Source organism: Hirundo rustica, chromosome 6 (assembly GCF_015227805.2).
Source record: "Hirundo rustica isolate bHirRus1 chromosome 6, bHirRus1.pri.v3, whole genome shotgun sequence".
In the NCBI taxonomy this organism is placed as follows: Eukaryota; Metazoa; Chordata; class Aves; order Passeriformes; family Hirundinidae; genus Hirundo; species Hirundo rustica.
Window position 1 is genome coordinate 61,169,260 of NC_053455.1, and position 70,224 is coordinate 61,239,483.

The 70,224-nt window shown below is 45.6% G+C and overlaps 3 protein-coding genes and 1 long non-coding RNA gene across 7 annotated transcripts in view; 3 read left to right on the forward strand and 1 right to left on the reverse strand.

Moving 5' to 3' along the window:
• The window catches only part of FGF19 (fibroblast growth factor 19), a 3,658-nt gene extending 1,716 nt beyond the window's left edge, over positions 1 to 1,942 (forward strand). Inside the window, exon 3 of the mRNA XM_040067615.2 lies at positions 1,597 to 1,942. Within this exon, the coding sequence (XP_039923549.1) occupies positions 1,597 to 1,929 (333 nt within the window). The 3' untranslated portion in view covers positions 1,930 to 1,942. The remainder of the gene's footprint in view (positions 1 to 1,596) is intronic.
• A 1,680-nt stretch (positions 1,943 to 3,622) lies between these two features.
• LTO1 (LTO1 maturation factor of ABCE1) lies at positions 3,623 to 9,566 on the forward strand. Its single transcript, XM_040067616.1, has 6 exons — positions 3,623 to 3,662; positions 5,825 to 5,981; positions 7,213 to 7,318; positions 8,175 to 8,245; positions 8,605 to 8,722; positions 9,082 to 9,566. Exons 1-6 carry the CDS (start codon positions 3,623 to 3,625, stop codon positions 9,148 to 9,150), a joined length of 561 nt encoding a protein of 186 aa, XP_039923550.1. The 3' UTR covers positions 9,151 to 9,566.
• Positions 9,567 to 11,252: 1,686 nt separating this feature from the next.
• On the reverse strand, positions 11,253 to 35,103 carry CCND1 (cyclin D1). Of its 3 annotated transcripts, none has more exons than XM_040067164.2 (5): positions 34,671 to 35,072; positions 32,634 to 32,849; positions 31,905 to 32,064; positions 26,588 to 26,736; positions 11,253 to 11,513 (listed from the first exon to the last, which is right to left on the reverse strand). In XM_040067164.2, exons 1-5 carry the CDS (start codon positions 34,866 to 34,868, stop codon positions 11,496 to 11,498), a joined length of 741 nt encoding a protein of 246 aa, XP_039923098.1. In that variant the 5' UTR covers positions 34,869 to 35,072; the 3' UTR covers positions 11,253 to 11,495. The 3 variants fall into 3 exon arrangements, with proteins under 3 accessions (XP_039923098.1, XP_039923097.1, XP_058276932.1); XM_040067163.2 differs by lacking the exon at positions 11,253 to 11,513 and adding an exon at positions 19,304 to 21,631 and having other exon boundaries at positions 34,671 to 35,103; XM_058420949.1 differs by lacking the exons at positions 11,253 to 11,513; positions 34,671 to 35,072 and adding exons at positions 19,304 to 21,631; positions 32,940 to 33,143.
• Positions 35,104 to 55,540: 20,437 nt separating this feature from the next.
• On the forward strand, positions 55,541 to 57,544 carry LOC120754661 (uncharacterized). Of its 2 annotated transcripts, none has more exons than XR_005701514.1 (3): positions 55,541 to 55,762; positions 56,702 to 57,269; positions 57,443 to 57,544. It is a non-coding gene; the product is annotated as an uncharacterized LOC120754661 (long non-coding RNA). The 2 variants fall into 2 exon arrangements; XR_005701515.1 differs by lacking the exon at positions 55,541 to 55,762 and adding an exon at positions 55,801 to 55,995.
• Positions 57,545 to 70,224: the final 12,680 nt, after the last annotated feature.

The following is a 70,224-nucleotide window of genomic DNA, read 5'->3' on the forward strand; positions in this document are numbered from 1 at the left end:
CAGGACTGGGAGAACAAAAGGGCAAACACGGTGTCTGAACCTGTGCTCCTGCAACACGGCCTGTTTTGACACGGGGAAACTGAGGACTGGGGTTGGGTTTTGAATGTGCCGTGTGCCGTAGTCAGTAGTTTAGGGGAAATGCTGAGCATGCTGACATACTGTGATTCCTCCTGTGGGGGAAAAAAAAAAAATAACCTGGAAATACTTAAAAAGTCTACTTGGTACTTGTTTATAGAAACAGACAAGAGACCATCCCAATGAAGTGTAAAGGAAAAAGTATAGCTGAGACATGGGGACTCAATCAATATCTGTTGTTTGTAGTGTGCACTTCTTGAGCAAGAATCTCTTTTATTTCATCATCCTTTTTGAAGAGGCTGAGCACTTATAAAGACAGCTAACAATCCAGCCCCCAAAAATATGACATGTTTTTTGTCATATACACATATTTTTCTGAGATATAAGGTGTGTGTGTGTGTGGAAGGAAAAATATTGCCCCATTTTACTTGGAGAGAACACATTTTTAAAAATTACTTTATTAATTCAAAACATGCTTTTAAAAGATAACCAAATGCATGCCCTTAATTTTACTCCATGTTACTGAAGGTATCTGAGAAAGGCCTGAAAGTATTAGATATGCTCTCTGTTCAGACAGGCAGAACATTCATGTAAGGACATTTCTGTCTCTGCAGACCGAGACATAATCAGCAATTCTCTTTTATTGACCAAAGGTTCATTCACCTGCAATGTCTGAGAGTTAAATAGCACCAGAGTTACAAGAAATGCAGGGCTGGTGTAAAGACCTGGAGAGGTCTGACCTGCTGATATGTGTCTAATACAAAAATACAATATATTATTTACATACATATATATTTATAACTTAAGATGCTACAGGTATACAATATCTGCACAGGCCACTGCAGATGTAATCCTACAAATTCTTACCTAAGAAAATACATTCTTCTGTACAAAATCCTAACTTCTGCTAGTATTAATTCAACAGTTCTCATGCTAACGTGAAAATGACATTTTTATAAGGGTCTTTGGCTATTTCAGTAAACTTTGAGCGGAAAAAGGCAAAAATTACCTTTTAGCATTGTTCTACTGATTGGCCACGTTGCCTTTCTACAGACCTGATCCTTGCACAGGCAAATCTCTAACAGAGCAGGAGTTCTATACTTGGATTAGGACTCATGACTGCAATTAAGGACAGTCCATCTAAATCAGCACTGGCATCTGAGACTCTTTTTTTCCCCAGTGCTCAGGACAGGGTAAGTGTGGTGGCTGTAGAGAAACACATCCCAGGCTTCAAAGCTTATTTAATGGGATGGGCATGGAAAGAACTTCAGGGGTTCTGGAAGAGAAATAGAAATAGAAATAGAAATAGAATAGAATAGAATAGAATAGAATAGAATAGAATAGAATAGAATAGAATAGAATAGAATAGAATAGAATAGAAATAGAGTAGGAGACTGGGACAAGCCAGAAGGACACCCCCATCAAGGGACAAGGACTTCTCCCATCCAAGGTTTGTTTTGTGGTTGAATACAACCAGCCTAGTGGGTGTAGTTGTAATTCTTGCTATTCCTTGCTGTTCAGCTCAGGTATTCCACTGAAGACTGTTCCTTTGAGGAGGAGATTCGCCCGGACGGCTACAATGTGTACAGATCCAAAAAACACGGAATATCAGTGTCTTTGAGCAGTGCCAAACAAAGACAGCAGTTCAAGGGGAAAGATTTCCTTCCCCTGTCTCACTTCTTGCCCATGATCAACACGGTGCCCATGGAGTCGGCGGACTTCGGTGAATACGGTGATTACAGCCAGGCCTTTGAGCCAGAGGTGTTCTCCTCGCCCCTGGAGACGGACAGCATGGACCCCTTTGGCATCGCCTCCAAACTGTCCCCAGTGAAGAGCCCCAGCTTCCAGAAGTGACTGTGTTCCCACACGCATTTGTACAGAAACATTGCAGAGTGTGGGGTTTTAGCTTTTTGTGTAGTGATATTTGGAAACTTTTTTGTGTATTTGAGTATGGAGCCAGCCTCGCTCTCGTTGTAGCTGTAAGAAATGAGCGCCAACAGGCTGTTCTATATTCTAAAGAATTGCCTATCTGTAGTTTTATTTGGAGAAGGAGGATTAAATGTGAAAAGCTTAGTAGCTTTATCAGAACTCCTCCATAGGTGATGATAAAATAACTACAATTTTTTTTACACCAACTTCACTTCCACATATATTCACCTGTTATATCTGCTCATAAGAGCAAATGCAGAAAGCCTTTTCCTCTTCAGAGACCTCAAACTCAAACATTTGGACCAAATCTAGATGAAGGAAAACATCCTACCAGATGTAACTTGAGTTAATGCTGCTTCTTAAAAGGCTGATAACAACTTTCTGGGGGAAACTTTCTATTGAAAGCATACTACTGGAAAAAAAAAAAAAAATCCGTTTGTATATTGTGCTTTTTCTTCCGTTAGAAGATGTGGAAAGAAAGGAAAAAAAATTTCTCCTTTCCCTTACTGCTAAAAAGTACTTTGGGAAACTTGATCATTGATTTCTTTTGTAGGTTAAATTATGTTCTCTGCAGCATCAGAATCATCTAGCAGAGAGTTCTCATCAAAATCAGTGAGAATTCAGTGTGTGTTTGGAAGAGTGCCCAGAGCTAGAATTGATGTTCATCAGGTAGGGAATGAGCAGCTCTAATGAATGTTTAAATGAAGATTCTTTTGTATATAAGCGTGTACATGTCATTAGCAAACAGAGAAAAACACTGAGAACGGATGTATAGGTCAAATCAGTTGTAAAATAGGTTTTTGTGTTTAACCTTTAACCACCAGGAATTTTTTCAAGTCACTTCCACTTGATTCAGCACCCATGGGAATCAGTGGAGAGATGGTTTAGTGAGTTAAAAAGCTGCAGAACTGGGTCAGGATTCTCCTTGCAGGAAGGGATTGCAAGTACCTCTGGCCAAGGCACCTGATGTTTTCAAGTTCTGTTCTCCCTTTGAAAAGATTCAGTGAAGTAATAACAAAAAAAAAAAAAAAAAAAAAAAAAAAAAAAAAAAAAAAAGGTGGTTTCAGGGATTCTACTTGTGTCCAAAGGTTCATTTATAGTAGAGATTTCTGTACCAGGAAAAAAAAAAAAAAAAAAGAAAGAGAAACCTCTTCTGGGAATACTGGAGTTCTTCTGACCTAGCACTTCACTGCTAATGCAATATTTATAATTAATTTATTGAATACATACATCTGTTTATTTTGTTACTCTTATTTATGCTCAAAATTCTATTTATATAGTCCTGAAGGTGGTTTTGTTGTTTTTTTTTTTTTTTAACTGTAACAAATCTTGTGAAGTTTTGTAATCAATGGAATTTTAGCCAATGATATCTTTTAAAATTTCTGTGCATTATCTTATCAGTAGTGTAATGTGTACATTTGCAATAAAAGAGAAAATCATCTTCAACACTGAAATCTGCTTGATTCTTTTGCCTCTCCCTAAGTGCCACATCCACACATCTTTTAAGTACCTCCAGAGATGGTGACTCAACTACTTCCCTGGGCATTTTCTGGACCAAAAAAAAAAAAAAAAAAAAAAAAAATTAATTCTGTGGGTAAAAGACTGCTCCCATTTAAAGATGGGAACCATTGTAGCTAGTGCTGCCAGGGAGAAAAGTGGTGAGTTTTGCCTGAAAAAGATGTCAGTTTCTGGCAGGAAAAGAGCCCGAATGTTTCCATTTGGAAATACTGTGAGTCACAGAAACAGCAGATTTCTTGGCTGGCAAACATCTCCCATGGTGTTTTCCCATTCTCTTTTGTGCTGAGCCACTGCCACACATCCGGAGGGTTCCCAGTCCTCGTGTGCTGGAAGAGGTAGTTCTGATTTTTGGGTTGTTTTATTCCAAAACTTTTCAGATTTCAGGGGGTCTCATTTCCAGTTTTCATCAGTCACTATATTTTCCTTGAACGCCTTTCAAGACCTTTCTTAAAAAACAAACAAACACAACAAAAAAACTGCACCCAACCCCAAACCAGCAAGCAAAATAAAATATGAATGAACTTTAAACGCGTGGTCAAAAAAAAAAGAAAAAGAAAAAAAGAAAAAAAAAAAAGGTCATCTTTACTTTTCTGCTAAAAAAATCGTACAGATTTGACAGGAAACATGGCAAATAATGGGGTGTGGAGGATACACAGTTTAATTTCACAGTGAGAGATATTTTTAATTGGGTGAAACATCGTGAATATTTCTCAAGGGCACAAAGACAGGCAACCTTACACTTCGGGAACAGCATCTTAAGCTCTCTACTGACCCTATTTGCTGACACCTTTGGATTACCGTCTTCCATCGGCAGCACAATGATTTTTCCTGCAACAGCATGGTTAGAGGTCGGCTCAATATTTATTCAGACAGAGGGAAGAATGCCACGAGCTAAATTAACCCACACCGCTTCCTGGAGCACTTCAGTTTTCACTGGAGTTTTCCCATCCCAGCCCTCACCAAACCTGGCTGTTTTGTTTATAAAATCTGACAAGATCTCGGCTTGAGGTGGGAGGATTGCTGGGAAATGCTTCCCCCTGCCCTGAGACACCTGACTCGGTCAGGAGCAGAACTCCAAGAAACACCTTGGGTTCTGTGGGAATGTAAACACCACCACCACCCCTCAGCACACACGTCCCCTTGTCCATCAGAGCCCCTCAAAGACACTGGGACAATGCCGGGCCTTTCATTTGCAACAGCACATTTTACAGCCCTAAAAGGTTTTTTAAAGCTCAAGTGTCAAATGTCTCCTTGTGAAGTCCCAGCTGGAAGCTGTGATGTGCAAATCCGAGTTGTTAGAGGAGCGGGGAGGCTGCTGAAGGAAAGGAGATACTGAGCGTCTTCATTTCCACTCGGAGGAAGTGTAAAAAACCTATAAATCAATTCAAAAGTCCACTTTACCTCTGCTCAAATCACTGAAAGCCTGCTGGTGGAAAATTTGGGGGCCACTCTTTCTACTCTGCCAGTGTGCTTTGTATATGAATGGTGAACAACATGATAAATTCAATAAAATTTCCCTTTTATCCCCCCAAAAATACACGGTGCCAACACCAGTGACCCAGAGCCACACTCTCATTAAGTATCTGGAAAGTAATAGAATAAGTTAACTTTAAAATACATGTTTATAAATTAGTATAAGTTTCCTTTGACCAGCGTTGATCTGTACCAACTCGTAGGTATTTTAACAGAGCAGCCTAGAACGGCACACTATAGTTTGGGGTGGTTATATACTCCAAAAATATTTATGTTTTAGAATCATAGACTTGTTTGGGTTGGAAGGGACTTTAAAGATAATTTCTTTCCAGGTTGCTCAGAGGCTCATCCAGCCTGGCCTTGGGACACTTTCCAGGGATGGGGCATCCACAGCTTCTCCGGGCAACCTGTGCCAGAGCCACGCCACCCTCACAGGGAAAAACTGTGGGCAAACGCACCAAAAATACACTTGTTGGAAGCCTCAGATAGCAATATTATGTGTGAGAGACGTCTTATCATTCCACGACCGGCGATAGGACCTGAGAGAATTGCCTGGTGTTGTGCCAGGGCAGGCTCGGGTTGGGTATCGGGAAAAGGTTCCTCACCCAGAGGGTGAGGGTCGGGCACTGCACCAGGCTCCGCGGGGCAGTGTAGCGCCGAGGCTGGCAGAGCTCAGGGAGCGTCTGGACAAGCCTTCGAGGAGCAGGTGGGGGTTTTTTAGGACGCGGGGTGGGATTTTTTAGGACGCGGGGTGGGATTTTTGAGACACCGACATTTCCCCACAGACGCCCCGGACCGGGCTCTGAGGCGGCCCTCGGGCGCCCCCTAGTGGCCGCACGCCGCCAGCTGGCGTGGGCGCGGTTTGCCCCGAGGGAGGCGTGGCTCCTGCTCCGAGGCCACGCCCCCTCCCGCTCGCCGTCCGCTCCCGGCGTGCCTGGCGCCGCCATGGCCGACCTGTTCGATGGGATCGTGATGGCCGAGCAGAGGTGAGGGGACAGAGGGAGCCTGGAGCGGCCCGAGGGGGGCTCCTCGGCAGCGCGGAGCTCCCCTGTGCCTGTGCTTCCCCCGTGCCTGTGCTTCCCTATGCCCGCGCTCCCCTGTGCCCGCGCTCCCCTGTGCCAGCTGCCAGGGGAGAGTCAGGGAAAGGAGAGCGAGCGCTCAGCCCGAGGAGGAGGGCCGGGAAAATTCGCCTCTCTGCGCGTTCTGGGGCTGAGCCGGGGGAGGTTTAGGTGGGATATCGGAGAAAGGTTCTTCATCCAGAGGGTGATCGGGCGCTGGAAGAGGCTGCCGAGGGAACTGGTGTCAGTACAGAGTGGGAGGCTGGATTGATGGGCCGAGACTAGCGGGGTGAGGGTCTGCAAGGCCAAGTGCCCGGTCCAGCCCTTGGATCACCTCAACCCCTGCAGCGCTCCAGGATAGCGGGAGAGTTCCTGGAAAACATCCCCGAGGGAACAGGCCCGAGGTGCTGGCCGGGAGCTGCTGGACACGAGCCCAGGTGTGCCCAGGTGGCCGAGAAGGACAATGGCATCCTGGCCTGTGTCAGCAATAGTGTGGCCAGCAGGACCAGGGCAGTGACAGTCCCCCTCTTCTGGGCACCGCTGAGGCCCCACCTCGAATCCTGGGGTCAGTTTTGGGCACCTTAATCCAAGACATTGAGTTGCTGGAGAGTGTCCAGAGAAGGGAATGGATCTGGAGCAGGATCTGGAGCACCAATCTGATGAGGAGCAGCTAAAGAGGAATGGGGGAGCTCAGCCTGGAGAAAAGGAGGCTCAGGAAGAACCTTCCCTCTCTCTACAGCTCCCTGACAGGAGCCATGACCCATGTGGGGTCAGGCTTTTCTCCCTGGTAACAAGTGACAGGACAAAAGGAAGCGGCCTCGAGCTCCACCAAAAGAAGTTTAAGTTGGACATAAGGAGGAATTTCTTCATGGAAAATGTTGCCAGGCCTTGGAAGGGGTCACCATTTCTGGGGGTGTCCAAGAAACAGCTGGATGTAGCACTCAGGGCTCTGGTCTGGCTGACACAGTGGTGACCATTCAAAGGTTGGACTGGATGATCTCAGAGGTCTTTCCCCACCAAAATGAGCCTGTGATTCTGGAGTTTAAACCCATTTTGCATGGCATTTCCAAGCTTGGGAGGCGACGCACGTTTGTGCTGCCCGGAGCGTGCGGCGTGAGCTGAACAGGAGATTCACAGAGCTGCGATTCTGCATTCCCAGGTTCCACGGGGAGGGCTTCCAGGAGGGGCTCGCCGAGGGCAGCCACGCCGGGATGGCTGAGGGCAGGAGGTACGGAGCGCTCCAGGGAGCCAGGGTTGGCTCGGAGGTAATGGGGAAACGCTTCGGCCGTGGAACCTTCTTGTCACCAAGAAATGACAGACACACAGAGACTTTCAGGCAAGGCCTGAGGTACAGGCAGGCTGTGTTTCACTGCCACGTCTGTGTGTGTCCAGGAGGACCCATAAAACTGCTTTAAAGGTGCTGTTTGCACCTGGAGAGTGCAGTAGGTGTGCTTATGTTTTTTGAGCTTATTTGCTGAATGGAGCATTGATAATCCTTTTTCCCAAATTTATGGCTAAAGGCCCTCCTCTGTCCCCTCAGTCTCCTGTGGCTCAGCATGTGGAAAAGCATGGAATTTTGAGACATAAAGAGGCAGTTCTGTGTGTCTCCCCGTGCACTCTTTGTTAATTCTGATGCTGGGAGGGTTTGTGGCAAGGTTCCTCTTCAGCAGATGGAGCCAGCTCTGTGTGCTGGCACAGCTGGATTGATGACCATCCCTAGGAATTCCGGGGCTGGGCAGTGGTGGGGAGGCACCTCAGCTTGTTCCGTATGTCCAGCTCACCAGTTTGTCACAGTTTCCAGGATGAGAATGCCAAAGAGCAGCCTCCCGAGCTGGATGGTTTTGTACAAAACGGTCCTGGACAGAGCATAAGAGAGACGTGCTCTAATCTCCTCATGCTGGGAGAGCTGCAGAGGGAGGCAGGATTAGAGACATCAAGTGAGAGGATGACTTGGGTAATCTTGCACTTGTCAGCCTTTCCAGCTTGGAAACATGTCTGTGCATCCAGAGTTTAGTTTCCTGAAGAGAGAAGTGGAGTGCAGTGCTTTGTTCAGCTGTCTATGCTGCGTGTTCTTTGGGGTTTTTTCTTTCCCTCGTGACACTCTTTTAAATTCACTTTTAGATTGGCTGCTACCTTGGGTTTGCACTGACGTGGCACTGTCTGCTCCAGAAATGCACAGATGAAAAGACCAGGTGAGGTTAAAAAGGCCAAAAGTCATTTTGCTGTGACTTCCATTCTTTTCTTCTTTTTTTCTCTCTCATTTTGATTAATCTGTCTGTCAGAACTGGCCTTTGGTTTTATCCAGTCATCTAATCAGTGTTTTTGTTGAGTCTTGAATATTTCTCAACTTTGGAGTGGTGAGCTGAAAGTGAAACCTTAAATCTAGTTGTGCTGAATTTGGAATAATTCCTGGTTTGGTTAATTTCTTAAACATGTATGGAACACACCTGACAATGGGCTAAATGGGAGAAGTTGAATTAAAGAAGCTTGGAGGGCTGGATTTTGTGCATTGGGTTTTGTTTTGATTTGATGATTTTTTTTTTTCCCCTAGCAAAAAAAGAAGGGCTCTGGATTCATTAATAGGGATGATTCAGAAATTCCCATATGGAGACCCCACTTACGAGAAGCTGCAAGAAGATCTGGAAAAAATCAGAGGAAAATTTAAACAGGTTTGTCGGATTAAGTTGTTATTTTAGCACATAAATTCATTTTTGATGATATTTAGTTCTTAAAGCCAGTCCAAAACACAGTATTTATGTGGAGCAGTTACTGCTCCCCTTCTGCAATCACAGCAGAATACTTGAAGTTAGATAAATTAAGCAAAAGTCCTTGATAGTTGAAAATTTCCCAACCAATAACAAATTCAAAATAAAGGAAAAAAATATTCTTTAAAAAGCAAGCTGGAAATAATCTTTGACAATTTGAATTGCAAGTGGGACCAGAAGAGAAATGGAGCAATTGGGAGTTTTGTTGAATATTCTTCTTGGAAAACAGACCCTTGGAAACACTTCTGTGTATTCTTTTTTAGGTTTGTTCGATGTTAAATATTCAGTCTGATTTTGGAGCTGATACTGAGAGATCTTCACTGACATTTTGAACGCAACAGATGAAGATAAACGTGGATGACAAAAGAAAAAACAACATTAAAAGAACAAAACTGGAAAAGTGTTTATCTACTTTTATATTAAAAGAAAATGAAAATAGTGAAGAGATGTTAAATGTTAAAAGGGAAAGGGAAAATCACTGGACTTGCAATGGTATTGAGCATTTATTATCTCTGCCAAGTTTTGTTTAGGATATTACACGCACTAGTGCGTAAATCTGTTAAACAGAAATACTTGTTTAAATTCCTTGCTAGTCTTTTACTGATAATTCCTCCAAAGGAAAACAAGCATTTGCACACTTTCCTCTTTTAAAGGATGTTTGTTACCTAAAAATCTGTGTATGCAGATCGTTCAGTTTACACAATGTGTAGATGCTGTGGGTGAAGGAAAATAAAACCAATTCCCTTCAGGCTTTGCAGCAGGAAACATTTTTTGTGGGCAGAGGGTGGAATGACAAAGGAGGTGAGAAAGCAAAGGAGAAAGATGAGAATTCCCGCTCAGAATATGGAATTTGCACCTGGGTTTTGCAGTAGTTTTGCAGACTGACGGGGGGAAGGGAGCAAACCCCATAAAATCTAAACCCAGCAAGTTACCGGTTTAAATGGTGGGTGAGATAAACACGACTGCCCGAAGAGTTGTGATTCTCATTGACTGTATTTGTTAGTACCTCTTACACACACCAGCTTTTCACGTGCCAGCCTTGAAAAGCAACCTCTTTAGTCTCGTTCCAAATCCATGGATGCTGCCAGCTGCCTGTATTTAACTCTGGTAGTTGAGAGAAATACCTGGAACAGGCTTTGGCTTGGGCTGCTGGATGTCTTTGCATTCCAGTTCTGTAAGGAATTCCAGAGCTCTTTTATCAGCTGTACCCTGTGTGTGTAGTGCAGCCTCACGAAGACAGATTCGAGGTTTTTGCTTTGTTTAATCGTCTTACACTTGGGTTTTGATGCACACAGGCAGTGCCAGAGCCATCTAGTGGATGTGTGGGATTGTAGGAGCTCACAAATAAATATCTGTGTAGGTGAAGTTGTTAAAATAGACAGGACAGAATGTACACACTCACAGTGATTTCAATTATGTGGAGAATTCCTTTGAAATGAAGTAACACCGAAGTAGGAACTCATTTGTGCTTGTTTCCTCATTTGCAAAAATGTCTGTAAAAGCAAGGGCAGGGTTGTGAGAGCTCCAGGTGCAGCATTTGTTTAATGAAAGTGTGTGATACGTGAGTGACAAGCCAAGGTGCTGTTCAGAGGTTGTATCAAACACAAATTATTTTTGTTCATCTCAGGAGACAAAGGGTCTTTGGCAGTCAGGTGGTGACTGTTACTTGGAAAATTTGTTTGATGGCATTTTTAATAAAATAATAATTATTATATAAGTACATATGTATATGCTGAACTATAGGTATTGTATCAACCAGGATTTCCAGCTGGGATGTACCAAGTTTAGGGTTTTCTATTAGGTCTTTAATTTTTTAATTAGTCTTTAGTTTCATTTGTGTGTATACACTGATAGTCTCTCTTTTTCCATGAATCTGTATTTTTCTGAATATCTGCTGTTTCACACCTTGTGTGGGCCTGATTTGGTTTATTAAATGAGGAACAGTTCAAAATTCTTTTGGATGTGTGTTTTCTTCAGTGCCAGATTTTTTATTTCCTGCAGTGAGTTGTGGGGGTTTGTGTGACGTTCAGGGCTGTGGCAGTGGAACATTCCCAGCGTTCTGTAGAGGTGTTTTTATGCCTGATTGACAGTTGAGGGTTTGGGTATGCCTGATTTAAAGCCCAGGTCACATCAAGAATATTCATTTGTCTTAGGGTCACAAAGATACAGAAGAACGTGCAGCATTATGATATTGGTTATGAATAAAGCAGGACATAGAGATTGCAACTTGGTTGTCCAAGAAGTTTGAAATTTTGCAGAAGCAGGACTTAAGGATATATCTCTGTACTCATTCACCACCCCTGCTCGTAGCTCAGCATTTAGGGAGGAATGTTTGAAACATTTCACTCACCAATTTCTGACTTGCCTGGACTGCGTTCTAGCTTGTTTTGTCTCTTCACGATCATCTCTCAGCTGAGCCTGTGGAATATGGAATTTTATTCAAAGGTGGGTGCACAGCCCATTACTTCTAGGCTGCTGAAGTCATTGCAGTCCAGAAGAGTTGTAATTTTCCTTCCTGCAACGTGTGATGAGTACAAGAAACAGTGAATTTTGAGGCATCAGCAGAGAGGTGAACCTCAAATACCATTTGGTGAAGTTCCCAGGAACAATTCTTGTTCTCTCTTCATTAAGCAACTTCCTTTCCGTTTCTTGTCAGCTGTACTAAAGGTGATCAGTTTCAGCTTTGAATGAGTATCTGTAATTGACAGAAATGGGTGAAATAAATCAGAAAAAAAAAATAAAAATCTGGGTGTGCAACTGTTTGCTTCAAAACCAGCCCTGTAGAGGTACTCTGGCTCATTTGAATCCTGATCTGTTTTTCTGAAACAAGGTTGTGATAATTTCCACATGAGATGAAATCTGGAATTTTTAATTTTCCAATATTTATATAGGTTTTGGTTTTTGAAGAGATGTGAGCCTGCCCTGTGTTTATGAATGCTTATTTACACTTTGGCTGGAAATACAACCTCCTGCATTGGAATAAAGGGAGATCCATCTGTCAAAAGTCTGCCTGCACCCTAATGTCCCACAGTGCTTTAGTGTAAGAACTTAATATTTCTGGTAATGTTTTAATTCCTTCTATTCTTAGTGCCTTTTGAATTGCCTGAAGAATTGCCTTTGCAATTTCTTACGACCACGGCTTCTGGTCTAATTGCAGCCTAAAACTTCAGCTTTCATAGTTTGGCAAGTAACCATGAAGATTCTCATTTTACAGTCTGCCAGAGTTGTTTTTTTAATGGATAAAGTTGTGACAGTACACATTCCCACTGAAGTGGATGTATCACCAGGGAAAATGGGGATTTGGGAGGTGTGAGGGGAGTTCAGCAGGTTCCCAGTTGCAAGTTGTGGTGTCTGGGACTGATGTGTAAAGGCCAGCTGGAGCAACGCACTGCTGAAGCACTTCAGTGTGTCCCAGGGTTTGGAATTGCAGGACCAGCCTAGCCTGGGGTGATAATAATTAAAAAAAACAACAACAACAACAACAAAAAAACTCTTGTGTGCTATTTTGAAAGCTTGCACAGTCAGTTCCTTTGTACCTGAGTATCTCTTTGACATCACACTGTGAATACTCTTACCTTAGTCACTGGAGTGTTTATTCCCTAAGTTTGGCAATTAATTTTTTTCCAGCATTTTTCATGCCAGAATTCTTTAGTACTACTTATCAAATGCTGCACTGTTGTGTGGAAGGAGACATGGTCACTAAGCTCATCTGAAATGTGGGAGACTTCCTAAATGCATGGAATATATGAAAGGTGGAAAAACCTCAGACATTGTGTCCCTTGATTCCAAAGCAGCTTTGCTGCACAATGTTTTAAATTACTTTATCCTATTCTTTAACCATAATTAATTGAGCACTGGTGCAGCATTCTGTGTATCTGGTTTGGGGGAAGATTTCTGAATAGGAATAAGAAATGGCATAGCACTTTTGTCTTGGAAAAATTTGAAAGCCGTGTTCTAGTTGTGCAGAATTTTTTGGGGTGACATCTGAAATAGTGGCCTCCTGTCTGAAAGAGATTAACTGATACTTGTTCCTAATAAAATCATGGAGTTTTATTTGAGCAAAATGTACAGCAGAAAGGAGGTTGATTATTCAGTTCCTGCATCCTGACTGTGCATCAGACAGAATCAACTCAGCATTTATCACTATCTTCCATTTCTTAGACCCCTAGGGCGCTGCTTTATCTCAACTCTTTTTAACTTCCAGCATCTTCAGGATTCTGGGGAATAACCCACACTGTGTGGAATCTTTCTTGATAGTAGGAACTGTGAGTCAGCAACCCTTTAATTTTTTTAGTTGCAGCCATTGTTCCAGCAGCAAGCTTTGCTGCTATTGTCCACTGTTTGTCCAGCTCACGTTTACTGGACTGTGGGAACGGATTAGGGTTTCATGGCCTTTTTTTTTTTTTTTTTTTTCTTCTTGCATAAACTCTTGATCAAAGACATTCCTTGGATGACAAAACACTGTATATACTGTGTCACACAGCCCTGACCAGACTGCACGAACAGTAGTTTAAAAACACATGCCTACATTGTTCTCCAAACCAGCCTGGTTTTTTTTTTTTTTTTTGCAATGTATGTGCAGACATTGAATTTTTGAGACCCCCGTTTACCTCTGTTCAAAACACACACACGTACAGAAGCTGCAGTTAATAAGCACTTGACAGTTTCTGAAATACAAGTGAAAAAGCAGATTACTCTGAGACTAAGAACAGACAGGACCAAATGTCATCTCTAAGCAGAGCTAGGAGATACACCTGCAGTGTATTTCCTTCCTGAGGAGACCTTGGCTGTGAGGCAGGTGGTCAAGTACACTGGAAACCTAAACCCACATGGATCAGTTGGTGTGTCATAGCCAGAGCACCTGATTAGGGCAGAGAATGACTGGACCACAATTTGGGAGTTCATTAACCTGCTTCACCATAAGGACATTGTTAGAACCACATCTGGGGAACCTGGCTTATGACAGTTTTACGTCTCAGTCTTCTTTTAAGTTCTCTTATGCAGTAGGGGGAGGACGAATCTCAGAAAATTCCAGTAGCATCATTATTCCTCAGACTAATGAGAAAGAAACAAATGGTGTTAGAGAAAAGTGTGGAGACACTTTTTCAAGGAGCCTTGCCTTGTGATTTGCCTGAAATACTCCTTCAGCAGAAACATGGGGGAAAGAGATTCCTGAACACACACTCTGCAGGTTCACAGAGGGATTTAAAAGCATGGGAGGGCTGAATTTTGGTGCTTGGAAAGCTGTTTGTGATGGAGAGAAACAATGTTCCCCGAACATGTGAGGCTTTGTGCTGTCTGACTCTGCAGCACCGTTGAGCACTGTCATGCAGAAGTGAAGGCAGATGAAACTTCTTTCACTGACATTGGAAAATCATATCCATAAGGGAAGAACCCTTCTGATCCTTTGCAGTCTCAGGGTCCCCATGGAAAGAGAAACCTAAAAAATATGTGGCTGATGGATGTGTTGTCTAAAAGGAATAAAATGGTCAGAGCGAGTGACTGAAATGGCTACAGAAATATTGAGTCAAACTCACAAAATAAATGTATTACACCTAGAAGAAATAATGCTTACTTATGAGTAAATAATTTATGATGTCTTCTGCAAATTTAACAGCGTACATTGACTGAAGCTTTGCTCTTCATATTTAATACAGCCAAAACGTAAAGAACTTTGGCCCGTGGGTGTCCAGGGAGGAAAGAAAGCTGTTCAGAAATAACACCCCGTATTTGAACAACCTGGAGTGATACAATCTAATAAAGGGGAGAAATGAAACATCAAAAAGCTCAATTGCCCGTTGCAGACAGTTTGCCATCAGAGCAGCGGCTCAGGACACCAGGTCACTGCCTCAGGCTGGCTCAGGGGTGTTGTCGTAATGCCCTGCTGCTGCTTTTTGGGCCTTGGCTGAGGATCTGCCCCTCAGCTCCTCGGAGACTGCTGCTAATGTCACAGGGCTGCTGCCAGGTGGGACGGACGGAACAAAACCGCTCGGCAACACAGCATCGGAAGTTTATTTACTCTGCAGGGAAGGGTGGGCGGGTGGCAATTTCCATCCTGCGATGCGCGTGCTACAAGCACGACTCAGAGCTCCAGACCTCTGCTCCCCGCACGGATCCAGAGGATGATTCCTTCTCTGGCCAGTCCACGTCTCAGGTCCTGGCTTGGAGCTTGGCCCCTGCACGTCACGCTTCTCCTCTGGTTCAGCGTTCCTGAGATCTGTACCTGGAGCTCTCTCCAGCCCTGAGGGACTGATTGCCCTCTCAGCCAGTCCTTGTTCCATGTGTCTGTCAGCACAAGCGCTCCCAGGCCATTCTCTTTTTCCACACCCGGTGGGGAGGAGGCTCCTCTCGCCCTCTCCTTCTCTAGCAGAAGTCCTGCACCAAGCAGGGCCCCTCAGAGGGAAGATGCTGCCCATAAGCCTTATTCCCAAACTGCCATGGAGACAGCCAGTAATTCCTTCTTCATGTGGGAGCCCTCAGGAAAATGCTGCCTGTGACTACTTGGTGAATTCCCTGAAATATGAGATGTTCTAATACCTGGCCTTCACACAGGCAGAAAGGAGGACAGGTCTGGGTGTGGCTCTGCAGGTGCTACAGCATCAGCAAAGAACTATTCCTGTTTTCACTCTTAAATGTTTATCAAATGAAAGAAGCCAAAGGGTAGCTTCTGCCTTCCTCCTACATTTGGCCCTGCCAGGCCATAAAGAACAAAATCAGAAGTCTGGCAAATGCCACATTATCAGCGCAATCCCACTGATGAATTTGCAATCCCTTTCTCATCATTTGATTGGAACACGGTGTGGAACTCAGTCAGAAGCCGCATGGGAATCTATGCTGGCTGTGCCAATGCAATTACTACCAGCAATTACATTTGTGGGATCATAAAAATACCTTGTTTGTCCGAAGAGATGCATTTCTCATTAAAAGATGCCGACAGGAATTCATTTAAATGCCGTAATTTATAGCTTCACTTCCATTGTCCCATTGTAGGAATCTCAGAGCATGTAGCCCACATGCATGGGTCATGAAAATCAACAGCTCCAACCTTCTACTTCTTCTGTTTCTTCTGTATCTTCTGGAGTTTTCTATCACTTAAAATGCCAGCTGTGCTTGAATGCAAGAGAATGACGAGTTTTTTTCATTTGCTAGTTCTTGTTTGTTCTGTAATAAAGAGCATTTGAATTTAAGTGTTCATAAAAGGTCCAAGATTGTCAAATGGCCTGAATTCAGCAATGGAACTGGGGAGGTTTTTGGGAGATCTGTTGGAGGTTTTTCTTTGTACATGTCTCAATTTGATACAAAAAAATACAGTAGTTTTCCCCTTAATAAGCCCAGCTGAATGTGCATTTTTTACAGCCTACAGTAAATTGTTTTTCTTGCTACATTCTTGTCTTTCTGCCCTTTGCAATGTGAGTAATACTGGCATAGTTCACCCAACATTCAAGTTTAGGAGTCTGCATTTAAGAGATGATGTTCAGGAGAAGGAAAATGTAAATAATAGAGCTGACTATGTGGGCTTAAACCTACGTAAGTCACAACACTTAGCTTAATAGCATTTATAGAAGAGATGGGAATGGCAAAAAAACTACTTAACACATTCAGCCAAACACAGGTTTACATTTCTCACTGAATCACTGTAATGTTTTTATCAGCAAAAGGTTTTTGTCAGAAGTCAAGATCCCCTAAGTGTGTCTTCACTTGGTTTTCAAGCACTTAAGATCAGAGGGTTGGGCCATCAGCCATACAAAAGTAAGCTATTTGTTCTTTCTGGGGTTTGGGGGTTTTTTTTAATATGCTGGGAAAAACTAATCATTTTTGGCCCGGACCAATTTAAGTTTTGGCTTGATGTGTTTCTGAAGTCCCTGTGAGTTTAGTTGAGGTCATCTCTCAGTGTTTTACACCTCCCAGCGTAACTCACAGCACAGGGGAGCTGCCCATTTCAAATGGAACAAACCAGACCCCGTTCGTACTGGTTTTACTTCGCTCACCTGACCTGGGATTTTACAGCAGGCCACACAGGCTTCAAGTTTCTGGCTGAAATGACTGGGAAACCACCGAGCTCATACAAGCTCATCTGGGATTCTTCTGATGCAGGTGGTTTCCCATCTAGTGGTAACTGCCCTGAAAGAAGCTTATTCTGCAGTAGACAACGATTAACATGTTAGAAGTTAGCTCTGGAGTTTCATTTTTCATTTCCTGTGCTGCTCTCGCTGCACAGAATCGGTTGTAACGTGAAGTTTAGTCAACGGGAAACTCAGGGCAGACACTGAATTTCTCATTTGTGACAGAGAGCACAGCACTTGGCCTTTTGCATAGATTTTTTAAAGGCAGAAATAATTTCACAGGTTAAATAATCAAATACATAGATTATAAGCTTGACCATCTCCACTGAAAATAAGCTGTTTCTGCTGTGTTCAGTTCTGAAATAAAAATAACAATGATAATAATAGGAAATGTGCATCCCCCATTTTCAGAGATACTTTGGAATGTGTAATTGAAAAGAGATTATAATTTTTTTTTTCTCATTTTACTTTGTAATAATATCTAATGCCTGTCCCATGTCCAGTTCTTTTTTTACACAGTTTTAGCAGGCTTTAATGTTTTTCAGGTTTGTCCCTTATTATCTTAGCTGTAAAAGCTGTGTCTGAGGGGAAGGCACAGAGAGGAAAGCAGCTGAACCAACTGGCTTTTCAAAGCACCTGTCTTCTGTAAACCTCTTCTAGGACACAAAACCTTCCCGTGATGAGAAAATACCAGCAAGCATTCTGTGCCATCCAACACCTACTTCGCTTCACCCTTTATTCACACAAATCACCAAGAGCATTCTACTCTGACTAATTTCCTTTGATGATAAAAAAATAAAGTCTTCAGGCAGGAAAAAAAAAAAAGTTTTGCTTCTTTGAAAGGACACGCTGGTGTGAGAGGCAGGCAGTTACCTACCCATGGGCTCGAAACACCCACAGCTTCCTAAAATAACAACAAAAGGTCTTCAGCTTTTAAAATGAGGAGAGTCAAACCTAAAAAATGTCATGTGCTTTACCCACAGCACTGGGGAGTTACGACCATTCAGCATTTTCAAGGCAATTCGAAAAAAAAAAAGTAAATTCAAAGATGACAACAGTTGGGTTTTACCAATTTTATTTCTAGACTTTAGATTTTTTTTTGCTGGAAACTTGTCTGTTACAGGTCTGTTGGTGAAAATGTGCATTTCAGACCAGTGATGCCAAATAAGTACAATATAAAAATGTACAAATCTGAATTGCTTTTGCTTACTACAGATTGTTATAACAACGTGACAAATAAAGCATCTCTGTTGGCACGTGAACCCACTTATCTGGATTTGGCCTTTTTCAGTACATACAATATTTTAAAGAAATTTGCAGTACACACTGCCACTCAGTGTAACACATAATAAAACCAACAAGCACTAAACTCAATAATCATGTTTGGTTCAGAGACACAGAGATGCCACGAACAGAAGTGTTTTATGAGGTAAGCAGTAAGAAATGTTCCTGAAATTTGGACAGAATGTATCCAGTCCTCCTGGGTCCTGCGACTGCTAGTAGCATTGCAATGCTTATTTATGCACTATGTAGGATCTTAACTGCATTTGCCTCAAAAAGAGTTCTAATTCTGTTTTGGTTTAGCAGCATACAGGCAACAGCTAGATTATTCTTCAGCATACAACTCTGTTAGCTGGCTTATTTATGAGATTTACAGGCTTTTTTTTTTTTTAAATTAGCATTATGCTATAATTAAAAAAAAAAAAAAAAAAAAAACCAAAACAAACAAAAAACCCCTAGTATATCATAACAGATTAAACACACAAAATACTTAGAGTTCCAGAAGATAACCTATCATACCAAATGATGTGTCTCATCTGAGGGAGAACCACATCAGGTGGCACATAAGAATTATATTATAATGCACCTTTCATATATCAATGTGGCTAATAACACAGCTTAAAACTACTATGATAATAAACCCCAGATCAGACAAAGAATCCAGCTTTATAAAATGCATAACAACAAAAAAAAAAACCAAAATAAAAAATAAAATTAAAAAAAAAAAAAAAAAACCAAACAAAAAACCAAACCCAAAAAAACAACCAACCCTTGACATTACTCGATCTTCTGAAATGTCTGCTGGTTTTTAAATTAATGCAGAGACCCATTCAGAGCAACGTTCGATGCATTTCCGTTTGCAGTAGAACTATGAGGCACTGTAAGAACATCAAAACCTGGTCTAGACACGGGTAACTGAAGTATGAGGTATTGTGAAACAGGAACCTTTTTTTGGAATAGAGCAGTAATCACATTAAGTAAAAATTGATCACATAAAAAAATCTACAAAAAAAAAAAGATGTCAATAATATAATTTTCTATGAGAAAATTAAAACTATTACATGGCAGTATATGACATTGTATAAAAAAAAAAAAAAAAAAAAAAAAAAAAAACGAAAAACAAAAAAAACCCAAAAAACTGATCCACAAAATAGCAGCAAAACACAATGACGAGGATACAGAAAAGCAATGTTAATTTTTTTTCAAACCATGCTGGGAATTTATCCATAGCAGCTCAATAAAACCGGAGTATCCACTCCTTTTCTTTTATCTTTTTCTTTTTTTTTTTTTTTATCTTTTGAATTTTTTATCTTTTTTCCTTTTTTTGTACTTTTTTTTTGTTGTCGTTGTTTTTTTTTTATTCTTTTTTACAATCAACACCTTAGCGGCAGTTTTCTCACATACATTTCACCATCACATTCTCCTCGAGCATCAACTTCAACAGCTATGTCCACGTCCCTTCAGCTACTTTCTAAAATAATAATAAAAAGATACATAGCCAAGATGTGCAAATTTTCTATTCGTAGCTAAATTAAAAAAAAAAAAAAAAAATTGGGGCATATACTGGAATAAAAACTTCTTTCAAGTACTCCAATTTTCATATCTATTAACTATGGCGTTTTTTTTCATGGTTAGACTGCTTTTGAAAATGTATAGGAAGGGGCCAAATAGACTGCTTGGTTTTGGGTTTGTTCTTTGAAGCGTGTCCTTTTTTTTTTTTCTTTTTTGCTTTAATAAGCTGGGTTAAAACTGCAACATCAAGGGTAGAAAGATTTTCTTTTTCAAAAGGGGCGATTGCATTAATTTAGAAATCATACTGGCCTTACGAACATCCTCTGCAATAAATATTCTTTTTAGCCTTAACTATAAATTATATATTTTAGTGTTTAAAAACCTTCAGTTGTAAAAACATCTAGCGATAATCCTTAAAACTATGTGTCCTATATGTGAACCTTTAAGGCCCCTAATTTATAAAGATGAGTTGGCACCAAAGGATTCTAAACTTCAAACTTCTCTATAGAAAAGAAAGATATCCTGGCAATTTGTGAATGCAATTTTCTCTCACTGGAACACAACCTTCGGAAAAAAAGAATCACCTCTCCTCTAACACCATAGTTAAATGCACTTGCCTTGCAATTCCAAGTTTGCCAACAAGCACTTAATATATTTCCAAACCATTCCATTAAAAAAACAAACAAACAAACAAAAAAAAAAATTTCCCACACAATAAAAGAATGTATTTCCTATATCTAATGGACTGAAAGTGCTTTGAATGGAATGGTTTTAGAATATTACAAACGAACAAGAAAAAACAAAATTTAAAAAAAAAAAAAAAAAAAGACTGAACTGTGGATTGAACCTGACCATAATTAGGCTGAATATCTGTGGGGTCAGACCAGCATTTTTTACACAGGTAACTACAAAAATAGGAAGATTACAAAAATATAATATATTACGTCACTATTTCAGTTTCTCTTTATAATAGGGTCCTGTATGAGTAGTACATTGGCCTTTCCCAACCATGCTAAGCTGGAACCCTACAAATGCCTCAATGCACAGGCAATCCACAGGCACCAAAAAAAAAAAAAAAAAAAAAAAAAAAAAAAAGATTAACATATAATAATGCTGCATACTAACATACACTAACTTATGGGTTACGTTAACCATTTATAAGGTGAAGAGGATAAAAAAAAAAGAACCTAAGGAAATAAACATTTACAGATGAATTATAAAGTGACTAAATGCATAAGCAAGCAAGATACAGAAAAGCCTAGAACTGCGTTAAAGCTATGCTTTTTAAAGAAAAAGAATATTTCATTTACTAGCTAAAAAAACAAAAACAAAAACAAAACAAAAACCTCTTCTACTTTAAAAATGGTTGGTTGGTTTGTTTTATATGTAAGAAATCAAATCTAATACCTCCCCTGGAGACATTTCGTGTGTTAATGCCTATTTTTACAACATACAGACAAGAACACTTTAATATAAAAACTAGTTGATTATTATTGTATAAAATCCTCTATTTTTGTAGCACAAACCCCTGGGGGTAATGCAAATACTATTTTTTTCATTTTTTTTTTTTAAGACAGTTTTTGGGGTTATTTTTTTTGTTTATTTGTTTGTTTGAAGTCACAGACGGAAGGGAGACAGAGCGAGGAAAAAAAAATATAACAAACTGGTTTTCCCTTCTGGTATAAAAACGTCCTGGAGAAAAGGGTTTCTGGGGGGGAGATCCTGATGCCGATTCCTTCTCAGATGCCCTTTCTTTGTCTGCTTTTCTTGCCAAGCAAATCCATTTAGGAAGGAGTCCTCTTTAAATGTTCACGTCTCGCACATCAGTAGGTGTGCAGGAGAGGTCCGCCTCGTCCTCTACAGTCTTTGTTTCTGAAGATACGTTGTGCTGCTGTGCCTGGCGTAGACTGGACTCCAGGAGGGACTCAATCTGTTCCTGGCAGGCTCGTAAACAATCCTGCAGGAGGGTGCAACGGAACGGGGGAGAGAGGGAGAGAGACCCAAGAGCGTCCTTTAGAAAGACCACAGGCTAAAGCACCGCTTTTCTTGACAAAGCAGGAGAAACGCTGTCAGGTTATCTGGGAGAGCAGCAGGCTGGAAGGGAGGGTGGGAAGAGCAACTCCAGGAATCCTTCAGCAGTGGAGCCCGCTAGAAGCAATGCTCGCTAACAGTGACTCTTTCCCCCCCCAGGCTAAATTCCAAGACAGGAAGTGCTTAGAAATGCCATATATATGTTGAGATGCCCTGCTGCTGCAATGTCCAGCTGTGGGCAGCTGATAAATTCCTAATTTAACCCTGAAAGCATCTCCAAAGATGGACTGGACTGGACTGGACTGGATTGGACTGGACAGCCCCAAAACGTAGACGTCTCTCACCACAAAGTGCCTCCCTAACCAGGCACTACCAAGTCCATCCAAGCTTTCTGTATGCCACCACATCCACCTGGAAATCTCAGTCAGGGTGAGACATTTTCCTCTCACTTTCTAAGTGTTTTCTCCAAGCTGGATGCGCACACAATCCTCCTGAGGGCTCAGGAGGGCGCACAGGCCTCGCTGGGAATTTAAAAAAAACCATAAAGAACTGAGAAAGATCCCGTCTGTGGTGGGGAAAGGCAACTTCCCCCAGGCATTATGCCATACCATGAGGAGATGTATCAGATTCCCAGCAACCAGAAAGGCTTTTTAGCTCAAACCTGCACCGCTTCCTGCAGGTTGCGGCGGCCTGGACACCCACTGCAGCGACGCAGCAATGGCGCCTTAAACAGGCCAAACAATCCCACAGCATTTTGCCAAAACTCATCCAGCACGCTGTTTACCCTTATCTTTATAACAAACACCGTAAGCTTTTCCCCCCAACATCTTTAACTCTGTGTATTAAGGACTTTGAAGTTTCCTTTCAGCATTGCCTTTTCTGATTTAACCTATGACATGTGTTAGCCCTTGCGGTGAACCCAGTCTTCCATGATAAATTGCCGTCAAAAGTGTTAGGATGTGCATGACTGAGAATGAATGTTGTTTTCCTGAGAGGGTGACCTGCCTGCTGTTTTCTTTATTTCCCAGTTTCAATTCTGCCTTCATTCAGAGGCTTCTTGTGTGATCTACCAGCTTTTCACCGATTCCACTACCACAAGAATCTCCTCTGCCACCAATAAGGGCACATGGCATTTGGGGTAAAATAAGATTAGAAACCCAAGCAAACAATTCTCTGCGAGTCCTTTCTGAGAGAGAGGGAGGTTAATCCTACCTCTAAGCAGATCAGACCATCAGTTACAGCTCACTGAAAACACATAACCTATGACCTTTCCTGGTTTAAACCCTAGTGTAATATTTCCTCTTGACAGAGACACACAGCGTTTTAAATGACAAAAAGAAACGCCTCATATCCTAAAGTCATCGCGCCTTTGGCTCCTGCATACCTCTGGCCTCCACAATAAGGCCTCTGTGAAGTCCCTGCTCCAGATATGACGGATCAATCCTGACTGTAAGGCTCCCCCTTGCACCACGAACCTCCCCGGCCCTTGGAGTCAGGCGCATCGAAGAGGAGCACACCACCAACACAGCTTGAGGTGTTCCTGGCTGTACAGAGCCACTTCTCAGGATAATTCTCTTTCAGCACATTCAGTGTTCCAAACTGAAGGCTTTTTTTTATTTTATTTTTCAGAGAGAAAACGAATCCTCCTGGGTTTTGTTTTGGGGGTTTTTTGGGTTTTTTTCTTTTCAGCTGGGAGTGGATTTTATGTTGAGCTTTGATGAGAACTTAGCGGGATTTTTTTTTTTTTTTTTTTTTTTAGTCCTCACCATTTGCATATAGTGCGTTTGAGCTGTGAAAACTAAAACCATTCAACAGAATTTCTATAAATACCTATTCTTCTGCCTCTGGAGTCCAGTTATGAATAATTACATAGGTCTGTGTAATTTAAAGGTACTTTTTGCCCACAGATTTTTTTTTTCTCATTTGGAATTCCCAGTGCAGCATGCTGTAACTGTTTTTTTTAAAAAAACAATCTTTACAATTTATTATGAACAGACTGTCTTAAGCTACAGTTGAATGAAAAGGGGTTTTTTTTATTCTTTAAGGCATTTTTTCCATGTCTTATTCACATGACTATTAGATAAATAGTTTGCCTGTAGGAATGCATTAGAGCTAGCAAAAACCAACAGCAAAACATAAAATTCACTGCAAACAACCTCACCAAAGCTGTCTTCATTCACAGTACTTCCCAACACTGAAAAGCAAGTACAAAACTTGTGCACTACTCTGATAACTTCTCCCAACAACTTTTCTGCTTCACTACCCAAATTTTCAATGCCCACGGTTTGTTCAAGGTCATAAACCTTTCCTGGATTAATTAAGCTCCTCGGTGAAAAAGATGGGGGGAAAAAAAAAAAAAAATACTAGCTAGCTTAACTGATGTGGTCAAATACCTTTAAGACACAGTGGACATGATCAGACTCCAGGGTCAGATAGGAAAGGAAACAAACAACAACAAAAAAGGAACTGCTTGGAAATCCTTTGTTCCTGCCTGACCTGTTCTGGATAACAAGCACATGTTTGAAGGTGCCTCTGAGAAGGGGCAGGCAGGAGGCGAATTCCAACGCACTAACAGACAGCATGGAGACCCAATCTAATCTGGTTTAGCAAATTTCTGGCCTGGAAATGAATGTCAGGTAAAATTCCATCTGTTTGGATGATGGGGTCAAGAATAGAATGATGGAAGACAGCCCAAGACTTCTAATTGTGATTATCTGACTTCTAATTACCCCTGATCAAAGGCAAAATGGGAAATTGGACTCCTACCAACATATAAACATGAACCATAAAGGAATTCCAATCAGGTGATATTCATTTTATTTTAGATTCAGCTTTCTTTGAGACTAAAGGTAAAAAAAAAGCATAATTATGTAACCTGAAATCCAACAGACCTGCTGCTCCAGCTAACAGATCATCAGGGGGAACACCAGCCCTGCTCTTAACATTCCAAGACAATCCAATATAAAACATGTTTCCCGACAAGGGGAACCATCCCTGGGGCATAACACACCTCATACAAACCCTAGTGAAACGGGATAGCAGGAATGGCATTTGATACCGTGGGTTGTACAGAGAGGCGTTTTGGGAAAGTCTCCCTGCAGGGGGAATCGCGCTCTGCAGGAAACCAAGCAGATTCCTCTCTCAGAACAACTGCAGTGGAAGTTGCTGTTCCCTTACTCCACTCCAAACACCACCACATACCTGTACACGCGCAGAACTTTGTGATGCTAATTTTCTGTAGCAATCAGTACAAAATCCTTATTTCTACCTAACACGTGAACGTATTTAGCACCGGAAGCTGGAGGGGAGTTACTCCCTTTTCAACCAAGCCCAGGTCAAACAGATCATGGCCTTGCAATGACTCAGAACAATTAAAATGAAATAATCAAAAATCCTCTTTCTTGACAAAGCAACTCTGTTTTCTTTTTCAAAAGCTCTGTCATCAACTAAGTCAAGTTACATAAGGACAGGGCGCTGCTCTGCACCATGTGAGAGAATCCACTTCAGTGCCCAGCACCAAGAATGGTTAAATCATCTTGTTTGAATCAAGATGCTGCCTGAACAGATAGCAAGTATCTTCCCTCAGCACCTGCTTAAAACATCTCACCCTGGACAGTGGCCAAGCCCACTCTGGAATTACCCGCATTGTTCACAAACTGACTAAAAGCATCACACGTGCGTACCGAACCGAGCAGCCCAACATTTCAGCATCTCTTAGAGCATTTAACACTTCCACGCCGTGTTACCTCAGCTGCAGTGACCTGAGTGTGAAAATAACGCGCCTGACACTGAGGCACCACTCAGGTGATCAATACAACACGCTGAGATACCGTGTTTTTCAGCAATTCTGTTTCATCCCGCCTATCAAAAGTAAAATATTCTTTTGCCAACAGTTAATTGCAATGAAATAGCTCAATCGCATCAACAAGGCCCAATCACATAAATCCAGTTCTGCACTGGCTGGGCCGGGACAGTTTTCTGTGCACTTAAATTATTAACATGTAAAATAATTTAACAGCGTCTCCAAGATTCTGCCCCTCACCACAGAGTTGTCTTTATTTGACTCATTGTCCAGCGCTTGGAGACCTCACAAGAACCTTTTTAAAGCATCTATTTATTGGTCTTCCACATTGTTACGAAACAAAGCTCAACTCTGCCCCAACTTCACACACCATTATGACATGGATCATTGACTTTAGGTCTTCCTTGTAGGCTCCCTTCCTGGCCCATTCACTCATGAAAGGTTTATTGCTCACTAGTTACTGATGTGCGTCTCCTGGAAGCTGCAGGGCAAAATGAAGAGTCCTGTGAGGACCATCTACCTTGTCAGAAAGTCATGGGACAAGCATTTGTTCCAAAAAGGAATTCAATACCAAGCTACTGTGCAGATCTAGCATGCAATAAACCAAATTAGATCATCAGAACTCTTTTAAGAAGAGCTTTTTCACACCACTTGCCACAACAAAAGGCCTCAAGAATGGTCAAAGATAAGGGCAGAGACACCACAAGGTCTCAGTAACTGTTTCCTGGTCTTATTCCCCAAGTTTTGCTTTACAGGGGCTCCCGGTTTAACCACGCCCAGCCAAACACAGCCTCTCTCCCATGTCCTAAGCCAGTGCAGGGCATCCTCCTCTCCCAAACACCGGAGCTGGATGTGCCATTCCCACCCGGGAACTGCAGCAGCATCACCACGGATTATCAGTGGGCATCATGACAGCCAAACGAGTGGGCTGGGCACCAGAGAACAACGCACTGAGAACCCCCACTCCGAGGCTTGACCTCTCCCGAGATTTACTGTCAGATTAGCTCCCGTGCAGCAAGCAGGCATTCATTCTTAAAAACCCTTAATGCAGGAGATCAACCGAGAGAAAGAGTCACTTACCGGATCACATTTGATAACTTGTGATAGGAAATGTGTGAGGCATTGATAGGAGAGGAAAGTGTTAGTGTTCCCCAGATGCAGGCCTTGCACAGCTGCTACCACGCTGCCAGCTGCGATCATGGAGGGTGGGTTTGAAATAAATTTAATATCTGTATGAAGAAAGGAGAGAAAAAAAAAAAAAAAAGAAAGAGAAAAAAAAAAAAAGACTGAAATGATTGCTTTAGGAGAAGCCTGTCCATACACATACACTCTTTGCACCAGCATGGCTTTCAGCTGCCAACTGTTGCATCCCAAAAGGGCAGGGGAAAATGGTGAGCAGAAAGGTGCCTCCTGCTCTGAAACTCTTACAGGTCTAAACCTGCAAACACTTATCCACGAGAGCAACTGCTCTGCAGAGAGTGGCCCTTCCTAGCACTGGGCCTGGGAGGCCATTCATCACTTCGAGGTACTTTCATCATAAGCAGGGCCCCCGTTCTTCCAGTGTTAAAATTCTCTGCTCCTGTGAATAATGCCACAGGGGTCAACGGCACTGCACATCTGAGAAACCCCGTTCACATCCTGCAGCGTTCTGCGTGGTCAGATCCAAGGTGCACCCTAACAATGAGTCCAGGGGCCCTTAAAAGCAGAAACCTCCGCTCTGACACTCGAAGGAATATTGCTTTAACGAACAACAACATCAACAAAAAGAAAGGAACGAGAAAGACTGCTTAACCCCGTCAGGAGGCAGATAATCCATATTTAAATGAAGGTTTCATCTTAAAAATGCTTTGTCTCAACCTAGTCTCTTGTCAGTGGCCGCCATCCATCCTGGCAACAGGGATTTAATGTAAATGTGGCATAACTAAGTGACGGGGGTCCCAAGAATTGGCGGACAATCAGTTACATTCTGATGTGACACCATGCTGACAAGAGGCTGGGCCCCCTTCCAGACTGCATTGCTGTAGGTCTCTCCACAAAGCCACTCCCAGGATCCCTTAAGGGGGCTATCTCTGCCATTTTAGTGTTGTTTTTCCTTTGGGTTTGTTTGGTTTGGTTTGGGTTTTTTTTTTTCTAATTTCTCTTAAAAATAACAATAGTCCACATATTAATGACAAGGCTCTGTTCTACCGAATGGGAATGCGTTTGATCCTTGGCAGTGAACACCTTGGAGGAGGATAAGGAACAAAGGAAGCAAGTGGCACATGTCAAGGTCCAATTTTGCGAGGGAGAGAGGGAAAGGCCACAATGTACACCAGAACCTGAGATACATTCCACCAGCTTTTATCAGAACACAACTTCCTCTAGGTTGGAAAAATATAAACCATCTGTCAAACCCCTGAATGAAATCAAAGGAATGGACAGCTTAGAGGGCTCAGTGGAACAGTTTAAGTATTAAATCATGCATCTCCTTTATTATGATAAAACAACCTTTGTGTAAATGTTTTACCAGTGGAACTGAAGCCTTCAGGACTCCGTGGAAGTCCTGGCTCTGAATCTGTTTATTCAGACACCTCTGACACTCCGCTGCTGCCCTGACCAATAATACCCACCTTTCAAAGGGGCACTTTGCCCAGCATCCCGCCAGCCTCCAAAATTAAACCGATACGCGGAACTCTGGCCAAGCTTTGAGGATGCGCGTCCAGCAAAAAGGAGAAATCTCCAGCAAAAGTTACCTCGTTTATGTTAAAATAAACGTATCGAAGTAAATTTGGGTTGCCCCCTTTCCCTAACCTGGCCGTTTCCGGGAGAATATAAACACACCCGCCTTCCGGCAAGCTGCTGTCATTCCCCTAAAAAAATAAAAGCAGCAGTGCAGACTGCTCGTTGGTGCTGCAGCCATTCCAAAACCAGTCCTGAACTGAAACACTGACAAGGCTGCAGGTGGACTTGGGGAAACGGGGGATTCCCAGCATGGATCCCACCAGGATGGGGTTGCTCAGTGGGGCAGGGTGGCAGCGCCTTCCCGACACTGTTTACGGAGCTCCACAAGCGGGACACGACCAAAATGTGTCACTTTAATGAGCCCGTCCTGACAGGATCACGTTTGGGATGAATATTTGCGCTCTTCTTTTAAATGGAGCAGTAAACAAGAACATGAATTCATAGTCACACCCTCATTCTTTCCAAGGTGGAAAAGTGATAATGAAGTTTAAATGACCAGTTTGTGTCTGTCCCTATAACCACTCCAGACAAGCAGCATGGACTGCCTTTTTGTTGCAACTCAACAAGGAATTATTTGTGGCAGAGGCCACTAATTTCAGCATATTAATCAGGGGGCCCCTCTCGCCTGTAATTGGATGCCCCCAAGTGAAGAGTGTGGCATCATTGTCAGCCTCCATCGCCTCATCTTGCGCTATTGAGCGCTCAGGAACAAGGGGGCTTCGGTGAGATGAATTAGACCTGACACAGCCACAATGGGGTAGGGGGCCCCATCAATTGAAGCACACATCCCCAGTAGCCTATCTGAGACTTCATCCAAAAAGAATAAACAACTTCAGCGTTGTTAAAAAGAGAGAGAGGGAGAGAGAGAGGAGGGGGAGGAGAGAGAAGAATGCCAGCCACCCTGAAGGGAGGACAAAGCAGGCATATAGGCGCTGCAGCGCTTTAAAAAAAATTCCTAACAAGGCGAGTCACCCCTTTTCCTTTTTAAATGGAGCAGCAATTCCATCCGTCTGGAGAGCTGGGGGCTATGAATGAAAATCTTTTCATTGAGGCAAATCAAAACTGTGAACATAAATCACTTGCTGCAAGATGCAACAGGTTCCAACTGGTCACATACCTTGAGACTTCCAATTTTATAAAGGCCGGAGAATGGGAGAATTGTAACACGCTCATTTCAAAGGGGGATCTTTCTTTCTCCTTCCAAGAGGACCAAAGCAACAACAATAATGACAGCCATAATAATAATAATAATAATAATAATAATAATAATAATAATAACAACAGATAATAAAAAGTAGCCTGGTATGTTTTGATAACCAGAGGAACGTAATGAAATGCTGAAGCTCCAATATTTGTTGCTATTCATTGTTATGCTTGTATAGAGCTGCAGTTCTCCCTCAACACCGGTCTTAACTCGGGCCAAAAGAGGCCTGCTTCCTTTTGAGCTCTCCCTGCCTTGCTCGGCCATGCCAAAGCCCCATTCATTAAGCTCAATTATGTGTTAACTTCAAACAACCCCTGGTAATTTTTTTCTTTCTTTCTTTCTTTTTTTTTTTCCTTTCTTTTTCGCTTCTTCTCCCGAACCTACCACAGCACAAAGGCATCCTTTGGTGAAAATGGATTTTTCAAAACCAAACCAAATCAAACAAACCCATTCCTACTTCTACTAGCCAGACAACTGGAGAGGGCACTTAGGAGGAATTCCCCTCAACTTCACCTTACAGCGTAACCTCCTTTTTCTGGAGCAAACGCATACACGCTCATCCACAAACACTTCCACAGCCTTCACCTTGGTAAGCCAACTGGCCAAGGGTTTGTTTTCTAAGCAAGCATTATTTCGCAGTCTCTTCTGAAGAGAACCTCCTTTACAGAAGAGGACATGGGCAAAGGAGAGACTGCACTTGCCCCTGAGGCCACTTAAGTGAGCTGTCAGTGTTTCCAGTGGACTTTGGATCAGGCCCCACAGCATCCAGGCAGCACAAGGCATTTGCAGTCCATCTAGGTTCATTTTGGCAAGGAGAAATGCAGCACAACCCAGCAACAGCAAAGCAAAGTCCAGAGGCTGCTCAAGCCACATGTGATCTTCACTAGCCAACAAAGAAGTCATGAGAAAAGCAAAAGGTAGGGAAAAACCCCTGACATCCAAAAATAACAATAAAAACACAGAGCCTAGTGGCAGCCTTTCTTTCTGAGCGCTCCTTCCCCAGGCAATATTCCCAGCTTCAGTAGGGAGCTGAAGAGGGCCCCAACTCTGGTGAGCTCAGCTCTGGGTTTTTTGTGGGTTTTTTTGTTTTTTTTTTAAAGCTAAGTAAAACTCCCAGAAATTTGGTTCTCATTTACTGATCCATTCTCCAGCTGCGGTGTGTAGCAGTGTTAAATAAAGGCTCTGGATGTGCTTCCTAAAAGAAACATAACAACACCGACAGTAGATCAAAGTACTGGACTTTTAGCAAGTCTCCAACCTTTGAACTACTCTTGTTTTCATCCCTGTCATTGCCAACACAACAACCTAGGTTAAACATCCCCACATCCAAAGGGGAGCCTGGGTGGCCATTCTTTTTAGCTTCAAACTTAGCAAATCACGCCTCCAGAGTCGCAGCAGCCTCACGTCTGGTAGAACCTGGCGTGGAGAGACAGCACCGGACTTTCCCAAAAATGTTGCTGCCGGCAGTTTGAAGGCTGTGGGTGCTTCCCAGCACGGAGCATTACTCCAGGCAACCTCACCTAGGAGCTGCCCCTCATGAGCTGATGTTAGGCCCAAGATGAAGAGCAGTGCCAGTGTTTATAAACTACTCTTTTATGGCTTGGTCGTTCTATCTTTAGGCCTCGCAGCGGGGGCCTGGTTCTGTGAAATAAAACTTTCTCTCTTTATTTTTTTTTTTTTCCCCCTCCTCCTGAGGGCCTGCCATCTTCCTTCCACTTTTTTTTTTTTTTTTTTAACACCCATCTGGAAAACACGCCATGCGGCGTCGACGGGCACCGCCAGCCGCGCATGTCCCACCGAGGCTTTTCAGAGCTTGGATAACCACGGCTCCTTGGCGTCTTTAGGAGGCCAGCCCTGCTCACGGCTCCAGCACAGCACGTGGTCACGGAGGGTGCAGATGGCAGCGGCTGGGTCCCGTGCCAGGAAAAGCCTCAGTGCCGCGTGGCCCTCCTCCAATCCACCAGCCACCGGGATGGCGGGGAGGGGGGGGGAAAAGAGGCAACTTGAAGAGGGGAAGGGTTTAAAAACCCCCCACGCGGCGCTATTCACAGGGGGAAAATCTCCCTCCGCTTCTAAAAACGCGTCCCTGAAGAATGAATCCACACGGGGAGGGATTCCCCCGAGCGGGCAGCGAGCCTTTTTGCAGCCCCCACATAACCCCGGCGTGGGGAGGCGAGGAAATCGTGCCACGCTGAGCTACGGAGAGCAAGGGGCCAGGAAGGGGGGGACCGGTCCCTCTCCCTCCTTGACAACCACACCAAAACTCCGACTCGGAAGAGAAATTATCTCCTGGAGAGAGAAACTTACCTCCGGCAAAGTAATCCACCTTCTGCAAACAAGGGGCAATAACCGGGGCTTAAACTACCTCCCCGCAGCTCTGCCCGAGACCAACAGCTACGGGAAGCTTTACAAGCCGGGGGGCGGGCGCGTGTCGGGGAGCAACGCGCTTTGCGCAACGTGCAGGGCTCATACCTGTAGCGCACAGAGCCACAAAAGTCTGAGCATGTTTACGGATGATCTGCTTGGTGTCCTCTGCCAGAGGCATTTTAGTAAGGAAATGTTCAATGAAATCGTGGGGGGTCATTGCAGCCAGATTCCATTTCAGCTTATTCACCAGCAGCAGCTCCATTTGCTGCAAAGAGAAGAGGGAGGGGACGGAGAGAAGGGGAAGAAGAGAGGGAAGGGGGGAGCGCGGTTAGAGCCGCGGTGCCGGGGGTGGGGTGCTCAGCGCTGACCCGGGGTCCGGGGAGGGGTGCGGGGACCCCCCCGCGCGGGGCAGAGCCCGCCGGGGCCGGCAGGGGGAGCCCGCGGGCCGCCCAGCGCCGCGGGCCGCCCAGCGCGGGGGGGCCGCTCCCCATCCCCAACCCATCCCCATCTTCATCCCGACCCCATCCCGAGCCTGATCCCGACCCCATCCCGGCCCTATCCCAGCCCGCCGCCGCATCCGCAGCTCCCGCCCGCCCCCAGCAGCCCCGCAGTCCCCGCAGTCGTGGCCGGCGCTTCCGAATGAGCGGGGTTGCCTCTCTTTTTTCCTTTTTTTTTTTTTTTTTGTTTTGTTTGTTTGTTTGTTTTTTTGTTTTTTCCTCTTCCTGTATTTTTGATATGTATGCATTTTTAATGTTTTTTGGGTTTTGGCTTTTTTCCTTTTTTTTTTTTTTTTTTTTTTTTTTTAATTCGTGAAGTGACTGGACGTGCAATTACCAGTAATTCGTCGGGTCTAATGGAGTTATCTGTATAAATGCACAGTTTTTCTGCGGTCAGAGGAATAGTTTCCTTCATTTTTGAAGCCACAAACATGCAGGTAGCTCCGAGCAATTGCAATCGGCTTTTCTTGAGCGGTTCGAACGACAAAAATCTGTCCAAGTAATTCATAGCCAAGGGGAAAACTTCCTCTTCGCACTTCTGCTCCTCGCAAACCTGCAAGAAGGAGAGAGATCGTTGAAGAATAATTTAATTGAGGCGAAAGCCAGGCTCGTCCCGCTGCTCTCGCTCTCCCTCCTCCCTCACCCCCAGGGCTTTGCAGGGCAAGGTTGAAGGAGACGAGGGGGAACCGCGGTCGGGGAAAATGGATAAATACGGGAAAAGCAGCGGCATCAAAAGAAAATGAAAGTCACGAGTGACAAAGTGGGGGGGAAATGTTGCGTTAGAAACCCGCAGGCGATTCATGGCAGAAGGGGAGGGGGGTAATCGAAGAAGAGGTCTTGTGCCCAGTTTTCCAGCCCCTAAGAACAAATTTTTAAAAAGGCAAGAAAACGGAAAGCCGAGGAAAATGCGAACCCCCGTGGCTGGTAACGGGGTGCAGAGCCGGGCTCGGCCCCGGATTTATTTATTTCGCTCTTATTTTTTCATCCAATTTGCCGTTGTGCTGCCGATTCCCCTCTCCGGTCGAGACACAAAGGTGGCGTCCAGCCTCATTTCCCCAGACGTCATCTTTTCAAAAAATATTTAAAAATATTTAAAAAATTGTTCGAGCTCCCAAAAAGGGCTGAAAATGAAGCGGCGGGGGTCCTTTACCGAGCCCCGTGCCTCTGGTCCTGCTGGGGGGCTCCGGGGGGATCCCCCGAAGTGAAATTCACCGCCTCCCCTCTCTCGCCCCGCAGCACAGCCGGGCGCGACATCTCTCAGAGCGAGGCAGGGCGCTGCGGTTTCAAAAATTAATTAAAAATACATCGCGGGCACCCAGGGCTTCCGAAAAGGCACGAAAATGTAGCCCAGCTCCTGGGGCTCCCGCTGGGAGCCCCCCAGACACGTCCCACCGGAGACGAGGCCCTTTCCGACCGGCTTTTCCCAGGCGACTTAGGCGCTCGCCGCCGCAGCACAAGCGTGCCTTTGAGGGGTGACCGCAGCTCCGAGCCTCTCTTCGCGCTGAACAAAGAAACTTTCACCCTGCGGCTCCCCCCAAGAAAGGCCGGAGCCCCTCCGGCCGGTCCCCCTGGCCGCAGCCCCAGCGGGGTCCCCCGGCCCCCGACCTTCCTCCCCCGGCCCCTTCCCCCGCTCCCCCCCGCCACACACGCACACACACACACACACACACACACACACAAACACACACACACCCTTGGCTTTGCTCCCCGGGACTTTCTTCGTTTTTTTCTTGTTTTTTTTTTGTGTTTTCTTTTTTTTTTTTTTCCCCCCCTCTCTCCCGATTAATAAACGCTTTTGCTTCGCAAATAAAAGAACAAAGATGGCGCGTAACACTGGCACGGGCAGCCGCTTGCATACGTGTACAAGGATATTAATTTAAAATAAAATCCCCAGAAAACACGAGCTGGCATGGCTGGCGGCGGCGCCGAGCCGGCCGGGGGGCTCGGCGGCCGGGCCGGGGCCGCTCCCCGCCGGGCCTGGGGAGCCCCGAGCCGGCTCTGCCCCGGCTCCCCGAGCCGGCACCGCCTCGCCCCGACGGCCGGAAAAGGTGCCGGGCACCTCCCGACCCCCGGGGGCACCGGGAGGGGGGAGAGACGGGGGTCGGGGAGGGGGGGGGGGGGCTCGTCGGCCGCCCCTCGGAGCCGGGACCCGGCTGAGGGCAGCGGGGACGCGGAGCCGGCGGAGGCCACCGCCACCTCGGGCCGCTTCCCCCGGTTCCACGCGGGCGTCTCCGAGGGCAAGGCAACGTGTGCCTCGCCGGGGAAGCGATCCCGGGGGAAAGGGAGGGGGGCCGGAGATGGGGCAGCAGCTCCCCGGATTAATTCGTTTCGGTGCCGGAGCTTGCAAAGGAAAAGTCCCCGAAAAGATACGAACCTCCAGCATCCAAGTGGCGACTATTTTCCTCATATATGGCAAGATTTCTTTCTGCACGCACTTGAAGTAGGAGACGGAGGGCGAGCAGGTCTCCTCCGCCTTCAGCATTGTCTGCAGCACCCTGTCATTGAGGAGGTTGGCATCCAGGTAGGCTCGTCGGATGGTCTCCACCTCGCAGCACAGCAGCTGATGTTCCATGTCTGCCTTCGTCGCCTCGAGTCAGTTCTCTGCAGCAGGACTGAGTCAGTCGCTCGCTCGCTCGCTCGCTCGCTCTCTCTCTTCCCCTTCCAGGAGTCCCCTTGGATGCTGCTTCTGCTACTGCCGCTACAGCCCTCTGGAGGCTGCAAAACTTTCTAACTTCCAACAAAACTCTCCTGGTGTAGTCCCTGTGACGTTACTGTTGTTAAGCAGAGATCAAAGCACGAGAGAGAATGAGAGAGAGAGAGAGAGAGCGAGCCAAAAGCAAGGGGCAGAGCCCTAAAGCCATCCCATAGGCTTCAAGTCCTTCCCCTTTGCTTAGCTTATAGAGAGCAGGGTTTTAATGCAAATGAGACAAGGGCTCGCTTTCTTCAAGGGCAAGGGAGAGGTGGGGGAAACCCAAATTGTCTCTTCAGTGGATCATGCATAATTTTAAAAATGGAGCGAGTTCTGCACTGGGAGCCAAATGATGAATGGGGCTAAGGCCACACACAGACACCAGGGAGAGAAACGCAAAGGAGACTCAGTGCTGTTTTACGGGGGCGCCGGGGAGGGGAGCGGAGCAGCACCAGCGCCTCGCTGTTTGCTATCAATATTATTATTATTGTTATTATTGTCATTGTTATTGCTGTCACCGGCACGTACCTGCCACGCTGCCCTTTAAAAAGACGCGCTCCCCACCTGAATGCCTACGCTTTGTCGCTGACTCCAAGGGAAAACCTTTCTCCCGTCCCCTCAGTCCTGTTCCTTCCCATCCAGGATGCTTTTGCCACACACCAAAATTTTTAAACAACTGGGGCTTCTACCCCTCTGCAAGATGGGTCTTTTTGTAATATTTTTTGTTTGGTTGGTTGGTTGGTTGGTTTTTGTTTTGGGGTTTGTTTGTTTTTGTTGGTTTTTTTTTTAAGGCCTTTCCTTTCACTTTAAAGGTTTCACCTTCCCAGAGGGGCACGGAGGTGGCAGGGGACAGGCTGAGAGCTAATCCCGGGCGCAGCCGGTGGCAGCGCGCACCGGGGGAAGGCCGCGCTCGGCACTCCACCCCCACGGCTCACTGCCACCCAGGAAAAAAACATCCCAACGGAGCAGCAAAATGGTGGCCAGGCCTCCCTCCAGCACCCATGGGGAGACGAGCAGCCGGAGCCTGCAGGGGCCTCATCCGCGTCTCCAGGACGTTCTGTCCACGCGTGATGGGGCCCCGCCGTAAATAACTCCTGTTCCCAGTACTTGGGAGCACTCTGCTCCGCGCTGTCTCTGTTAGGAAAGGACATCTCTTAAAAGTCTCGCTTTGCGAGGGGCTGACAGCGCAGCTCGGGGCCCGCTGGGATGCCTGGGAGAAGCGCCTCGTCCCGCACCGAAGCGGCAAGGCCGTAAATTGGGGCTCAGGGATTAACTACTTCGGCGCTTTGGCATCGCCCGGGTGCTGTGCGGGTGTCCGGGATACTGATGGCAGAAACTCCAGCTGGTGGCAGGGGCCCTGGAGGACGCGGCATCTCTGCTGCGTGACCCACGGGCAGAGCGGTGCCAAAGATCACAGGGCACGTTTCGTTGCACGGTTGCGTGTTTATGTAATCTCTTTGCACGGACCGGCTGCCCATCTTTTCTCCTTCGCCCGTTCGCTGGAGCATTTGTCTCCATTTTGTCTCCGTCTGTCAGGAGGAGGAGGAGGAGGAGGAGGAGGATGTCGGAGGCCCCGCGCTCTCGGTTCCCCTCGCACGCCACAGCCCGTGGGGCGACTCCGAGGGTCCCTCAGTGAGGAAGCCGTCCCCCGTCCCTTCGTTTGCCCATTGTACCTCACGCACAGGACGGGCACTTCTGTTTTCACCACTTTAGCTGGCCGGGAAAGTTTTAATATTAAACGAAGAAACACGCAGGGACCCGTGATCCGGGGCCAAAACTGGACGCGCCTCCAACGCGCGTCCAGGGGGGACCCCATTTAATTAACACCCCCAACACCCTTCTGGCGAGCTGCCGCTTTGGGGATGCAGGGCGAGCCCTTGGGGCAGCCGGGTCGCATCCCCTCGGGTCTCGCCAGCTCCTTCGTCCCGAACATTCGCCCCCGGGCGCACGGCTCCCTCTCGCCCGCCTCGGCATCCTCCCGCCGGCCTCTCCGAGGAGCCTTTTCCCCGCTCGGAGCACGCGGCCGCCGCTCCATTCATAAAAGCTGCGCGGCGGGGCGCGGGGCAGCGCGGCGGGCGGGCGGTGCCGGCGGCGGGCGGGGCTGGCGCGGGGCCCGGGGAGCCCCCGCGGGGGCGGCGCGGCCGCAGGAAGCGGCGGCGCGGGAGCCAATGGCGGCGCGGGGCTGTTACCGGGCGGGACGGGCAGATCTCGGCCGGGGCTCGCCCCGTCCCGCCGACACAAAGGGGACGGGCCGGGCGGCAGCGCCAGAGCCGCCACCGGGGCCGGCGGGGGCGGCCCCGCACCTGCCCGAGCCCCGGGGCGCGCTCCCTGCCGCTCCGCTCCGCGGCCCATGCCGGGACGCGGGATGCGCGCTGCGGCCGCTTCCGCCGCTCTCGCCCCCGGGGGCTTCCGACGGCGCTTCCTTCCTGCCCGCTCTCCCTCCCTTCCCTCCCTCCTGCCCGCCCGGCGCTCCTCTCCCCGCGGCGCCCGCCCGCTGCCGGCGACGCCGGGGCCCGGCCGCCACTTTCTCATGATGTCATCCCGCCCCCGCCGCTGCGCGCCGCCGCGCCGCGCGGCCCCGCCGCGGGAGCGCGCATTCCTGGCGTGCCGCGCCGCCGGGAGGTCGCGAAGAGCGGCGCGGAGGGGAAGGAGAACGCCTCCCCTCTCAAAAAAAACACAAAAAACCAAAAAAAACCCCCACCACCCAAAAAACCAAACAAAACCCCGCTCCTGGTCCGGACTCGTCTGGGCAAGAATGAGAAGGAACTGCTGGAGAGGGTCCGGCAGAGGATGGAGGATCTGGAGGAGGCTGCGAGGACATCTCGTCAGCGCCAAGGGGTGCCAAGAGCGAGTTGCCGGACTCTCCAGTGGTGCCCAGCGACAGGATGAGGAGCAGTGGCCGTAAACACAAAACACAAGAAGTTTCACCCTGACGGGAGGAAGGACTTCTTCACGTTGAGGGTGGCAGAGCTCTGGAACAGCTGCCCGGGGAGGGCGGGTGTGTGTGTGTGTGTGTGTCTCCTTCCCTGGAGACGTTCCAAACCCACCTGGAGGCGTTCCCGTGTCACCTGCGGTGCCCGAAAACCGCCTGGGGCCCGTGAAATGAGGAATTTGATGGAGCAAAGCTCACAGAGGGTTTCTCGAGGGGAAGCATCACCAAAGCTGGGGGGAGGCGTGAGTCCGGGTGGGAGGGAAGGTGGAGATGGCTGGGGTGTCCCAAGATGAGGAGGTGTCACTGATGGGACCAAACAGGCAGGGACAAACCCGGAGCTAATGGAATTTAGCCCAAATTTATCCTGGCGGAAAGAAAACGCAAAAGGGCATTTTGTGAGGTACAAAAAAAGCACATCTTGGCCACATGGAGCATTCACACCTGAGTTAGGAGGTAAAGAAACGTTTTCTCTATTCCCCAAACTGGCACTGGCTCTTGTAGCACGGCAAAGGCGCGTAATAAATCCCGTTGGAAATTTGTTGTCGAATCGCTTATTCAGAAGGGTTTGAAGTACAACGTTACAATTTTTCTTTTTTAAAAAATAAATTAAAAAAACAACAATACCAAAACACAGGGAGCTGCTTTGTAGCTATTTTAGGCAAAATTCCCGGCAAGTGGCAGTAAATCAGTGTGGATCACGTACGCTGCAGAAATGGTCTCTGAGAAAGGATGGTCTCTGATGGGGTTGCTGAGACCCTCAGCCACACTGCTCCTTGGCTGTAAGGTGGATTGGCACCTCTCTGAAGGACAACTGTGCGTTCTTTGAACCTCTAGTAAAAATAATTTGGCTCGGAACCAAGACTAGAACCCTGGATTGTAGTTCTGACCCGAAGCGTAGATGACAAAATGATAAATTTCCAAAACTTGGGTTTTTCAGAGTGCACGAATTCAATGGGACTAATACCACCAACTTCAAAGGGAGCGGGATTGAACCTGTAATGTGCAGCACTAATGACTACAATTAAATAAACTCACCTTGCCTGGACTTTCTACCACCTTTAGCCTCGTGTGTGTGTCTCTGTGCACTTCTGTGTGTCTGCCAAAGGAGTGGATTCAGGGTGCTGCCCTTTCAAATCTGCAGCACCCACGCTAGATTGGTAAAAATGTAAATAACGATGCAGGGTGACAAGGTTTGGGGAATCTGGTCCACTTGTTTCCAGAAATCAAAAGGAAGTGAAGAATTGAGATCCTTGAGGGATGAGATTATAGTCTCAGTGAAGCCTCCAGAAATATTTATGCTTAATTTGACCTGTTTGTTGCAACTGGTATTATTTACTTGGAATAGCATATTTTGGGGGAAACACGTAATCCTAGAATTACATCTTCATCCCCTATTTATTTTATTTTCTTTTTGCTGTGTCTGCAACACTACACAGTGTCAGCAGTAGCTGCTTTGTCCCCTCTGGTCAGTTCTTAACCTGACTCACTCTGACTCGATGGAGCTACAGAGGAAGAGGATGCAAGGTCTGATAATAAACTGCCGTTTAACTCAAGTGAATTTCTCTTGTTGGCTAATTTTCATTTGTGTTTGCATCATTGACCAAATTGCTCAGGCTTGCAACCTTGGACTGCGAATGCTTCTCTCTTTGGAGAAGAAAAATAAAAAGAGGAATCGTCTTTCTGAGAGTGTATTCAATTTCAGAGGGATTAAAGTAAAATAAAAAAAAAATCAAAATAAAATATGAATGTCAGTTTTGATCGACAACTACATCAACCCAAAATGCACACAGAGGTCTCCTCCAGCCACAAGCTGGTGGTGTCATGGTGTGAGTGCTGAACAGGCGATGTCCAGAGTATTGAGCTGGGAAAAAGGAGGATCTGGAAAAGGGGAGTGGCTGTGGTTTTGCTTGAAATGCATGATAAAGCAATGCCCCCATCTCATCCCTCCTCTTTAAAATCTGTGTCTAGTTGGAGCATATTCCCTTCACAACCAAAGTATTTCATCAAATCCCAGCTTTGCCTTTGAGTTCAGGCTGGAGAAGGAAACTGGTTAAAAAAGCTGAACCCCCAGCAAAATGTTGGTATAAAAGCAGGGAATTTTTCTCAAGAAATTACCCAGAATATATTTTCCTACTTCTGCAGTAATCAAATGATGTAGCATGATGATTTGCACTGATGGAGATGAGGGCAAATTGTGAACGGTTTAGAAGCTAATTCAGGAAAAGACTGAAACATGTGCCGAAATTTAAATAAGTAAGTACACCGGAATTATTCATGTGCCTAGAAATTAAATATATGCTTAAATACATTGCTAAACTGGAGCCTAAGGGTATGGTTTAAAGTTAAGGCTAGACTAGTCTAGACAGTAGTTGTTGCTGAAAGTGATTCTTCTCCTGGTTGACTTCCCTAAAATGCCCATCCTGGTGTAAAACCAGCACAGCTTGTTGACAAGAACAGCCACTTCCTCAGCAACTTTGCAAAGCATCCATTTCTCATAAAAATGAAAGTAAAAGTCTCAGTGAACGCTAAAATCCGCAGAGATGGGCTGGAGTCAGCTTTTGTGCTAACATGCAGCCCCTGTTGGATTTCACAAGCTCCAGCCTGCTGGAGACAGAACAGAGGGGAGCAGTTCTCACGCCGACTGGGATGCTTTTGTTTCCTGTGCTCCTGGGCTCCTCCATCCTGCCACGGATATCCAGGGGGAAGGGAGCAGCAGGGAAAATGTGTCAGTGAAACCAAGCTGGCTGCAAAGCAAGTGAGAGGAGACAGGGTGCTTTGAGATGCTCACCCCTCTCAGCGGGATGCAGGAGATGCTGGAGTTTTGGGATGCTCAGGATGCTCCTGAAAGACTGACTGGAATTTTTCTGGAATAAAACCAGAGGTTGAAGGGTGTTGACCTGACACAAAGGTGGCCTCTTGGAAAGGTTGACAATTCCTGGACACACCCTAAGAGGTCATGGGCTGGGACAGGTAATGCCTGCAGAGCTGTCTGGATTCTTAAGGGTGGTGATAGCAGATCTCAGTCTCTCCCTGCAGACACTGAAAGGCAGCAGAGGTCTGAGGACCCCAGGTATCCCTCAGGCAGTTTTCTGCAGAAGGACTGGAGGGCCTGTGGATTTCCACCGTGGACCATTTGTGCTGCTGCTCAGCACTTGGCTGCCTGCCTGTGAGGGCTACGTGATAAGACCCTGAGCAAAGACCTAGCAGGTTTTTAATCAAATGTTCCCATTGGCTTTAATATGTGGTAGACATCAGATTAGAGTCACTCAGCAGAACCCCAGCCTTCCTTCCACACAGTGCCTTATTTACCCTTGTTCCTGCCATGTGCCCAGCTCTGCTCTGCTGGCGTTGCTTCTGGTTGTGCAGTCCTGTTGTGGTGGGGGGTTTTTTTTTGGTTTTTTTTTTGGTTTTTTGGTTTTTTTTTTTTTTTTTTTTTTTTTTTTTTTTTTTTTTTTGGTGGGGGAGTGGTGCTACTAGCCTGGTTGAAGCAACTAGGCCAAGGAACATCGAGCAGTGAAATAAAGTCTTGATGACATGCTTGAACTCTTGGAGACCATGGGTTATCTGATCTGCAAGGTCACTGCTGTTCTCTGGGAAAGTTTAAAAGAATCCACTCCTGTTTCAAGCTTAAAGGGCCCTTGTTGATAATTCTAGGATGCAAATTCAGTTTTTCTGTGAGTATATGCAGTTGGTGAGCCCTTCAGACTATTTAGTACCTGTGTTTTTGTTTCCTTTTCTTTTAACCGTGCATCAAAAGCAAACAGAATAGAATTCGTTTTAATGAACAGAGGGAAAAAGTGACTCCAGTAAGGCTCCTTCTGCTACCAGAACTGAATGAAATGCAGAAAGGAAAATAACAATAATACTGAAATGAGAAACCTACAAAGAACTTTAAAATTCCTTTTAATCATTTAAGCTGTCATCAGCAGCAGAAATAAGGAATTATATTTCAGACATGACTTATACCAGGCATGCCTTAAAAAGAAAAAGGCAAATTGATAGTGCCTGAAGAGTCTGTGCCTGGGAATAAAAAAAAAAAAAAAAAAAAAAAAAAAAAAAAAAAAAAAAAAAAAAAAAAAAAGGCAGAATTAGGCTCTTGGAAGGCAAGTGCCTTTTCCACCCTTCAGTCTGCAGAAGAAAAGAAATTATGGCCCTTGATCTTTAGCAGCTCTAACAGATGGACTTGGGGGAGCAGGGGAAAAATAACAAAATAACATCAGTGACAGTTCAATCTTCCTGCATTTCTGAAAAGTCAAAATTTTAGAAGCTATTCTATTACAGGGATTCATGATGGGTATGATTAGCTTAACAGCGTTCTCCTGTAATACTGATCATAAAGCCCCGTCAGAACGGGACCGAATGCAAGAAAAACCTTGCATAATAACTTTCACAGACCATTAAGCTTTAAGGCTGCAGCGTGGGAGTTTGCTACAAAGAGACCCTCTTGCAGCAGCAGATACTTTAAGCGAGAGGTATTTCCCACCCCAGGCTTTATTTGCTGCCAAGTCTGATTTCTGGCTGTGTTTATGTTCCTGTACGGGCTGGCTTAGCTCGGCAGTGGGGTTGCTGCAGTGGCACGAGGAGAGGGAAGGAATTGTAGGGAGGGATTGGGCAGGCTGTTATTTTCCTTTCATGGGAAGCTGAGTATGTAAACTCCTGGCCATTTTATCCTTGCTGGCTGTGGCAAAGCATCCCCCCTCTGTTTCCCTCCTGTTACAGTAACAGCATTATTCAGCAGGATGAGGTTCCCGGTGCCTTTCTGCCGCTCTCTGTGCTTTTGGGAACAGGGATAATGCGCTCCCTCGCCTCAGGGATTGTGAATTCAGTGTCCTTAAGGAACAGTGCAGTTTATCTACAAAGCAATGCGCTGCTTGTGCCATAAAAATATCCCTTATCGCCTGGTAGGAATATGGATTCAGATCCATTTGTTTGGCTCTCTGTAGGTATGGGATCCTGTTACCTTGCCATTATCTCCTTGGGCTGGTTTTACCCCGGTATAATTCCACGAAGCTGCTTCTGGCTCGGTGGGGAATGATTGAGTGCATGGACTTGATGAAGTTACAGTGATAGCAAAATGCGAGCTGGAGTCTCTGGCGGGGAAAATCTTTCATTTTCCATTGATAAAAAGTTTATGATTAATCACTGGCTTGATTACATTACCCTTTAATTAAGCTTGTAAGTGCCGAAGAGTGGGGACTTTGGCGTGCTTTTCCTTTGCTATCTCCTGATAGTGGCTCTGCTGGTGTGATTTTATGGAACCATGGGATCATTTAGGCTGGAAAAGATCATCAAGTGCAACTGTTAAAAAAAGGTCTTGCAGTGATTTCCCCTTACTGTAAGGCTTCCCAGGAATTTAAGTCTTATTACTCCCTGCTGATGCTTCCACAGTTGGAACGACCTCAGTGGAAAGCAAAAATGTAGGTGAAAAAAAAAACAAACATGTGTTGGTTTGAAATCTCAGGATTTTCTTCCACAGAGAAGTGCTGATTCTGAGCGCGGACCTACAGCCTAGGCAGCCGATCCCAGAGGTTTGCGGTGAAGTTCCTCACACAGGATCCCACTGCACCTCACAAACTCACCAAAAACACCTCCACTGACTGCAGGAGAGCCAGGGCTGACCGTGGCAGCTCCTCAGTGCAGGCTGCATGGATCTTTCTCATAGCTTCACCCCTGAGCCACGGGAGCCAGTTCTGTCTCTGGTGAGACATCCTGGGAAGATCAAGAGACAGAATGACAAAGGGAGAATTCTTGTTGCTAACGCAGGAACCAAAGGCAAGGTGGGGTTCTGTGCTTCGGGAGGGCTCCCTCACAGAACTGCAAGGAAACCTCAGCTGATTTTGTCTGTCCTGAGGAGGATTTGGTGGCTGGGCTCAGTTGGGACATGGTGATGGAAAGGGAGGGAACCCTCTCAGCTCTGGGTGCCATCACAGTGCCTCAACCCACCTAAAAGTCCAAACTTTACCCACTTCCCAAGTTCTTCAGTGCCTACAGAGACGAACCCTCCCAAACCAGGGCAGACTGAGACCTTTGATGGTGTCAGCCTGGAGATAAGGAGACCTGCCAAGACAGATGTTGGTTTCACTGCGTGCCTTGCAGGCAGCCCCTGAGGCATCCACCCTTTTACAAGTCACCGGGTCACCCTCAGGAAAAGTCCCTGCTTAGATTCACCCACTGGAAAGTGCAGTAGGAGTTGGAGGAGGGCAGGGATCAGGCTCTGTTACCCCACTGGGGGTTCAGCATTTTGTGGCTGGCAGTGACCATTGTGGGGCTGTCAAACTTCCAGTCCTCACTCCAATGGAAACACCAGTCAGACACAGGTCCCTTCTGCTCCAGTGCACCTTCTTAGCAGGAAAACCAGATTCTCTGCCTCCTCAGAAGACCAGGCTGGATCTTCTTTCCTACTCTTCTGACAGAAGAGTGTGTAGAAACCCTCTCTGCCACCTTTGCTCCCAAGCTGAGGGAGCTCAGCCAGCTCGGGGCCCTGGCTCCATTCATGGCATAGTTATCTCCTGTGTCTGGCTCAGCTGATCAGGAGAGAGATGCAATTACGCCCAGGTATGCAATTTTGGACGAGTTCAAATGATATCACGCAGTAATAGTAATGATAATGGCGATAATATCTTATGCCATGTGTGAGAAAAATTAGCTATTGTCTCAGAACGTACCTGACAAGCAGCACAATGCAGTGTTATGTACTCGGGGGGAGAATACAAGTTACTTCACTCATTTTCATCCCAGCCTAGGGCTTAAATCCGGGGAGGCAGAATCATCTGCATGAGAAATGTGGCATGCAGCATCAGCCCGGGCTGATAGGAGCTGCAGGCTCCCACACAGCCCACACCACGATAGCACTATCAGATGGAAAGGGGTTATACACAGCCCCGTGTAGCCTTGCAGCCTCAGCCGAATGTCTTTGAGATGGTTTCCCACATCACTTAACAGCTTGTTTAAACCCATCATGATTAACCAGCAGGCTCTGCAAGAATTTCCCGAAACCAGTAACAATGCAGCAGAAGGCCTGAAGGACCGCGGTGGAGGGCAAACACGGTGATGGACAGCCAGTCCTGAAAAGCACCCACAGCTATCCGGGCTCCCAAGTGCTGTGAATCCGTTGCCGATATTTTAGTTTCAATCCTCCCCACATATGTGGCAGTCAGGTTTAGGAGAAGCAGCAGAAATCCTGAAGTCCTCTTACGTGTATGGCGGAGCTTTGCAAAGCCGCAGCTTTTTCTCCGGCTGCACAAATAATCAGTGATCTCGCCGTGATTCTCAGAAAAAGACTTGATCGTGAACTGATTGCAGCGAGAGGTTTTCACTTGAGTCTGAAAAGACTTCTATGAAATGTGACAGTAGATAAATGCCTCATCTGGCATGCCAATTTGTATTAAGATCACCTGGGTGCTTGTTTTATGATGCTTTTCATCTCCTTTTTGCCACGCACCCTTGCCTCTTTACTCCCTTGCAAAGTTTGGCAATTGGTAATGGACGTGCCAACCACCCAAACTAGGAAGTTTCCCCCTCTGTTGTTAAGACCGGTGGTTTCTTCTCATTCTCCTTGCAAACCGCTTTCTTTATCATGAAAATTTTCAATTTCCATAAATAGCCGTCCTGAAGTCTGAGCGAACTGCTAAACAAAACTCAAAAACAAAGTGAGAGGAAACGCAAGGTGCAGAAATAACCCAAATGCATAGCCTGAATTCTTTCAGGAGGTGCTGAGCACCCCTGAGAGCTGCTTGCATTGATAAAGTTCAGCGATGGAGGTGCAAAAGCATCCTACAAGGCCTCTTTAAAGCAGCAACAGCCCCTGTCAAGCCTGCTTTCTTAGATCAAAGTCCAAAGCTACTGTTCTATCAAGCCACAAAACTTTAGTCACAGAGATGCAGGAAGAAAGGGCTGGCAGATGAAGGTGACAGATAGCAGAACTGTTTCTCAGATGAGAATTCTGGTTTCTTAAATGCTGCTCGGCTTAAAATACCACCTTTCCGTAACTTAACTCCTGGAAACCCAAAAAACCATTATTCCACCCGGAGAGCTGGCGCGGGGAACGTCAGCAGTGATGTAATATTGACAGACAAATACAGCCATTGTATTCACAAATGCTCTCCTTACAGAGCAAAGAGCGTTGTGGCAGCACGCACTTACTGCCAGCGTGGTAGACTGCGGTGTAATCAGTGCCTTGGATGCATTGGGAACACAAACAAAAATAGATTAGCTAACAACCAAATTGTATTTATCTTTCTTGACAGGGCTCGCTCGATCGTGAGTCACTTTCTGATCTAATGGCACTGCCATCCCCCGTGCTGTGGGCCATGGGTGCTGCTGAGAGGAGGAGTTCCAGCAGCCCAAACGCTGCGGGGACAGGAGTGTTGGTTCGTCCGAGGGAGCACCGTGAGCACTGATCCCCAGGAGATGCGGTGCAACATTCCCTCAGCTGGGAATGCCCGGGGCTTGGCCCTGGGTTACAGATCTCACGGGGCTTTTGCGGGAGCAGAGCTGTTTCTCCAGGCAGGATCACAGCCTCCTTCGTATGCTGTCCATGCGCTGCTGACTGCAGCACCCCTCACCTTGGGTGGGAAGAGTAAAATCCTGGCTCTGCTACTCCTTGGATGAAGCCGAAGGTCAGCTTCAGCCACTCTTCTGAACCCCTTCTTTATCATTTTTATCTTTGTCATCTTTATCATCTTTATATCATCTTTATATCATCTTTATATCATCTTTATATCATCTTTATATCATCTTTATATCATCTTTATATCATCTTTATATCATCTTTATCATCTTTATATAATCTTTATCATCTTTATCATTCGGAGGTGAGAGCTTCCCAAATGCCAGCACAGGTATGGATGGCAGCATCACCAGAGCTCGGGAAAGGCCAGGATCCCAAGGATTTCTCCGAGCATCCTGGCTGGTTTTCCTGGCCAGTCTGCTCCACCCGGCGAGCTCAGACACATCTCTGCGTTTCTTCGGGATCCGCAGAACCGGCGGATCTATTTGTTGATAATCGATGGGGATGTGCAGGAAATTATATCTCCCAGCGCCGCTGCTTTGAGGATTAAAGGCGCCTCGCGTTCGTAATGAGAGTAATTAACTCGTTTGAAAATAGTTGTCAACCTAATGTTAAATAAGAAAGCTTTGGGCTGAGGTCATTCGGGTTCCAGGTGAAAACAGCGCTATGGAAATATTCAAAGCAAGAATGGGCATGAATGTGATCGGGCTTGGTTCTGATCAAGTTTACATTTGTTTAAAGGCCCAGCCCAAAGCCTGCGAAAGTCGCTTGGAATAAATCAGCTGGAGTCAATGGGATTGCCCTACTGCCAGCCCGGTATGGGTGAGATCAAACCCCAGATCATTATCTTTTTGTGGTTTTCCGAGAGGGAGTCGGTGCGAAAGGCCATCGATTGTTTTGTAAAACACCCTTTGGATTCGGGGGGAGGCTGCCTGCCTACAGGATATGGCCCATAAAGCCGCCGGGATTTAGGCGAGGATTCCTCCCTCTGGATGTGCCGCATCTGCTGGGCGCTGCTGCCAGAGGAAATCAGGGAGGCAACACAGAGCCGAGAGCCCCGCCAGGCACTGAAACACCACACGAAAGGATGAGTTAAACCAACACATTCCTCGGCCGAGCGCTGATGGGTCACAGTTGTCACCTCGGTCTCCTGCTCTTTCATCGGAACCAATCGCTTAATTTCTCTTTGTGTGTGTGTGTGTTCCCGAAGGTGATGCTTTCACGGAAAACATCGAGTCTATGGAAATACCGAACACCGGTAAGCCAGAAGAAGGGAAGGATGCAAACCTGCACTTTTCCCATGGCCTGAAAATGACTCCCTCCCTGGCTTAGGGCAGCCACAGGTATGCTGTTAATTTTAAGTCCTCTTGCCAGAAGGCTATAAAATGTCTTTTCATCTTACGTTACATAAGTATCCAACAAATAAGAAGACTGTTATTACAAAGGCAACCACACCGAAAAAAAAAAAAAGTTTCATTTACTCTGAAAACCTGCATTAAAGGCTTCTGATGTACCTCTGTGAAAGTTGTAGGTTGAACGCTGTCGGAGAGGAAAATCCGTTGGATTTTTTTTTTTTTTTTTTCCCCCAAAAAAGAAGTGAGTTTGATGCAACATCAAATTGGAATGGGGGGAGGAACCGCAGTGTGATAAACCTACTGTTGATCATGGTGCTAATTTGCTCTCTTCTACATTCTTTCAGCTTGAGAGACAGCATTCTGGAAAACAGTGCTAACATCAAGCACTCTCTGATTAAACATTTCAGCGACCCTTGTGAACTGAAAGAAGAAAAGTTCGATGCGTGTCAGGAGTGAAAACTGCGAGGTGCTAAGCACATCCTGGGACACAAACCCACAACGGAGTCTGATGACGCTCAAGACCCGAGAGAAAGCGCTCCGCAGCCACTGGAGAGGTCTCTTCGAAATCCCTCTGCTTCTTGTCATCAAGGAAATAATTCTGCTTGGCTTCACTGGGGGGCTGAATGGTTGCTTTGCACTTTGACCCGGTTTTCTCCAGGCTAATAAAGTGTGTTTTTGTGCCAGCAAGGCAGAGGTTGGGACGGGGAGGTAAGGCACGGGAGGATGCCTCTGTGGAGGTGATTCAGCACGCATTCAACATACCTTCCAGCAATTCAGGCATTCTTCCTGGAGTCCTTCAGCTGTGTTATACCCTTCCCAAATCGATTAGCATCAGGTATATTTGAAATATGTCCTAAGTCAGTTAACTTTCAGGCAGTGGGGCATCCTCACCTGCTCATTTCACAGGGAAGAAAAAAAAAACATCCAAACCTCAAACAATAGAAAGGTCCATGTGCCTGTTGACATCCTGCTGGTGAACCAATATTGTCACAAGCAACGGGCTTGGGGAGAGCAGGCCAATCAGTGAATGTGAACTGATTTACACCGAGCTAAAATTAGATCCAGTGTCCCAATTGAAGTTATTACAATTAACTAAATAAGCACACAAGCTCAGGTAATTAATTTTGTGGCAGCACCACGGTGCCTAGAGGCCACATCTGAGACTGAGAGACATCTATGCTAGGCGCTGAAAACACATCCAATGAGATACAGCCCCAATCCCAAACAGCTTGCTGCTCATACGGACAAAAGGAACAAAGGACTGGGGACAGAAATCATTCTTTATTGCCTCCATGTCAGAAAAACTGGCCCAGGGAAATTGAATTGTCTTGCCCAACACTGTATAAGAATTATTGGCAGAAATGAGAAGCAAATGGGGAACATCAGTATCTACTTCACGGGTCTGCCTGCCCTTTCTCTAGCACAAACTCCTTTTTAATTTTTTTTTTTTTAACCAGGAGGCTGCTCAGGCACAAGAAAGCTCTGGGCTCTTGTTTCTTTACGTTACACTACTACTCTTCGCAAGCACAACAGGAGCTTTTGCTTTCTGAGGTCTTTGGTGAGCCTGTGTTGAGAAATCTTCACAAATTCCACTGCAAGTGAAGCAAATGTGTCTTGTAAATCTTACAGTGGCATCCTCAAATGTTACAGACCTAAATCCAAGACATTTGCTTTGGCCTTTCTCCCTCTACTGTCTCTCAGCCTTGGTTCTTTCAAAATCAATGGTAAAATGGTGGTGGCTTTGATTCAATCTAGAATTTCATCTTCTTCTCCAGAAAAGCTGTGCACGGTTGTCAAAGTGTCTTTCCCTGTTTTTTCTGCAGAGAACAAACCTGAGAAGAAAGCTGAAAATCTGAGGTTTCGGGAGCACTATTCCTATGTCTTTAACCTCAGATTTGTGTTCCAGACCTTGATAGATTCATTTTGCAGTCAATCAATTACCATTTGGGTTTGAGGGGGTTTGAAAAATTGGCTCGGAATAAATAGTCTGTTCTCCTTGTAATCCTAACCATGGAGGTATTTGTAGTGGTTCTGCGATGAAGATTTCTGTTTCCAGCAGTTTAGCTATAAAATATGACTTCATATGAATGATTGAGTCCACCTGGAACTCCAACAAGTGAACGTCCATCCCATCTTCCTGGCCATAAAATTATTTTTTGCCTCTTTGCCAGGCTCAAAGTTCTAGGAAAGGTCCAATCGACAAACTATGGAACAGCGCATAAAACAATATAATTTTTTTTTTCTCTGGAGAGCCACATGTCTGAAACAACATTTTCCTTTGGGTAGCATGGATGTATAATTTGAATGCATGCTTATTTCCTAGTTCTGGAGTATCTATTTACCTGAAATCCTGCAGCTGTAAGAACCATGCTGTGAACTGAGGACAAAGATGGCCTGGACATCTCCCTTTTTGATGCCTCCTGGCTGAGAGAGTGAAGAAAAAAAATAGTCCTGTGATGCAAGAACAAGGTTTCCAGCCTCGAAGGAAAAGAATTCAGAGACACAAGAGGGGTTTTGATCCCTGGCCCCAGTGTCATCCATCTTGGAAAACCTTCTGGTCTTATTGTTTCAAACAGGTCAGCGAGAGCCAGGTGGGGAACTGCGGTTTCAAAGCAGGCGCCACTGCCGTGTTTTCAGCAAAGCGGCGTGTGATTTCGAAGGGAAATCTAATATTGGTCCTGGATCCCTCGCGTATTCCTTCAGGTGCCAACACCTCTGCCCGTCCCAGTGGTTTGGTGCTGAGACCTGGCGCACGCAGCAGCCCCACGGGTTGTACGTGGCCACGATAACCCTAAACTGAGGAGAGAGCTCCTCGGCCACGAGTGAGAGACGCTTTCCGTTTTCAGCTCCGTGTCATACGGATGGAGATCATGCAGCTTGCTCAGGCTGGCGCAGTGCATTTGCTGGTGTGAACAGGAACACGGCAGCTGCTTTCTGCTTCCTGCGTTTGAAAGCGGTGCAAAGGCGATCCGGGCCCTCCGTAGTGCTGCTCGCCGAGGCGCTCTTTCTTTGGGAAAGCAATTCGGGAGGAACAACAAAGAATTCTCCCTCGCAGAAAAGGTTGTGGTTGCCTTGCCAGCTCTCAAAATTAAAACTATGTTCCAGTCAAAAATGCCTATTCAGGCTGACATCAAAGAGAAAAATGCAAGCAGGTCAGGGAGTTTAATTTCCATGGCACTCGCATTTGTGATTCACATGTAATGACTTACATGCCCATTGGCAATAATGGAGCAGAGGGCCAGCTGGGACACAAAGGGAAAGGATCCCGAGGTGGCAGTGACAGGACGGATCCCGTGTCGGGTGGGACCCCTTGAAGTTGGGTGGTGTCACCCGGAGCATGGACTGCTGGTCTCTCTCACAGCGGCGTTCCCATCAGTGAGGAACTTGTGGAGCCGCTGGCCCGGGTCGAGGCTTTTGGGAATGTCGCTCATGGGGGGCCCTGATGCCAGAGGGCTCCTTTTCACTGTGGAGAGACCGTGTCCTTTTAAATACACTGAGCACAGCGGGTGGCTCCCGAAAATCTGGGTCTCGGGGCGTATTTCCTGACTCCTTTGACGTGTGGTTTCATACCAGCTTTGTAACTTCTCAAAATCTCCAGTCCAGGTGAATGGCTGTGTCATGAGGTTTGAAAGCAGGAGGTATGTAAACTTTTTAACAGTGTCTGTATATTCTCCTACTACTCCTTATTTGCTTTTCTCATGGGACGATCCAAGTAGGCATTACACGCTGTTGATAAATAGATTTTCAGCCCATTTCATTTAACCATTACTGCATTTCCATATCAAAGACTTTACACTTGAGCCTATTTTATTTGCAATCTCTTCTCAAATGAGGAGTCTGGAATGGTGTTTTTTGGTTTTTTTTGTTTTTTTTTTTCACTATACTATGTGCTTCATCTGCAATGTACTGCCCTCGTGTTATTTTTAAGATGAGATCTTATGCTCTACCTCAAGTCATTCTACAACTCATTGGCTCTTATTTATTCTGGCCTCCTAATCTAACACCATTTCTGTGTTGAAACTTGTTGCTATTTTTTTTTCCAAGGATACACCATAGGATGTTAAGCATGTGCTCTATATCAAAGTACAAATATAAGCTAGTTGATAGTCTCTAGTCACACCCTGGATAGGTGTGGCATTTGGGAATTTTTCACTCGCTGGCTGGAGATCAGAATGTGCTTAGCATGGCTCTCCACACAGGATCTCGGTTGGGGGAGGACTGGATGGGGCTTTTTTGGGGTTTGGGTTTTGGGGTGGCTTTAAAAAAAAAAAAATTTATTTTTTGTTTTATTTATTGTGTATGTTGTTTGAAGGGTAGGGAGCTAAATAGTTGTACTGTTTTCCCAGAAACAGCTTTGTACATGTTTGGCTATATTTAGAGCTGCAACTGGGAGATTGGAGAGAGCGATAATCCAGCGCCTCCCTGTCTTTCCTTTTCTCTTTCAATCACTTTGTGATGGACAAGCTTGATTCTAGTGTCAGCCTAAGGCATGGTGCAGGGCTGCACCACTCCAAGAGAAACTCCGAGGAGGAAGTATGACTCAGAGAGCTGCAATTCCTTCCACAGTTCCTCCTTGTTCCAGCCAGGGAAGTTAGTTACTTCGGTATTCGAGCTGCTAGACTTAGAGCTCACTTTTCCCCTGGTGCTCACGAGCCTCAGCTTGCAGGACAGAAAGAGGAGGGATAAAAAAGACCTGTGCCAGGACGAGGTGCCACCAGCCTGTGAAATGGTGGCATCACTCAAGCCCCCTGTGGGCAGCCACCTCCCACACACCCACCTTTAATGCCAAGAGCAAACCATCCGCCCTTTTACACTTAAGAGAATTTGGCAGAGAATTTGCAGGCCATCGTTTTTCTCACCAAAGCAGAAAGGCTAGTTAGGGCATTCCTGGTGAAAATGTTCAGAATCAGTGTTTCCTCACTGGCATTGCAGCTCTGAGGCCTGAGAACATCCACGGATGCAGGATCTGTTTGCAGATGGTGCACGTGACTCTTTCACCTGCCTGACACTCTGCACAGCACCAACACGCTTTGGGGAAAAAGACCCCATAAAGTAATAACAACAACAATAATGAAATTCACAGCCTGTTTTTGAACATGCTTTTTCATGGGTGGCAGAAATGCTGTACTATGGAGGGACCTTCAACTGAGCACATATTCTAAAAGAATTTTTAATGTGGCAGTAAAATACTGTGGTAACCAAGACAGTGTCAACTGAGAGTGCAGATTAAATACTGACAGAAAGATAAAAGGGGCCAGGAGAACACGAGAGAAATTTATCCATGTGCACAACAGCTAGATGGTCCAGTTAGGAACAAGACCTTGTTATTAAACCCTCTAGGATTACCAGGGGTAAGTTTTCAGGGAGTATTTTGAAGTTAAAAAAAAAAAAAAGGACAACAAAAAAACAAACCCAAACCAAAAGCAACAACCAAAATAAAACAATGAAAAAAAACAGGAGCAAGAATCGACTTCAGAAAACAGATCTGGCCCTCATGTGGAGTTCAGCAGCACAGATACACACACTCACACTTCCTGCCCGAGTTATATCGGTTTCAAAAATACCCTGTGAAAGAAGGTTCAGGCTATTGGAGCAACTTCTGCTTTCAGCAAAGTGGACTGAAATATCGAGCTGAATTTATACCTCCATGTGTGATTTGAGGTATAAAGCTCTGCAGTGAGCTCTGAATGGCATCAGTGCTAGTTCACCTGGGTACCTGACAGAGCTCTCCAGGGACAGAGAAAGAGAAACACCGTTTGCTTTAGCTTGTCTTTATTCCTACACCGAAAATAAGTGATGTACAGGAAGCCCGCGGTTCAAACGCGCAGAAGCTGCCTTTGTTTTGCATCAGTTCGTTCAGGTATTTTAAACAGGCTTAGTTGAAGTAACCAGCTGAGCCTTTCTGACAACTTTGTAAGGAACCCTTATGCGGCTGATTCTTGAATATCACGAGACAGCAGGCTGATTGTGTCCGGGTGCACACTGTTGCCCCAGGTTGCAGATAACTTCCTGTGTTGAAATGATGACTTGAGAGCGATATCCTCACAGACAAGGAAGTATCATCTTCCAGTCCTGCTGGGTCTTGGAGTAATCTGTGAGAACCCCCTTCAGCTGCCTGCCTGTGCTTGGCCAAGTTCTTAGGCATGCTCAGGATGCATTAAGCTCGTGCACCTTCCAAACTGCTGGATGGGTTTGAGTTCACACAGCCAGCTGATTTAGTCATACCTCTGGTGCTAACAAAAACTGAACTCACTGGCCTGCCAGGAATGTTGCCTGTGTAGGTATGTGATAAATGTGCTTGGATGTGTTTAACCACACAGATACGCAATGGGCGTCTTTCCCACCTTCCGCAGCATCTATCCTGTTCTCGATCCTTAGCCATATCCCTTCTGGAAGGGGGTAATACTTTGGAAGAGCAAGCATTCACAGTTCTGAGCACATAATCATTAATTGATTGATGGGAGCAGAACCGTTAGTAGACCAAGGTACACACCCTTTTGAACAGAAATAAACTCAAAGTAATCCCATGAAGTGAAGTCAGAGGAGAACTTACTCTCCCTGATAAGTAATATAATAAAATTGGCTGGATGATTCATTGTGAAAAGTTCAGTGAAAATATTATCTGTTTTGTGCAGCCTTCCTTTTTCTTTCCTCCATATTCCTCTTTCTCTTCCTCATCCCCTTTTTAGCCTTTTCCTCCTCGTGATGGCCCACAGAGAAGACCTAAGAACCAGAGCGAGTTTGGTTTGGAAAGGACAGAAACCAGCCACCGCTGGAAGTGCAGGAGGTGGTGAAATACCAGTAATCCAAACTGGTATCTGGCATGGCTAACAGGGGAAAGGCTTGTTCCTTGTATTGTCTGGGCTCCTGCGAGTGCCCCTTGCCTGCTCCGTTGTACGATTTAGCCCGGGTAAAACGCAGCTGCGAGGGGGAAAAGGTGACACCGATCCTGCTCTAAGCAGGAGTCAGTGCCGTGGGCATCACTGCAGTGTCTGGAAGCAGGACACTACTGCTGCTGCAGGACAAAGTTCGTGGGATACCGAGTGTTGATAGTCTGTGCTCGGAGTCTGTAAATGTATGTACAAATGGGTCACATCCACAGCTGGCATCTGTCTGGCTCCAGATCTGGTCCAGTAAGTTTCTAAAGAGCAGCTCACGACACACCATTGAAAACTTCCAAAGAAAGTCCCAGGGCGCATGACAGAAATGGCCAAGTGGGACAGCGCAGCAGAAGAAAGAAATCCTGTGGGTTCATTTCTTTAAAGCACACAAGTCATTAATCATTTCTATTCCTTTCCATTTGAAACAGCTGCCTGCCTGCATTTGCTAAGTAACTGCCTTCCTAACCACACAGCAACTAAGTTGTGGGCCCCACGATGCTCATGCTTCCAGATATTAATAAACAATTTCCCTCCTTCAATGTGTCAATGAGAGCACGTTAACATTCTCAACATCTGGTTTCGGCGGGGAAATAAAGCGCTGACGGTTCCACACTTTGTGAATTCCTTCTCCTCCCAAAAAAAAAAAAAAAAAAAAAAAAAAAGTCTTTCTTACTGCTTATCTTCTCAAGTGAGGCTCCGCAAGTTCAAAAGCTTGACGCGGAAGGTCCCGGTGCCCTTCTCCCTGTCAGCTGCGCTGCGGGATGTCGCTCGCTATCAAAAACCAAGACAACCCTCTCCCTCGCCGCGCCGGCCCGCTCCTCTCCCCGCGGAACCCAGCCCCATTTCCCACGCCAGCCCGCTCCTCGCCGGGATCCGCTATCATCCCGGCGGGCGGCTGCGCTCCGCGGAATGCCAGCCAGCAGGTGGAGACGCACGAAAGCAATCCCGGGGCACGCACGGGGCTGCCTTGGACATCGCATTCCCAGAGCCCCGGCCGAGCGCTCCGCTGGAAAAGTTCCGAACGAAAATCTTGGATTGCTGACAGAGCGTGTGACGGAGCAGCCCCGGCCGCGGAGCCGTCCAGCACCTTTCATGTCTCAGTGAGTCGGGGAGGGAGGGAGGGAAGGAGGGGCGCTGACTCCGGCCTGACCTCGATTCATTCAGTTTGTTCAACATTTTGGAGCCGCCTGTCAGCCTCAGCTGTGCCGGGTGATGCCGGGAGCCACACACGCTCCGGGCCCGGCACATTCCCTGCCGGCCCTGTGCCGCGGGGCTCCGCGGGCTCCAGAGCCACAAATCCACTCGCTGCAGAAGCGCAGCCTGGGATGGGATGGTATGGGATGGGATGGGATGGGATGGGATGGGATGGGATGGGATGGGATGGGATGGGAACAGCTCCGCTTCCCCTGTTCCTTCCATAACTCCTCCCACCCAGCGTTTCCTCTCTCAGAGTGGAAACACCGTTGTGCTGGCTATTTCTGACACGTCCCTGCCAAGATCGGGAAGTGCGGAGGGATGCAGGAATGTGAGGAGGGGGGGAAGGTAGTTTGGGAATTGCTTTGGGGGTGGGAAAGCTATTTACGTGAGTTTGGGAGCTCATCCAGGGATAATTCTGTGTCTTCTTCAAGACAGTGTCTAAATTTCTAGCTCTAACCTCTGTAGAAATGATAAGAAACTGCAGTGCTGGGTCTGCAGGATTCCTGATGTGAACTGATTGCCTTCAGTGGAAATATGCACACAGTGGGAGCCAAGCCTCGATGCCATGCCACTGAACGCTGGCAAACCCTTCCCTTGCACCAAAAAATGATTGCTCAGGGCTGGGAAAGACAGATTTTAAGATTTTAAGTTGACAGCACATGTCAGCTTTCTCACGGAGGTACGGAAAGAGGGAAAGGAGACGGTGTAAAATTAGGAGAGCTTTGAAAATTGCAAAAACCACCTGCAAACATTTTGAGAGGTTTCAGTGTTTGAACACATGATGTTCTGTCAAATGAAGTTTATTGTGGAGATACCTGAAAGCACGGTGTCTTGTTTCACAGCTCCAGACCCACCCCCCAACACTTAATCACTTGTGGTAAGTTTATTGGAGTTTATTTCCTTTAAATGAGAAAGGCTCTTCAAATCCTGAAATTCCAGTCTCGGTGTTCCAAGGGAAGTGTATTTTGCAGCTTTTCCATCGTTTGGGATTCTTCTCCTCCCCCTCCACACTGCCTCTTGCACTCTTGTCTTTGGGGAGCAGAGTTTAACATGCCACGGAGGAGATAGCCTGCATGCAGAGTCCCTGAGACATAAACACACTTCAGGAACAAATTCACCCCAGCACGCTTCCAAAAGTGGAAACCGCATTCCATCTGCGCCCTTATCAGCTGGTCAATAGCTGGGATGCTGAATGGACATTCCTCAAAGCGAAGATTATGAGAACATGCATTACTGCTCGGCGGTGGTTCACCAGCTGCCCAGCTCTCTCTGCCCAAGAGCAGATGAGCTCAAAGTGGCTCGGGCTGGGGGCTTTGGGAATGCTGTGCAGGAATTTGCCACACGAAGCTGCAAAACTCTCTTCAGGTGACTTCTGTGGTGGTGAAGAAGCCCTGTGTTCAGTCAGCTCAGGTATTATTCTGCATTTTTTGCCACCCTTTTAAAAGTTTGTTATATCTTACCTTATAAATCATTCTTAATCATGAAAGGGGGTTTTTTTGTTGGTTTTTTTGTTGTTGTTGTTTGTTTGTTTGTTTGTTTGTTTGTTTGTTTGTTTTTAAACCTGTCTCTGATTTTCCACTCAGGTTTGCTGTGCTGTGACATCAATGACTTCCGGGCTGTCACCCTGACAGAAAAATCAGAGGCCATGTGAGCAAGCTTGTCACGCACCCTGCCTGATGATAAGGCAAGTTATCACCGTTATTCTTTGACCTATTTTTTTGGCTTGTAAATGACTGGGTCTAAATTCCCAGCCAGGGACTGAAGATATTGTTTATTGATCTATTGTGTAGGATTGCCTTGAAAGAGTTAGAATTTGTCTTAGGTGACTCACAGATTGCTCTGATGACAGATGTGTGCTTTGGTTTGCTCTCAGTGCATCTCCCTTGCTCCCTGTGTGCATATATGTCCATAAACATTATATATATATATATACAAAAGAAGTGGTTTTCTTTCATGACAAACCCTTCAGAGTCTTGATTTCTTTGGGGGATTGTTTTTTAAAGGACCACCATTAGTCAAGCAAGAATTACTGAGGCAGACAGAAAGAAACTACCGAAAGTATTTGAAAGAGAGGACGGTTTATTATTTAGGGCAATGGGATAAAGGTGCAGGAGAGTGGAAATTCAAGTGCTGAATCATGTGGACATGCTTAGTATGGTGTTGGTATATTGCTCAGTCTACGTGGTGACTCAATTCCTATGACAGGAGGACAAAGCGTCACAGCCTTGTAAATAAAATAAAACAAAATAAAATCTATGAATCCACATGAGTTAATATGGGCTGCAGGCATGAAGGTGATGGCACTTACCCAGTTTATTCCTGCTAGCCAGACATTGCTGCTGGATATAATTTTGATTCCTGCCTTAAACAATATTCTGTTGGAGGTCTCTTGAAAGGTCTCTGTGGCACCTGTTCAAACTGAAATTAGGTCCTCACTGGGTTGTGACATAAGACAATGAAATCACACTAAGGACATAACTCCAAATGTACAGTTTTTGGGCAAGACACCAAAGTAGCTGTCCCAGAACAAAACTGGTCTCTAACAGAAGGGTGTATGCACCAATCAAACACATTAATGAAGGAATGTAATTTTTTGAAGGATCAGTTTGGAAGATATTTTGAAAGAACCTAAGTTTGCTGTTCAGCTGCAGGCTATGAATCCCTAAGATCTACTTCCAGAGAGCATCAGGTGCTGTTTTATGTGAAATAAGGGTTTCCTTTCAATCTGAAGTTCAATTACCCCTATTTTCTCTATCCCATCCAAGTCACAGGGATGTGTCTTGTACCTGTATGTTAATGGCAACATTTGGTTTGTGTTACAAGCCTCTCTTCCCACAAGTACGTGGCGGTGTCGTGTAGAACGCGCATTCCCATAATCATTTCATATGTTTTCAGTCTTAAAAATAAAGTTTATATAATGAAAATACAATATAATTATACACATGGGAGTTCTGGTTTGGAAGAGGTTCAGCAGAATTCTTTGATAAAACAAGCCCCCGACCACAAAAGCTGCATGCAGTGATTTGACAGTCAAACATGTATAATCACTTACTCTAAATTAAAGGCAGTGTCACCATGGTAAGAGCAGCACACTGAAATCCTTTCTGTCACTTTTTGGCCAGCAAGCGGCAAATACTGTAAACCTAACCAAAATGCATCCTTGGATAAACTTTGAGGAACATTTTAAGAAGGTGCTTGGGGATAGTGAGTTATATAAGGAAATAGGAGTGCAAGAGATCCTTTTATACAGGGTTATTTTAATGACACTAATTGAGCTCTTATCAGCCTGGTGTCCTTTTTTTTTTTCTTTTTTTACTCTGCACTGATTTCTAGTACCCAGAAATGGACAACATGAGGATTGTCAGAGAGAAAAATCATCTCATTAGACAGAACAGAGTTGACAAAAATCTGTGAAGCTCAACACCTCATGGTTTAGGTGAGATTTGCAATTGGGTGTTCCTGCCAACATCTCTCCCCAAAACACATGAGCCCTTTTTCACTGCACCAAAACTGCCCCTCTGAGCAGAAAGTCCATGGGCAAGATGCTCCATGGGTACAGGATTTTGCAGCTCCACTGAGAGCAGCGGGACGATGCTGATTTACACCAGATACGGATCTGGTTCACAGCATGTCTCAGCCTGAATTCACAAAGCATGGAGTAATGTGAAACAAGGAAGTGACTTTTGTGAAAAGCATTTTGGAAAGGAAAACCAAAAATGATGGATGTACCACTGGGGCAGAGGGAGTGGAGCCCGCCTCAAAGAAGACCTTGTAGAGCTGCCAACCTTCCCACAAAATGTGCTGCTGCCCTCAGAGAGGAGGGGGAGGTTTCCCCAGGACAAATGCAGCCACACCAAGCACCCTAATAACCCCTTTGTAGATATTTTTATGTACCGTCACATCAAAACCAGACAGAACTTCCAAAACATTTGAATTTGACCCATCGCTGATTAATGGAAGGAGGAGAAGGAGAATGGGTGGGAAGAATAGTCATTGTGAGCTGCCATAACACTGGGCAGCAAGCCACGCTATTCAACACATGAGACAATACATTAAAAAACAAAACTCTGCTTTCAGGGGCCTTCTATATATATCAAGAGCTTGATTCACAGACCACTGAAGTTAATGGGAATCTTTCCTGTGACTTTAACCAGCTACTGGCCCTGCTATTACGAAAGAGGAGTTAATGCAACTTTGCGCTTACCCGGTGACTCAAGATTAGAAAATTGCAAGGTTGAATGAAGCATCAATAGTTGGTTGCTAATTGAAACTGATTAGTCAGAATGCACACTCATTTTGCCCACTTGTCTGCAGTGTATTTTACTCCTGGAGCCATTAGCATGAACCAGTGGCGGAGAAAAGATTTAACAAAAGACAAAAAAATATGCACACGATGGCAAGGAAAATAGTTAATGATTTATGTTCCACCTGACGTTTAAAGTTCTGCAAACATAATTAGTTGGGGGGTTGGAGGAGGTTTGGAATATCCAATATTTCAAATATTGGATACCTTTTTATAGCTTCTTTCTGTTTCTTTCCCTCTGGATGCAATTAGCTCAATCATATTACAAACCTTATGTCTTCAGCTGCGCCAGTGACCGTATTTGCCATTCCAGTTAAGTGTGCAGCAGTCCTTTGTGAGGAACAGGATTGTTCATTTTGATAGGAGTTTAGGACAGGGAGAGTAAATCGTCCTCTCCCTGATCCAGCCCTGCAAATGGAGAAGGTGACCCTCCTCCTTTTGCCATGACTTTGTTGGAGGTCCTGCCTCCACCCGCCTGCTGGCAGAGAAGGCAGTCTGCAACTTTCCAAATCACTTAGCTGTGCAAAGTTAAATTCTCGGGCTGATATGCGGAATTAATTTCTCCTGGGGGCCTTAACAAATTTTACCCCAGTTAGCTCATCAAGAAAGACAGAGCGGTGAGGATACCTGGGACAACGCGCTGTTTCCACAGGCACCGGGGAAATGGAAAACAATTCCTCATTCCCACTTAAAGGTATTTCCTCCAGGATGTTCTTGGATCAAAGTTCTGTAAATAAAATGCTCAAGACAGTCATTACATCCTTAGGCCTGTTCAGCAAAGCTCTTTTGATCAAGCCTAAAGTGGGCAAAAAGCTCAACAGTTTTCCAGATAATCTTAACCGTGCACTTCCATTTTGCCGAGGGCTTCCCTGGTATGGCTGGAGTGTATCCCACAGTATTGCTCCCTGACTTTGGGAATTTGAAGCTGCAGCTGCACTGATTCCACCAGATCAGCAGAGATATTTGAGTTTCCTTCACCAATCACTTCTTTTCTCTCTTATATTTGCGACCTCTTAAATAGAAAATGGGTATTTCGTGTCACTAAGGGTCAGGACTAAAGACATTTGTGGAGCAGAACCTTGTCAGCGAGCCAGTCGCAGCTCTGGTGTTTCTACAGTGCAGGAAATGCTTGTATCACTTTTCCCCTTCCTCTCACATGTAAATGCAAGCACATTTAATATCCTGGACACTTCCATTTTATAATGTTGGCAGAAAGTGACGCTGCTGACCTGAAGTGGTCGGTTGACGCTGGGAAATCAAATGGCAGCAGCAAATTAAGGTGGCACTAGAGTTACTGTAAATATTGTCATTCCTTCCGTGGCAATATGTGCCAGCAAAGAGAAAAAATAATTCTCTTCTGATATGTAAATATCACAAGGATTATGTCTGTGTTTCATCCAAGGAATACCAGATTCAGCAGTTTCTCTGTAGGAGAGAGGAACAGCTCACATCTGATTGAATTCCCTGAAATACCACAGATGTGGATATTGTAATTTTTTGCTCTTCATGGCACAAAGTTTTTTTCTTTTATTTTGACTTTTCTGTCTTTCTGAAAAGATGCTTTCCTCTCATTTTTCTTCTTTTTTTTTTTTTTTTTTTTTTTTTTTTTTTTACTGGCGTAGTGTTTAATCTGTTTAATCTCCTTGATTAGGGCCAACAGTATCTCCTCATCCAAAAGCCAGTGCAGAGGTGCTCACTATATCCAACCGACTTTTTTTTTTTTTTTTCCTCTTGTTCAGGTAAAGGTCTCAGCATGTACTGAAGTTTAAACACAAACTTCAGCTCGAACTGGGGTACTCTCTAAAGCAAAATCCTATATTACTCCAGCTAAAAGTTTTTTGGGGGAAAAAATGCAAGGAGGAGCTCAGATAATTGCTGTGAAAAGTAGATCCCAGGAGAAAGGCAAACAACCTGGCTCCCTATTGACTTCGCCTGGGTCAAAGGGAAAAGTTGAGTCACTGCCTTCTGCTTACATTTTTTCTTTCATCTTATTGATAGCGGGAATATGAGTGCAGCTCTCCAAGGTTTTCTGTCCGAGTTGCTCCCTTTGCTCGCCTGCCTTCCCAAGACCAGTCCGTTTCCTCTCTTTTATCTTACACTGCAACTTTCAGCTTTGCTTGTTGAGGAGGCTTGAGCTGACTCTGTGCAGAGGTAATGGCTGGTTGAAGGAAGAGCTAAACGTTCATTTAGAAAAGCACTTTGGCACACGAGTAGGGAAAAGGGTTCCAGCCACATTGCAGGAAAAACAGGCATTTTCATTCTTCCTGTTTTCCTGTAAGTCCTTGAAATAAATGATATGAGGTTTGGAAAATAAAGAGGCACCTGCATCTCTGTTTCAGGAGCTGCCTGGATGGGAATGGCTGCTGCTGCTGAACTTCCTTGGAAACGCAGAAGTCTCATGATTATCCTATGTAATTTGGCATCATAGTTGCTAGCAATGGTGAGGGTTTCCAGGCAGGAGGAAATGTTCAAGGCGTCGGCAGGACTGTGGGTGAATGCCTGGTGCCAAAGCCAGGCCCTTCTGCTGTGGTGTTCCAGCAGGATCTCTGTGGCTTTTCCTGGGAAGTACGTGGATGTGGAAGCACTGGTGGAGGTGAGACAGGCTGCTGATCCTGAGCACACACCCACTGCACACCCAGCCAGGCTGAACCTCCAGTCCTCAGCCTCCTCCATCTGCTCTGTCCGTCCCTTTTGACTTATCTCTTTTTTAAAGGCAGCGATTATGCGCAAATCAAATGAGCCTGTTTCTTTAGGTCCATTAATTATTACATTCCATTTACATTTTCTGTTTACTTTTTCCCTTCTCTATGGAAGCCATTGAAGGTCTGACGATTCAGAATGCTCTGGGAACACTATGTGGCTTTCCTTCTTGTTTGCCCATTGTAACGGAGCTCATTTTTCAGTGGAGGTTTCCCATTATTTCCAGGAAAAATGTGGTCAAACCCATGTACTCCCAAACCTTTTGATCTCCTGAATCCTCTTCATATCCCAGATAAAAAAGTCAGTGATTAAGACAGAGTTCCTAAAAGGACACATAGTCAGGTTTCCCTTTGACCAAAATGGTTTCCCAGTGAATCAAACCTTTCTCAGCTCGGGGAGGGGGGGGCTCGACAATAGACCCTGAAAAGATGGATAGAGCAATTGTCCTGCTTAGTGATCCACGAAAGGAAAGGGGTCCTCGGTGAAGGGAGACCTACACTAAGTCTGACCTGACACTGCAGGAGTAAGACAATGAAAGGTCAAGGAGACTAACGAGAGGAAAAAAGCAGACAATGGGTGCCACAGCCAGCACACAGCTCCTGCCACGCAGACTATGGGGCAGCAGCCTTAACTGCCTCAGACATGTGAGGGGCAACTGAAGCGGAAAGAACTTGAAGTTTCCTTCTGAAGAATTGTGGCCCAGCACCTCCAGGATTTACCCAGGCCTCACAGAGAGGTCAAAGTGATGCAGCTAGGCCCGAGGTGGATGAGAAATAAAGATTATCTAATCGGGGAGGAGAAAAATATAGACGTATTTTTTAGACCAAACAAAAAAGGGCAGCTACTTGACAGCTGGGATCTGCAGCAAGTTCCCGAGGCATTTGGAGGGAGGAACCCCACAAAAAAGAGAAAGCTTTTGCCTAATTATTTGGGAAAAAAAAAAAAACAAAAAACCAAAAAACAAACCCCAACAACTCGATATTGATGTATGTGAGACTTGCAACCATCATATTTTTCTTCTTCACGGGCAAAGGATTCGTAGTTTACGGTGTCTGGGGCTCAACTGAATTTCCTTCAAGCGCCCAGCAATTGTTTCTTTCTGTGTGTGAAAGAATCCTGGTCCCTGTCATCTTGTCTGGAGACAAAAGGAGGAATCTCTGTGGCTTCTGCAGGCATCCCTGTCCTCAAAGGCATCTCCATCATTGCTCCTTTGTAGGTGGGCTTTTCCCTCCTGAAACAGCCCCTTCCTCCTTAGCTCGGACCTAAGTACTGCATCTGAGTGTCTACACCAACGAGACACTCTTTAGCTAACAAATAACATTTTAAAAGATTCATCAGAGGACTCAGAAAGAAAGTCTACCGCAGTTATATTTGTCATAATAGCTGAATGGGGGTTTTTGGGTTTTTTTCCCATCCTAAACCATTTTTCATCTTTTCAGAGATCAGATCTTCCGACAGCAGACACGAGCATTGAGGTTTGTCAGAGTTATCACCTCTGTGGCAGGAACTGACAGGTGGAATAGACATTTCCTCTGCCATGAAAGCAAAATAAAGCAGTATTTTAATATTTGACAGACTCGGGTAAGAAAGCTTGCTCTTCCTCGGAACCCTGCACAAAAAATTGCACTTTTCCAACATTTCTAAAACCAGATATGGCTGAAGAGAGAAGGAATTGGGATGGTAGTGTTGGCTAGAGGATGGCACGTGGAAGTTAAACAGTACACCTGGATTTTATTCCCAGGTCTATTGCTGGCTTGATGTGTGATCCCAGACACTGCCCTAGAGCTCCTTCTGACTCATCTTCCCTGCCTGGAAATTAAATCCAGTTTCTTAAGGAACTTTTTGGATCTTGGGTCAGAGGTACAGCACATTATTGCTTTCACCTATGTGTTCTATTCTATTATCAAAAGGAAGTGAAAATTTAAGGAGCATGTGTTGGGTCGAGGAATGGTGTGAATTTCAACTGGCATTAGGCAACTAATGAAAATTGCAATTGAAGAGTAAAATACTTTTCCTTATTCTGAGATGACGGCTGAATCAAACCCAAACTCTTTTAAAAGCCACCTCAATTGGAAACTATTAGGTAATTTCTTCGGAGAGCGGGGAAGGGGGCAGACGATATTCCTTCTACAATTACTGAGCCTTCTACAAATGAAATGATCTCTTTGCATTCCAGTGATGACCCCAGCCATGGATGAAAGCTGAGTTTCCCATCTGACCTCTTGTTTTAAGTTTCCACCTGTGTAACTCTGCGTTGTGGTTGTTAACTCTCTAGGGCCTGTAGGTGAGCGCAGCCCTGAGAGAAAATGGAAGATGGGGCTCTCCTCTAAGGAACCTACACTTTAAGGAACGGTATTCCCAGAGTTAACTCCACTTGTGCTGGAAGGAATTCCCCTCGAGATCAAATTCTTAAGTGGTGACTGCTCACAAAACCTGTGGGGTTGCAACAACCCAGGCAGGGAGGGCAGTAGGTATTTCTGCCATGCCGGAGGGGACAATTTGTCTGAAAAAAGACAAGAACGTGTGGTTGGGCCGAGCCAGCCTGGCCAGGGGGCTCCTCAGGGCTTCAGGCTGGGCAGAAGCACCAACAGATGAACCTTGCAGAGCATTTCCCACCAGGTAGAGCTGTTCCATCCATCCTTCTCCTGGCTGCCCAGCGCAGCCCAAATTCTAACTGCCACACGTGCTGCAGATGTGGTTCACGCCTCCAAACACGAGGTGGGGGCATCACTAAGGTCCAGTGAATCGTGCCGTGGAAGGGCCTGGTTTTTTCCCAGTGACTTTATCTCAGACAGAGCGATGAAGACCGGCTGAAGCTTGGTGGAACTGCTCCCACAGCACGTGCCTATTATCTCCATTTTTCAGATTGTGTTTAGACACCTCACAAGACCTGGAAGGGGATGGTGGTTCTTCTGATCACTCTGCTGGTCGGGGTTTTACAGTGTGGTTTTGTATTTAAAAAAAAAATAAATAAATAAAATAAGCAACATCACACAGGTGCAATTGACCTGTAAAAAAGAGCCAAATAAATCTGGGCTCCTTCTCTGTAGCTGATAAGGACCCCTGTGAAGCTCCTTTCTGATCGTTGCAGGTTTTTAATTGAGTTTAATTAGCCATTAAAATAATTTCCCAACGTTTATAGCCCATTTTCCCTCACTGGAGTATTTGAAATCAAGATGATATCTTTTTTCCAAAAGATATGCTCCAAATCAAACAGGGATTGATTCCAGGGGGCTCAGAAGGCTGATGCACTCACAGCCATCCCTTGCGGCCTCCTCGCTTCCAAGCAGGTGATGGGAATCACTGTGGTTTTTCCATGCAGGATGCTGGGGTGAGGGAACAGGGTGGGATGAAGTGGGAGGCTCCTCTGTCCCCAGACTGGCAGGATCACAATTCCTTTGAGGGTTTTGTGTCAAGGAATATTGTCAAACATTTGCCAGAAGCTCAGAAATCCTTAAAATTAATGCACCAGAATTTTCTTTGTTCGTTCAATGTTCATTTTTTCTTATTTCCAAATTCTTCTGAGGCATAACATGTGTGAAATGAAGACCCACTAAATTATTTTTTAGCGGTGAAGAGCTACAATCTGTAATATATTCCAAAAGCTTGGTTTCATTTCCCACCAGGAAAGTGTGGGTTTTTTTGTGGGTTGTTGTTGTGTGGTTTTTTTTTTGTTGTTGTTGTTGGGTTTTTTTTGTGTGTGTGTGTGTGTGTTAATCAAGGTGGAAATTTTGCTACATGGAGCCCCAACTGTAACCTTTTGTCCCAGCTGGATCTGAGGATACTGAACATTTTGCTGTATTAAGTCATAAATTTGGGGCAGGTACTGCAATCAGCCCGCTCTGGACTCCTAATGACGTCAATGTGAGTGCTGTATCTAGGTCAGCTACAAAACTGGGTAATTTTTTACAGGAGATGTGTTCTCTCAGAATATGCTGTGATCCCCCAAACATTTAGTGAAGAAATGTGCAAATCTAATCGTGTGTCACCCAAGAAGGAGGAAGCAGTGGCAGCCACAGAACTGACATGGCAGTTCTCTTCTGGCCTGTAGGGAAACAAAGGGTGCGCGTTTCCCTCTAACTGAGCCCAGCTACAGGAATTGCTTCGACAACACAACGTTCTCCAGCAGCTTTCGGCCAATACCTGGCATTAATAACCCTGTCAGGATTACCCTGCTTAATGAAGAATAATTCATGCCAACGAGACAGCCTGTGAGGTGGCCAGTGCCATATTGACCAGCTCAGTTCTTCTCAAATATCTCCCGACACTTTGTGAAAGGACGAGACCACGCAGGACAGTAAAAATTGCTGTATAAAGGTTAATTACTCACATGCCTGCTCATTCTCACTGTTGCCATTTGGTTCTCTTTCATCTCCCTGCTTGAACTTGCTGTTTTCTTTGCCCAGTTCTCAGTTTTGCCCCTTTACTTGCTGTTTTTTCACTGAGCACAGATCATCTCTCACTACTGATCTACCACTGCTGCTACCTTATAATCCTTCAGCACCTTCCACTCACTTACTTTGATATTTTTCCCTGTGTACTAACACACTAAGCACCTCACTAACCTCTCTGAGTGGGGATGGCTCTGTCTGCTTTTCCATGTAGGTCAGCTCCACTGAGCTGGGTTACAGTTCATGACTTGCCCAAGGTTACACAGGAAATGTGTGGCAGAGCTCAGAATGGAAACCAGATTTCGCGCTCTCCTGCCTTAACAACAAGGTTATCCTTTCTCTTTGTGATGCTTTTGGGCAGCCCGTATGGATCTACACATATGTTTCAAATGAGTTAAATTTCCATGAACTTGGTGCTTCGAACAAAAAGTGGGCGGACGAACGACAAAAGGGCTGAATTATCGGAAAACGGCAAGAGCCGCTCGGAGATTTGCATACCTGGTCACAGCAGTCGTGCACATAAATAACTAATTGATTACATGCATGGTCGTAGGAACCGGTGCGTGCAATTTTCTGAAAACCTAGACCCGAATTCACAGAAGGGGTAACTGGAGAAAAGAAAAGTTAAAAGTTTAATTCGATGCACATGCCTGGTGAGCACGGGCTTGAGCCACAGAGGATGCTGTGACTGGGCTGAGCAGCTCTGGTGTGCGCAGCTCACAGACCTTGCTGGGCACACGGTCACCCTGATAAACCACCTTAAATTGTGTTCTTAAATTTGCATTTTCCTTCACTGAACTTAATAGTCATTTGCCTCTCGTGCCCTTTAAGAAAACAGGTAGGTATGTTCACCGCTCTCCTTCGTGCGATTTGTTCATCTTGTCTTTTTAAAGCAAGCGCTCTTGGGAAGGATGGGGATTTTTAGGGCTCTTTCCATTTGCCAGTGGCTTGGAAACTGAACCCCAGGATGAAAACTGAACCCCAGGATGGAAACTGAACCTCCTTGTGATCAGAACTTCATTAAGCAGAAGTGCTAAGAGATGAGATGCCGAGCAGCGGCACAAAGAGGCATCCTCAATGCGAGCATGCCCTGAAGAACCCAGCACAGAACTCCAGATTCTGCCTGCCAAGGTAAAATGGTGTGGAAATTCGCACATGGAAAACTCCAGTGATTCCCATCTGAGGGGCAGTTTCACAGACAGCTCTTCCCCCAGCTAGAGCGTGGACAGAGTAATTGCCAAATACTCAGGTGTAAATCAGGAAAGGATGTGTGTGCCCCAAAACCCGGTGCTTTACAACCAGGGAGGATCTGGCCTCTGGCTTCCAAGGTGGCAAGAGACCGTGTTTTCATTTGCAGCCTGTCTGGGACAGATAGAAATGTCTTTTAAGCCCAAAGGTCTTCAGTGCTGGGTTTGTGGTTTTTTGCTTCATTGACCCCGTTCCTCACTGATTTGATAATGAGAGAAAAGTGTGCTGTTAACAGCTCCGGAGCAACATGCCGCAAATTTAGGGAAATGAAAAAATCTTTAACAAGAATTGAAAGGAAATCATTGATTTACGGCAGGGGCTTCAGCTAACCGTGGATTAATTAAAAAGCAATGCAAAGATGAGCACGGGTCAAGAAATGAGCAAAGATTGAATTTTGCCAGGAGCGGGGCTGTGGGCGGACTCAGGCACGTGGGTGGAGCGATAACAACACCTGGCCATCTGCAGATAGGGTGGAAAAAAAAAAAAATCCTGTTGGCAAAGGCTGAAGTGTTACAAGTGAAATGCAACCAGCAGAGTGCCAGCAGCTGGTCTGGAGATGCTGCTCACAGGGAAACACAGACATTCTCTTACATCATCCCCATAGGTGTGTGTTTCTGTCCTATTTATAGGGCTAAGGTAAACACAGCCAACATGTTTTGGGAGTTCTAACAGACACCTGCTGGCACGGGGCAGGAAAACACACAGAAACACAGGGATCTGTCTCCAGCTCCAGCCATGGGAGCAGCAAGGAGAGGGCAGCTCCTGGCAATCCCCAGGCACCCAGAGTGGCAGGGTGTGTTTGTGCACGAACACAGCTCCCAGTGGGAGATGTGTGGATCATGCATTCCCACTCCGGGGAATGAAAATGTTACCATTTTTGAAAACGTGGGTTCGTTGTCACGTTGCAGCGATGGTGGTTTCACTCTGTGGGCTAAACATAGGCTTTCTTAATTATCCGATCCACTTAATTTGTGAAGCGGAGGATTTTATGAAGGCAGATATTGTGGCTGTGCTGGTGAGGCAGTAATAATTCAGAGCCACAGTTATGAAGTGCTGTTTAGTAGTGGTGGGCTTAGACTTTTGGTTATTGCATGTATTTATTTTTCTTTATGGTTTTGTAATTATTTATATTGGTAACAGGGAGTTTGCGAACACAGCTCCGTCCTTGTGTTCATATGAAAGAACAAAATTGTTTGCAGAACAATTATTTGGATTTTTTTTTTTTTCCCTCTAAGCTACCTTGTCATTCAAACATAAACATGTAGGCTGATTGTAATGGGAAAACAGGGAATTACAATTGTTAACTAAGGACAAGGGATTGTATTTTATGGAGGGGAAAGAGCAACAGTGGGTTCCAGCTGTTTGCCCAGATGTTCATGCACTGCCATCCCCGCTTATCCAGTAGAAATCTGCCATCCTAAGTCCCTCTGCAAGTCCAGCAAAAAAAGTAATTCTTGCATTTTCAACCCTTTGCACCCTGTTAACTTATCCCCATGCCAGCTCCCAGCAGCTCCTGGTAGCTGCTGGAGTGGTACAAACTTTGGAGAGAAATGCCAGGAAAAACAGCTAGAGGCAAGAGATCAAAATCTCCTAAAAGGTCTAGAGTGAAAGGTCTGGTGGCGGTCACTGGGATTCAAAACACCATCCATTAACTGCCATGGAGAGATCCAGCTCTGGATCCCCAAAGAGGGAGAGCTTTTTGTCGAGGCAGCCCATTCCCGGA

Excerpts from the sequence above, each read along its gene's own strand:
- LTO1 (XM_040067616.1), top strand. The coding sequence starts at position 3,623 with ATGGGAACCATTGTAGCTAGTGCTGCCAGGGAGAAAAGTG. Across the intron at positions 5,982-7,212 it reads ATCGTGATGGCCGAGCAGAG|GTTCCACGGGGAGGGCTTCC; the intron begins GTGAGGGGACAG and ends CTGCATTCCCAG. Across the intron at positions 8,246-8,604 it reads TGCACAGATGAAAAGACCAG|CAAAAAAAGAAGGGCTCTGG; the intron begins GTGAGGTTAAAA and ends TTTTTCCCCTAG.
- CCND1 (XM_040067163.2), bottom strand. The coding sequence starts at position 34,868 with ATGGAACATCAGCTGCTGTGCTGCGAGGTGGAGACCATCCGACGAGCC. Across the intron at positions 32,065-32,633 it reads TTAGACCCGACGAATTACTG|CAAATGGAGCTGCTGCTGGT; the intron begins GTAATTGCACGT and ends TTCTCTTTGCAG. Across the intron at positions 26,737-31,904 it reads TGTGGCTCTGTGCGCTACAG|ATATTAAATTTATTTCAAAC; the intron begins GTATGAGCCCTG and ends TTCTTCATACAG.